Source organism: Mustela erminea, chromosome 1, assembly GCF_009829155.1.
Source record: "Mustela erminea isolate mMusErm1 chromosome 1, mMusErm1.Pri, whole genome shotgun sequence".
NCBI lineage: Eukaryota > Metazoa > Chordata > Mammalia > Carnivora > Mustelidae > Mustela > Mustela erminea.
Genome location: NC_045614.1, coordinates 192407628 through 192479716, shown reverse-complemented (window position 1 = coordinate 192479716; position 72089 = coordinate 192407628). Strand labels below are relative to the sequence as shown.

Here is a 72089-nt window from a genome sequence, read left to right as displayed (position 1 = left end):
CCAGGTTTAGTGAAATAAGATTACATCATTCTACCAAGCTCCAAGGTGATTAATAATTGCTGCAATTATAATACTGAAACCATTTATTCTGAATTCTAAACTGTAAATATAGATAAAGGGTTAAATAATTATAACGGTAATACGGAATTTAATAATATGAATTTGGTCAGCATAAAAATAATGGCACAGTTAACAGATCTCAGTATGGAGGAAAAGGAGGAAAAATGGTATGAAGAAGCACTTATCTTAATAATGAGAGTTCAAGAGTAGTGGATATCAACTTCAATGAAGAAAACATGAAGTTTAGCAATAACATGATAAACAAGAAAATTAAGGGTGCAGAAGTCAACTGGAAGTAAAGAGAGAGTGTAAGTTAGCAAATTCATCAGCTTCCACATGAAAAAACACAGATATTTTAAATTGTAAATTCAAGGGTTTATAATCGTTAAGTAATTGTAAGCTATTAATGTAAAATAGAGGTCTGAATGTGCACTGTAGCACAGGGTGTCCCAAGTTAGTGACCCACAAGCTAATCCTACAGAAGAGAACTTTTTTGTTTGTTTCTTATGTCCCTAAGAATGTTTGTAAAATGAATAAACTTAACTAAAACATTCAGATTTCTAGTCCTTCTTTTAAAAAAAAAAAAAAAAAAAAGAGTGGAAGAAAGATCCAGCAACACAGAGATCACATTTCTGCATGAGAGCAGCTGGCCAGAGCTGGCAAAGAGCCTTCCCTTGCATGGAGCCTGTGCTGTGCGGTTGGCCACACTCCGCAGTCCTCAGCTATGTTACCTGCACCCTGCTTTCTCTGTCTACGTCACCTGCATAGCTCCTGTGAGGCTGGAATCTTTGCCTCTTCACTGACAGCTGGGGAGTTCAATACCAGAAGAACTATTCCTGGTTCAAGGTTGGTATCTCTGGGGAAATGAGAGCAAGGGCAGGAAGAGTATAGTTTGAGAAATAATCATTTTTCCTTCCAGGGCAGTTTTAGGCAGCTCTTCTATTTCTATGTCTATGTGTTTTTCTATGTCTATGTCTATGACGGTGTCTTACCGGGTCCTAACCTATCCACAGACTGACTCAGAGATAAAGCTTCCGAAAATAATGAAGAGACCTCATGCTTGTTGAAGGGTCAAGTACATGTAGGAAGATGTCTTTCAAGGCCGTGGTTCAGTACCCAAGATTTCACAGATGTTATTAAAAAAAAAAAAAAAACAACCAATAAAACAAAAAATTAGAATACCCTATCTACCTGGTGGAAGTACTGTAATGTTTCTCTGATTTTGCTTGTGGCCGATTCTTAACTTTCACAAATAACCTTGTGCTCCTCTACCTTTCCCAACCTTCCTTGTAGGATGTTGCAATTATGTGACTAGACTCTAGCAGACAGGATGTGGGCAGATGTGAGGTAAGCCGCTCCCAAGTCTGGCCCATAAACTCTTCCCAAGCAATCTTCTAGCTCTCTTTCCCTTCCTCAGCAATTTGGAAGCCAGGTGTTCAAGATGTCTTAGCTACAAGACAGATGGAGACTATCTGACCCATATTGGACTGTGATGGGAGCAAGAAATAAACTTTGGTTGCATTAAGCAATTGAGATTGGGGGGTTGTTTGTTCCAGCAGTTATTGTTGATTACCTAAACTAGTGACTCTCAAACTTAGCGTGTTTCAAAATCACCAGGAGGGCTTGTTACAACACAGATTGCTCACAGGTGACTTAATATGAAGTCTCCTACATACCAGCACTGAAGCAATGCTTACCATAACTTGACTGTGTGGATATGAAGATGTTGGAAGAATGGGTGATGCCAGATTACCAAGAGGCAACATAATGGTGCCCTTATCTACACCGACATGACTCTAGGCAGTCCGGAAAGCGATGACTTCAAGTTACTGTGAAGTGCAATTTCGATTGCAGCATAATTAATGGTCTGGGAAAGCAGAAGACAGGTGGATCAGCCTCCCCTGAGATCACCTCTGTTGGCAAAAGCCCCAGTTAGGCTGCTGCAGGTAGAAGCAGAGGAGAGAAAACCTAAGCAGACCCTGCAACCAATTATTCTGTGATGGCCCCAGGTAAGCCACATCTCACGTCCAGACCAGGTCACAGTCTCCTACCTATACGGAAGTCTCTAACAGTGCTAAGCCAGAGCTCTTTATTTCTGAATAGGAGCAATCACTGTCAGAGGGAAAACCACCCAAGAGGAATTCCATGATTTTATGTCAAGAACACTGCCAGAAAACAAATGCATTTCTAATGACCTAGGAGTGACAGACTCAACCTTCGAGGTTCAAAGCAACGATTGGACAAAATTCAATTTTCTTCTTTCCTTTTTTCAGATATGAAAAATGTGCATCTCTGCGGTGGGTATTTCTACGGTACTTTTCACAAGACTGATTTGGCCGTATTGCCAAATTTGTCACTGTTCCTTTTCAGAAAGGTAGTTTTGCATCAGCCTCTTTGATAACTTTGTGTTCTTCTTAGATCCCCTACACCATGCCACACAATCTAGTCTCTCTTCTTATAGAGAGAGATAATAAAACTCATTTTTCTTTTAGCATTGGACTTACTAATATTTGTTAATTATCTCACTATGATATGATAATAAAATACCCATGTTTTCCAGAAACTTCTATTTCTGTTTCATTTCTTTCTCTTGATTTCATGGATTCGATCACAGAAATTCCTGCGTGGACATTTCTGTTAATATTCCTGAGAAGAACCTGGTTACTGCAGGTTATTAATGGGGAGTCAGATGAGAATGGTGTGATTATACTATTTGACTTTTCCCATTCTATTTGCAATCCAATGGGATAGTCACTCTTGATGTTATTAACTCTTCACATTTAAATTTTAATCCTCATTTATAAGCCATCTGTTGTCCTTAACTCTACAGGTCAAAAAAATGAAATTAGATTTTCTCTGTCCTCTTGAGAAATGCGAGCACGGGAAATGAGGAACTAAAATGAATCTTATTGCCGTTTTGACATTCGAAAATCTTAAATATTTCCAACTACGCAGAAAAAAAGGTAGCCTTTATCCAATTTTCATATTATCTTCACAATAAATAGTATTAACCATTGGCTATCTACAAAGCCTTGTGCTAAGCATTGAGGAAGAATCAGACAACAAGACAGAAGCTCCTCCATCTTCTTAGAACTTAAAAATATCATATATTCATAAGTGGGATGGTCTTAATAGTAAAGGTTAAAGTCCATAAGAAAAGTAGAACTTGGTAGCTATAGATCCGAAGGCAGGTGATTTAGAAGAGCAATCAGTGACAGTTCCGTGGACATCTGATGTAGTTCTCGAAGAACTGTAGGATAATGATTGTGAGGGAGGCAAGTCTAGCTGGGAGGGGGCAGTTCTCTGTGGAGCAAATTTGGGGATGCAGTAACGTCAGAGGATGGCTACCAAGACTGTAGAGAGTATCATTAGTAATAAGGCTGACATGAGGCAAATCAGTACCAGCTTCTAGATGTCTGAATGCAACATTCAGGAATTTGGCATTTGCCCTTATGGTCCTTACGGGCGTGGCAGCGGTGGGGGAGAATGAGAGTTCTGTTTTAAGAAGACTGACCTGGTAACAGGCATGTAGAAAATAAATTAACGGGGTGGGGGGGTGCCTGGGCGGCTCAGCGGGTTAAAGCCTCTGCCTTCGGCTCAGGTCATGGTCCCAGGATCCTGGGATCGAGCCCCCGAATCGGGCTCTCTGCTCAGTGGGGAGCCTGCTTCCTCCTCTCTCTCTCTCTGCCTGCCTCTCTGCCTACTTGTGATCTCTGTCTGTCAAATAAATAAATAAAATCTTAAAAAAAGAAAGAAAGAAAATAAAATAAGGGAAGTCATAAAATCAGATGCAATAGATATTGATGGGAGAGAAATTATGTGGATCAAGCAGAGAAGGAAATCAAAGAAGACTCTGAAGTTGGGAGCTTGGGGACCAGGTGGCTAGTGACTACAGGCCCAGCAAAAAGGAAGTCAGAAGCAGCAGCTTGTCTGGGGACAAGCTATAGATCCGAAGGCAGGTGATTTAGAAGCACAATCAGTTTCTAGAGAACTGCCGAGTTTAAAAATGCCCATGGGAAACGCAGAGGAAGCCAGTGTAGGAATGGAGTGGGCGCTCAGAAGGCGGCTGGGTGTTAAACATTTGGAAAATGGCTAAAGCCCAGGATGGGGAGAGGCAGTGATTGAAATTGTCCAGTGAAAGGATGCGGTGACAGAAAGGTAGGGAGCTAATAACTACTGGGGACTAACATCACCCAACTGACTTCATTCACTCACACTGAATTCCAACGGTAAGACTGACACAGCTCGCAGAACCGCCATACAGAGTGAACGGCCAGTGCTGTCATATGTTTCAGTAAAAGGTAGATCTGCAGATTTCTGTTTGTGCTTATGATTAAAGTCATGAGTCAGAGATTCTACATAAGCAGTCTTTTTTTATTTCCTCAGGTCAAGTGTAGATTTGGCAGTTAGGTAAGTCATTTGACATAGTCAGAAATCTAATTGGATAACTCCTAACTCACCAAATCCACCTGGGGTCTGAATCATTCATTCGGATTTTCCAGAACTGAGCACTTTGTTGGGTAGTTTTGTGTCTTCTAGCTCAAGTCTAAGGTCCTTAAAGGTAGGGCTTTGGTCTTACAGGTGCTTGGCTCTTAAAGGAAGCTTTATAGCTTTTTTTGTTAAATGCAGTAGTAGAATAAGAACCGCCCTCAACTCCGTGTAATCCTCAACGATTTGGAGGACTCAGCATAAAGTGTGTGCCAGGACCAGAAGGATGCTGAAAAATAAAGAGCTAACAAAGATAAAGATGTTCTAGGGACGCTTGTATTTAACAGAGAATCAGCCTTCCTCTAGCTACCAGAAAGACATTCTTTATGGATTTATTAACGATTATTCTCAATCTACAAATGAGTTCATGGAGGCAGACAGGTTCACTCACTTCTAGATGATCATAATGTGTCAGCAGGAGTTCCGAGCCTGAAAGGACTTGCTCACCAAGAGCTCTGAGCTATAACCTAATAGGTTCCAAACTTCCCCAAAACTTCACTTCTCAGATCCTGAATCATTAAGGTTGTCCCTGAGGTCAGTTTTACACGAGTGACTCAGGGGAAACACACACTTTTAAGGGACAAAGAATTACAGACGCTATTATCTTTTTAGTAATCATAGGGGGCCTTCTTTATTAAAACCAAAACAGGACTTCTTGGTGGGAAGATAACACATCTTCCCCACTACCATCCTCCCCCAAAAGAAACATTCACTGCATAAGGCACAAATGCGGGACAGACACATTGACTTGGGTTTTATCTAACACTTTTAAAATGATTAAGATGATCGTTGCTTCCCCTGCAGATACTGGTTTAAAAGGTCCGTTTCTTGACTAACAACCAAGAATGCACTGAGGCCTGAGTCACCGCCCAGCTTCTTGCTTGTTTTAGCCTCACTACGATCTTGAGTGAGGGCAGGGAAGAGTTAACCTGAGGCCCAGACAGTCCCCTGCTGATCGGTAATGAGTGAGAGCTGCAGCTGAATGTCAATAGCTCTTTGTGAACTTGGGTAACCCAGCTGAGCCCTCTGCTTGCCAGAGCTGGAGGAGGTAATCAGCTTGACCCGTGTGACCTTCCTGAGGCTGTGCTCGGTCCTGCCTCGAGAAGCTTCTTTGCATATGACTCCTACGTGCTGCTCCGTGGAGCCTCTTTTAGGAGAACTGAACCTGACTCAGCCTTAAGAGGAAATATAATATAAATTAGTCAATGCTGGTTGCAGGTTGCACAATATAGTAGATGCTTAAAAAAAAAAAAATACTAGGAACACATCCTGGAAACCTCAAAAAGATTTCCAGGAACAGCAATGACATCTGCCCTCCCAGCGTTATTAAAATAAATTGAAGGTTATATAACAGTTCTGTCAGCACTTTAAATTTCTTGTGGAGTTGTGTCTCAAGCAAATGCTTTCACCTTTCTGGGTTTGGCAAATTGATTTACTTTTGTTTTATTGTTTACTTGTCACTATTTTTTTTTTTTAAGATTTTATTTATTTATTTATTTGACAGACAGAGATCACAAGTAGGCAGAGAGGCAGGCAGAGGGAGAGGGGGGAAGCAGGCTCCCCGCCATGCAAAGAACTCTATTCGGGGCTCAATCTTAGAACCCTGAGACCATGACCTGAGCCGAAGGCAGAGGCTCCAACCCACTGAGCCACCCAGGTGCCCCTACTTGTCACTATTTTTGTTGCATGCTCTCAAGTATGCCATACACACAACGTTTGCATTGTAGATTGTAAGTATGTATCATAAGATTTTCTTTGAATTTCCAAGAGCATGCCATCCTTGTTCTGTTCAATAGAAGAAACTTGGACAATCACTAAACTATCTCTGTCTAAAGATGCTGTTATTAAAAGAATATTATTCACTGAGAGTGAACGTAATTCTGCTGTTAAACAGCATAACTTACATAACCATGTAGAAAATAGCACAGTACTTCCTGTAAAGATAAGAGTGATTTGAATCCTAACGGATTAACCTATCATAGACTATACAGATCCCTAGAGAAGGTCCATAACAAACACAGAGTTTATATTCCCAAGAAAATACGGCTTGAATAGAACAAAAATATTCAGTTAACTTAGGCTCATAGGGTTGTCCAAGTACTCCAAATCAAAGGTACGTTTTTCTTCAAGGAGCTAGAGGGATCATTCCTACACTAAAGCAAACCTACCACCTAGTATATTAATGACGCATGTTCAGTCTTTAGAACTGGAGAATCCTTCATCACGACTAATGAATTTGGCCTGGGAAAAAAATCTCTATCCTGTAGTTTTCCTTAGTTTTTATAATATCATTTAAAAAATCCTCGGTAGAGGATTGCCCCCGAAAAGGCAAATTCTTTACCAAATGCTCTTAGCCACCATTATTACTGACTAGGTTAAAGGGCACAGGAAAGATAACAGCTGCGGGAGGGCTGAAGAAAAGCAGCGAAGTTGGAAGTCCCAATCTGTGATCAAATACTATAAAATACTTTGTAGCCTTCTTTGGACAAACACGCATGGTTAGACTGTGGGGAGAATAAAAGCCTGCTAAGGGCACTATATTAAGCTTAGCATTATACTCTCAACTCGGCCATAAGAGAAACAACACAATTATGCACCCTAAGACGAGCAGAGGCAACAGATGGTAAAGATTACTTGAGGGAGAGGACACCTATATATTTGACCAAAACTGTCAAACACACACACAGACAAACTACATCACAATTGCACTTTACCCAGACTTGTCCGTTTCTGGCTCAGGCATCTTGTAACTGACAGCTTGAACATCTCTGAATAAATAGCTTAAGAGTACCATTCCCAAAGGAGGCTGATTTTTCAAAACCATGCCACGTGCCCGAGGAAATCATGTATAGAGATTGGGCTCTGACTGCCAACTCAAACTAATAAAATATATTTCCCTTGCTGATTTTTTTTTTTTAAAGCTTTTGACGATGGGTGTCCCTGATAATGAGTTATTTTAGCAAAGTCTACATTTATATATAGAGTTTGCCTCTAGAAAGTATCACATGTTGGGTCTGCCCCGAGAATGTTGCTTATGACAAAGATTTGTGGAAATGATCTCAGTGAAAAGTAAAGGTAAAAAGCAGATCTTCCTTATCGAATCAGATCGCACAGAAGAACTCACTGCTTTATCTGGATTGCCTTTTTTTTTTTGCTTCTCTGTCCCATCTCATCAGCATTGCCACCAACACTTTCCTGAAGGGAGAAGAGCTTTGTCAAAAGAGTTCCTGGTAAATCAAAAGCATTTTGTGGCTAGTAACAGTGTGCATTGCACCAGAATGAGATCTAGTTGCACAGTATTCATCCTCAAGGAGGCTGGCTCTGTTCAGTCAAACACCTAATACCTGAAATGAATGAGGAGGTTCCAGAAATCACTCTAGTAACTAGGTTAAGCTAAACAAATGCACTTCAGTTTTGCAGAGTTCCATATTTCTACAGTCAAATATAATTTGCACAGATTAGCTAAATATACTATACAGATATAGCCAAAATATACTTTTAGCATGATCTTTGCTGATCTCACAAAAATGACCCCCGCCCTATGCGCTAAGTAACATGAAGACTGGTCATGCTACCATCCCCAAACATTTGAGAGGACCTTGCTTGATGGAGACTGTCAGACTCTGTGATGATTAAGGGTGAAGGAAGGCGACTAAACTACGGTGCCCAGTTTATGGGAGTCTCCACTCAAGCAGGAGGAAAAGGCAAGTAACCATTACAAGAAAATTGTACAAATACCATAATAGAGTTAGAAGCCAAATTCCGAGTATCCACAGATGGGAGAAGCCATCAGTTCTATCTGGGCCACTAAGCGAAGGCTTTCTGGGCAGGGGTAGCACATGAGGCCTTCAAGGGTAGCTTGGAATAGGAACTAGAGATACTCCATGCTCCTTGAATATGCACATATCAGTGGGTATCCCTTGCTGGAAGTGCTGGGCCTTATCTCAAGTAAAGGGGGAGAGCACAAAAAGCTAGACGTTTGAGCAACCAATTTTTAAGATGTGTGTATTCTGAAAGAATCCTAGCATTCACAATAAGAGAAGGAGAACAATAAAATGATCCCACAAAGAAATGCCTATCACCTCCATTTAAAGATTATCCAAACTACGGCACATGTGTTTTCTCTACCTTGTTTACTTTTCTTCCTGAGTTTTTAAAAAGAGAGATCCCAGACATGCAATACATGTTTCTAAAAAGAGGGCATTGTTAGTTTATGAAATTAGTGACAGTTTTTTTAGTTAGTTTATGAAATTAGTGACAGTTTTTTGGTTTTGTTTTGTTTGTTTGTAGGTCAAATGCCATCCCATAGACTCAGGTCGTGTCTCATAGGCAGTGGGAATTCCTGGAGGCCCTGAACTATATCTAAATCCTGATTGACTAGCCCTGTACCAAGCACAGTGTCCAGCCCAGAATTGACCCTCCAGAAATGTTTGCTGAATTGCATTGACTTGAACTGAATAAAGCTGTTAAGTAGAGTGGTATCTTATCAGTACTCAGTTTCAACATAGCTCTAGTGGTCCTAAGGTGAGCATTGCAAGGCCTGTCCCATCCAAAACTCTGTATGCTCAAGGAGGTTGTAATATATAGGATCAACACTGCAAGTATCAAAGGACCACAACCATTTATAGAAGAAAAGTTCTCAGTTTATAGATTTACTGAAATGACCAGCCCTTGAGCCTTCTAGGTAGGGGCCATACTTTACTTATCCTTGAATATCTGAATGGACTAATATTCAAATAAACTAATACCAAAGATAGATGTTTCTTGACCGGACTAAAGTATTTCCTCTGATGATTAAAAATTACTTTGAAAATATTTATTTCAACAATGTCCTGGGTAAGTTATCCTTGGGCAAGCCTGTGTATTCTTTGTACCTAAGTAAAGAAACCACTAGAAGAGAGAGAACTCCAGCCAGAAAGAATGATACTCATCACTTCAGCTAAGTTTCATTACCTTATACTTTGATACACACTTATATACGTTTCTTTTTGTTATTCACAATTCATAGAATGTAGAAATATCATTATGTTACATTTAACAAGTAAGTAAACTGAGGTCCAGGGTAAGTGAATCCTGTAGTCAAGGTCTTAAAGCTATTTATTGGTGGAGGCAAGATTTGAGGTCAAGTCTCTGGATACCAAGAACACACTGATGCTTTTATGTTTCACCAATTTTCTTGATTTTAGTCTCCTATTCTTAGCATCGGCTGGGTTCCAATTGTTCCATGGCACCAAATCTTCTCAGCAGAAGAAGCTGGAGGGCAGTGAAGGCTCCCTGTGTTTGTGGGTGGGACAAGTAAATAACCTTCAAACAGTTTGAAGTATCCTTGACAGCTGACGAGGTCCTCTTCATATAATTTTTATAGAATCTTCAGGCTCCATTATTATAATTGAAACTTTCTTCCAAGAAAAAAAAAGAACCCTATTTCCCAATAGAATAGGCCTCTACTAGTAATTGGTGATGTGTTTAATTTGTTTGTAGTATCCATAATATATGTATTGTATGAATAGATAATCAGATATTAATACTGCATTGAATTGACATTAAATTTTAGTATGAAAATCTTTGTAATATCAGGTTATAGTATTAAAATGAAATGCATAGAGCAACAATTAGTTCTGGTTCAATTATTTAGTAGCAAATTATCTTCAATTATTATGAATAAATGTATATGGTTCTTGCATTATTAATATATGAGCCACGAGTTCTGCATTCAGCTTTCCATTGTTGTTCCTTGTTTCCCATCCATTTTGTTCAGCTTGTAGTCCCATTTCCAGTGCTACCTGAGCTCCCAATTTTTTAAAAATTTCCCTTAAGCTATTTTATATTAAAAGGTTTTCCTAATGGTTGAAAATGGAACTGTTTTGTACAAGTACCTTTAGAAAAGACCGTATAATAGTCAAGTGCCGTGATTTCTGAAACCTAAAGAGATTGGTGGAAGATATGAATAAAGATTATTTTGGATTTTCTATTATCTAAAAGCCCTAGAAATTTAATTGTAAGATCAATTGTTTCCACTTAAAGCCAAGTCTGCTTATGGGGCTATATTTGGTTCCAACATCTCATTGTAGAAGCTTCTGACTGAGATCACACTCTGTATCTTCGCACAGTGATTTCTCAGGACACTCCACTGAGATAGGTGCTAATTTCTATCCTTCTTTATTTCCTACAAGTGGAATTAGAGTGAGAATGTTCAACCAGCTATTTTTTTTTCTTTTAAATTAACTTTTAGCACTTTGAACATTCTTGGAAATGAAGGAAATGCATCCCCCTAGATCAGGGAGTTGTGCCGACTTACAAGGCTGTAGTTTTGGTCTTCATTTTGTTACAGGTTCTGTTAAGGATTAGTGCCAGGGGAGATGTCCATTGACAATGAAAATATCCTTTAAGGAAGAGGAGGAATGAGTACTACTAAACTTATCCGAGTAGTCGTGTTTTGAAACAAAAGAAAGGAATTTTGAGAAAAATGGGATTAAGTTGCACACAAAATGGATATGATACACAGTGTGTGGGGGTTCAGGCAGCAGCAAGCTTACCTTGCAAAAAGAAGGTGTTTGGGAGGGATGCTGAGAAACTTGCAGTGTCTGTGTCTTACCTCTTTTTGTCTTCACCACAGAACTGAACCAGAGGCTTTGCATAGAGTAGGTGTTCAGTAAAGTCTTGCTGAATGAACAAAAGCATGGGCCCAGGTTTATTCTGAAAGAAAATTTACAATCGTAGGACATGGTGTCTCCTGCAAGCTCTTAATTCCAACCCCCATCTCTGCCAGCCTTCTAGAAAGTGCATGATCCTGAAAAGAAGATGTGGTCCTGTCATTCTTTTAGCTAAATCACCTTCAGTGGCTCCCAGTTGTCCACAGGAATCAATCCAAATGTCACAGCCTGACATGCAAAAGCCCTTGCCTGAGACTCCAGCTTCATCTCCTACCCCCGCCCCCACTTCCCTACACCCCATCCACCCAGGTAAATCAAGGCACTGACTTGCATTCTCTTTCTGTTTTGCTCATGTATGCTGTTCCAGCTTTCCCACTCTTAAAGTACCTGGCTGGTCACTACCCTTGTTTTAGTATCAGTTCAAAGCTCCCCTCTTCTGAGAAGCTCTCCCTGAAACCTTACCTCCTACAGGCCTGTTGTCTCTGTGTCTTGCTAGGGCTCCCAGCTTCTAGTGGGGCTTCCGGTCTCCCTGGACTACTCTCTAAATAACCTGGGTCTTTTTCACCTTAAAATTCACGGCTCTCAGCAGTATAATTCCAGGCACACAGTAGAAGCTCAAACACCTTGGAGGAAAAAAGGGAGCTTGGGAAAGGGAGAGAAAACAGAAAGAATGATGAGAAGGAAGGGGAAGGGAGAGAGGAAAAATTAAAAAAACAAACTACTATTGGTTCAAACCACTTTTCTAGGCTCTTCAAGCCAGAAATGAGCTCTAAATAGAACACAGTGTTCAACATTAAAAAAAAAAAAATCTATTAAACAGAAAACACACATTTTAAAGAATTAGCTTTTATATTTTGTAACTTGTTCATAAGACTTAAATGGCAGTAATTTTGATACAATTCCTCTTGAGTGGTTGCGTGCTTTAAAAAACAAAAGCAATAATTTTCTTATGATAGCCTGCACTTGGAAATCAAAGAGAGCAGAATCATTTCCCAGTTTATTAGACGCCCATGTTAAGAGATGAAAAAACAATTCAGAAATAACTGGGTTCGCACTCTAAAATATTTCCTTTAAATACCAAGGAAAAAGTCAATTATTTTGCAGTTCTTGATGTGTTTTGAGGTCATGAGATCAGTCTATTTTACTTCCTCTTTAACACGGGCTGGAGGCTCTTAACTATTTATGGATTTCACTGATCAGCAGGCTTGGCGAAACGGAGTAGCTCCGGATTTTAATGCAAGTGGGGTTTTCTCAAAACAGGGACGCATTTAGAGAGGACTTTGGATATGTTTGAATGTCGTGCTTTATGATATGTAAATATGATGTCATTTTGAGACAGACAAATACAAAAAGCTAGTCATACTAATTGTAAAATCTAACACCGCAGTATACATTCTTAAGGGAAAAAAAAAGAGAGAGAGAGAGAGATGGTGCTGGCCATGGGGAAAGGTCTCGCACGAAACACCGGAAACTGGCAAAGACCATCAGTGCATGATCCATTTGCTCTTCACACACACTCCCGCCCCTTTCCAAACTGCCCAGGTTATCAAGGACCTCAACAAAACAAATAAATACACTGTATGAGCAAAGCAGAGAGGATTGCTGTTTGATGTTAAATGTGCCAGTAAAATTAATAGTCCTTGGATGGATGGTTCGTACAGGACAGTCTTGCTTTGGTTGTAACAATGTTCTTCACCCCTTTGCAACCTCTCTACTTCCAAACATTGAGGCTGGTGGCCCGGAAATCTGCCTAGCTCTCAGATCAAGAAACCCTGCCCAAATCCAGCCAGCCCAAGGCCATTCAGTGCAGAACAGTTAGAGGCAGAACGGGGGAAGCCAGTCCCTGGATTCCCAGTGGGTCAGACCACTAGACCACATTGCACCATAGGAGCAAAGACAAACACGAAGGTTGTTGGAGGGCACCCTCTGTTTGTTTATGATGTGTTCAGCCTTTCTGAAGCCGTGGTGTCCTCATTTCTTTTTCCTGTTTGCAACTTGTAAGCATTTCTCTCTTCCTTTTCCCCTACTTAACCTATTTCTATGATCACTTTCATTCTTCTGTTTGAAATGGACTCTAGGAGCAACTGAAGGAAAAAATAGCATAAAATAACATGTTCGGGTTGTCTGGATGTTTCTACCAGGGTACTGATACATACCTTCCTACAGAGAATATTAAGGAAGTGCATCAGTACCAAAGACTATTTTTCAAAAAGATATAAGGTATTTTGAGTTTAAAGTGACCTCTGACTCTCCCCACACTTTTTTTTTTTTAAGATTTTATTTATTTATTTGACACAGATGGGGGGGGGAGCACACGCCCAGGGAGAAGTAGGCAGAGGGAGAGGCAGGCAAAAGGAGAGGGAGAAGTGGGCTCCCTAGTGGGGCTCGATCTCAGGACCCTGGGACCATGACCCGAGCTGAAGGCAGACTGAGCCACCCAGGTGTCCCCTTTCCCTACACGTTTTAAGTCAAAGAAATTTGAGCCATACAGAAGGGATGGAAGTTAGATCATCCATGGATCCTGTTCCTTTTAACCCAAACACAATGGTGAATTTGCCCAGACTCACAATGTTGTAAATGAAACCATTTATTTTGAAAGCATCTATTTAAATACACAGGGTGTGTCAAGAATCACAAAAGAAAGATAGATCCTCTGTCAATTTGCAGCTCTAAAAAACATGACCAATTAGACAAAGCTGAAAAGCCTAGAAATAACGTAGGAAAGAAAAAATTAACACATCATGATTGCTAACACTTGAGGGAAAGCAGTCTTGTTTTAGAGGAGGTCAAAAAGGTAGACAAATTGCTACTGAACTTGGAAAGCGATCCCGAAGCATCCAGGAGATTTTAAGCTTAGAGACACTGGTTTTATTTATATCTAATTTTATCTGACTTTATTCCTTGATATAGGAATTATAGGTTCAACCTAACACTATAATTAAAAGCCATGGTCAGGTCAGTATTTGGCTCACAAATGTAATGAATATATAATATTTCTATCAGAAATCAAAAACATTCTTGTAAAGGCAAAATTGTTTTTTCTAGTCTGTAAGTTTTATAGCATTTTTCTAATTCTCTCTTGGCTTCTATTTCTCTGGATTTCAAAATTTGTTTCTCTCGCCTTGAACCCAAGAGGGCACGAGGAGGGCTGCTCGGTCATCGGAATATCCATGTGGTCACCATGACAAACTGGTTCTACAACCGATAAAGCCAGACCCCTAGGTCTTTGCCCTTGTGCGTCTGTAACCTACGGCTAGTGACTTCAGCCTGGGCTCAGTGGCAGCAGACAGCCACAGTGACCTCTTATGAGTAACCTGGCTGGGAGCCCTGACCCAAGGGTGGGGCTGGAGCCTTTCAGTCATGCCCATTGCCTAATCCTTCTGACTCCAGCAGAACCTAAAAGGAGCAGGGATGACTCTTACATCAAGAAGGGGTATGGAAGCAAGAGGAGGGAAGATGGCCAAGTAGCCCTAGAGTGGTAGAGGTTCCTGGCCTCCATGTCTTCCCTCTTGGACAGGCAAGACACTTTAGCTGTCATAGATGGTTAAAGATAATAAGACCTTTGGAACTGGGAACTAATAGCCAGATTATTCATTTGTCTAAGAGAAAACAATTGAATTAAGAGCTAAACCACTCCCAGTTTCCTCTCCTGAGAGGAAAGAGACTCTCAGGATTCCTAGGAATGGAGAGAAGAATGAAGTGCTATGGTTGGTGAAAGATACTGGGAAGCCGGGGCTCCTTGTGATATGACCCAGCTTTTATCAAATCATCAACCTACCTCATTGTAGTGGGCTGAGAAGAGAGAGGTGAGCAGTCTGCTGGCTTATTAATGCCCATGAGAGCTGTGGGCTTCATTTTATTTTGTTTTCCTGATTTCCCTCTAAAATATTTTCCAATTTGGCTCTTTGATGGTCCTGTCTTCTCCTGGAGAGAAGTCCCACAACTGCATATTAAAGAAATCTCGTGAAACCTTGCTACCCTAGAATATTCTTTTGTGTCCTGATGTCCTTGGTGCTTGGACTCCGGGTAACTACACAGTTATGAGCAGAAAGTCCCCCATTCAAATTATCCTGGTCATGGCCCTCCAGAATGGACACTCCTGGAAGAACCGGACAGTAGAGCTCTGAGTCTTCAGTAGGAATGAGGGGAAAGAGAGAAGCTGCACTGCTGCGCTAACAGAATTCCTCCAAAGCTCACTTCCTGGTGGCTTCCAATGGTCCTGCATCATATTTTCTGTTGTAGCTCCCCAGCCCAACTCCTTGATTTCTCATATTGTTTGGAGGAACCTAGCGCTATACCAAATAAAAGAGGAGGAGGAAAATTCATTCATTCCTCCCCCGAATCAAAAGCCTAAAGAAGGAAGAAGCCTTTCCAAGTCGGTAGCCTCTCTCCCCTTCTCCCTTCTCTTCCACTGCTGGCTGTCTGGGTGGGCAGGATGGGCGGGGCTTCAGCTCCAGTCCCAAAGTCTGAATTGGAGCAACTGGGACTTTTCCATTTCCTCCCTAGAATCTTAGGGCACGAAGAATGCTCAGAGACCGATGAACAGCGAGATTGATTCATTCATTTACTCATTCATCCGCGAAAGAGGCATCTCTTCAGGGCTTGCTTTGCAGTAGGCACTGTACGAGGGTTAAAAGTGCAAAGATGAAAAAATATCAGTTCTTGCCCTGGAGAAGCTCATGGTCCAGTGACAGAGACAGACATGGAAACACACTTTGGGTGTGACTCATGACTCACAAACAGAGGTGTACGTGCCATAAGTATCGTGTGTCTTTTTTTTTTTTTTTTAAAGGAGATTAAGTGCTGCTCTGAACTGTCCCCCTGCAGGGCATCTGAGAAGCTCAATCTCAGTCATTATGAAGGATCCCTTCCTGTTTTAACCCTATGTCCTGCAAAGCTCCTGTGCTTTTTCACAGCCGAGAGCATGTGAGGAGATGCCTGCTGACTTGGGTCCATGCAGGCTATAGCTGGATGCTCATGGTCCAAGCCTGGCTGGTTGCTCGAGGTCTAGAAGCCCCACTACTTCCATGGTACAGATGTGCTACTGGATCCTTGAGGATCTGGGAGCTAGACACCAAAGAGCATCTTCTGACATAGGTAGATAGCCACCCCCCCACACAACCAACTTCCCCCTTACCTTTCTAGCCCTAATCCCCTGGAACCGCTGTGGTCCTACTACCTTGCAGGGGCCCTGCTAGGGTCATGTGGCCCACAGGACCTAACCCACCTTGCTCTCTTTCTTGCCTGGGAGCTTAATCCTCTCTGTCTCCCTGTTCTGTATTTTCTCCACCTCCAACCTCACAGAATCTGGTCCAGGAGATGACATGTACAAGGCACAAATATGAAGTAAGTTCTTAGAGATGATTCTGCCTCTCAGCCCCAAGAATGAATGTCTCCTCAACTGTTGTACTTGGTGGCTCATGGCCTCATCCTAGTCCCCGCCCAGTATCAGAATATAGGCTTGAGTCAGTGATGCAGGAAGGAAGCAGCTACTTGGGGGGAATTTGGGACTCAGCGAAGTTGATGTTTCCTCTGGGTCATGGGGTCTGGAGGAGTCTTATAATCAGCAAGGGCATGAGGGATGGTATCCAGGGCCCAACAAGCAGAATGTAGAAAATAAACAGAGATGAAAGAGTCCGGGTGTTCCAGCAAAGGTGAAAATCCTTCTGTGCTGTGCCGTGTGTGTGTGTGTGTGTGTGTGTGTGTGTGTGTGTGTGTGGCAGGGGGCAGGGAGGTGATATTGGGGGTGATGACAAGACTTGAGGCTAGAAAAAAGGTTGTGACCAAACTCCTATAGTAAGTAAGGGGGTTTTCCAGGTGAGTTTCTAAAGTAAACAGTTTAAGGTCATAGCCTACACCACAGTACAAGGAGAATCCATGAACCTTGGAATCTCTTGGATGTAGCTTGAAATCCCAGCTCCATTGTTCTCTTGCCATATGGCTCTGGGCAAGGTAGGTAGCCTCTCTGTGCCTCAATGTCTATGACCTGTAAAATTGGCATAGATGATGGTCACACCCACTTCTGAGATTTTGTGAGTCTTGAATGAGACAACATATGTAAAGCGTGGTCCTGACAGCAGTATTGGATACCTGTTAGCCTGGTAATGTTACACTTGTAAAATTATTTTTATGTCACTATCCCCACAGCAGCACGGAGAGGCAGGTCTGACATGCATTACTGTACCATCGTGCAGCTGACAGAGGCATCCAGGGATCAGAACTGGAAGTGCTTATTGGACCAAACATACTGGCATTTGGAAGATTTAATGTGACCTTACAGATGATACTGGCCACAAAGTTGGAAACAGCCGCCCATCGGGAGTAGCGGGCCGGGGCTGAGGGGCGATGATCTCACCGGCGTGAAGGCAGGGCCTGGCACCCAGACACTACCCAAGTCATTTTGTTTTGAGATGCCCCAAAAGAACATGACACAGATAAAAATGAGCCATCGGAAAAGAGAAGGCAGCATATTCGTTTCCAAGTTCTGTTGTAACAAAGTACACAAAGCAGGTGATTTAAAACAATAGAAATGTATTATCTCACAGTTCTGCAGGCTGGAAGTCCAAAGGCAAGTCGTCAAGAGAGCGGGGCTTCCTCGCGTCTCCCTAGCTTCCGGTGGGCGACACCAATTCTTGGGGGTAGCTTGGATGGCCCTGTTGTCTCACGCTGTTCTCCTGTGTGTCTGTCTCCATGTCCCTTTCCTTCTTCTTGCAAGGACCCTGGTCGTATAGGTTCAGGTCACCCTGCTTCATATGACCTCACCTTAACTTCTTCCATTTTAGCCACGTCTGCAAAGACGATTTCCAAATAAGATCATGTTCACAGATGTGAGGGGAGTGTGGAGGGTGCAGTTAGGACTCCAACATATCTTTTGGGGGGGACCTAATTCAACTTGCGAGTGTCATTATGGAAAGTGCAATGGCCTGTGAGCCGTGGGTGTGGTCAGTTTTGTCTCAGGGGTCAGGTGTACATTGGTGAAATAGAGGAGGGGCTCTAAAATGCTATGATTGTCTGAGCCTCTCTTGATTCTAAAAATGAAATCCATCTAGAGGCAAAAACTGAAGCAACTAATTGAAACCATGTGTTCAAATCAAAACTGCCATTTGAGGAACTAGGGATTACATAACTAATAACCTCAGCCCTCACTGACCCTGGCCACATCAGGAAGCAGTGCTTATGAAAGAATGCACTTTGTTTGAACAATTTCTTCAGTCGGGCAGAGGATAGATTTTCTTGTGTAACTGGCATTTCCCACCCCTCCCTCAAAATGTGCTTTGATAAATATATTTGAAAGAAACAACATGAAGTATAAGAAAGTTCTTTTACTCTCTAAATATAATCTTCCTATACCATGGCTTGAGCTGTGAGGAGGGAAACAAAGTTAGTATTAGAAATGATCCCCGGGGCACCTGGGTGGCTCATTCAGTTAAGCCTCTGCCTTTGGCTCAGGTCATGATCCCAGGGTCCTGGGATGGAGCCCCACATTGGACTCCCTACTCAGCGGGGTGTCTGCTTCTCCCTCTCCCTGCTCGTGTATGTGCTGTCTCTCTCTCCCTCTCAAACAAATAAATAAATTCTTTGGAATTTATTTGGAATTTATTGGAAAAAAAAAATGCCCCCTAAGGCTAATTGTGAAACAAAGATGGGCACTGAAGACTTTCCATTCATCTTCTACAGCTGCCCCCGACTTTCCTGGACTCTCACCGCTGCTTACAGTAACACTTTTTTTTTTTTTTTTGCCATACAACTATTGTATGGGTCATGTGTATAGTGTGATTGTGTCTTCAGCACATGTCGCATTGTAATGTAATCTTGCCTGTTGCTGTCCAGCCAGCCATTCCCATATCATATTCTCTCATCCCTACCTATTTTATGATTTGATTGTATCTGGGAATAAGGGCCACCTGCTAGGAGCCCATCCTGGGTTGTCCAAAGGTAGCCCTTTGACACTTACCCTGTGTTCCTGAAAAGGACACAGAAGTTTGGTAGGATCTTAAAAGGTAGTTCAAACGGGAAGAGAAGTCTTTCAAATTCTCGTGGAGGCTAAAGAACATAGCATATATTTGGAGGAAACTGATCTATTTCATTAGTGATCTAGTCTCAGATGAGCCTAGAAGAGGCACGCTGGGCCCCAGTTGTGAAAGGGCTTTGCCTGCAAGACAGAATGCTGGAATTTATTTTGTAGGCAGGAAGGATCCCATGAAAGTTTGGGGGAAGGTGGTTAACAGAGCAATGTTTTCAGAAGCTATCCCTTTATCCACACACCAGGTGGGCTGCTCCAGCAGAATCTGCATTTGCAGAGCCCAGCTGTGAAGTCATAACAAAAGTCAGAGCAAGGGGTAACTCCAATCTGCACCAAGTTAGTGATGTTGGCAGAGAACGGAAGGTATAGATCCAAGAGACAGGGCAGACCAAGAAGCAAGTGGTCATTGGCATGAAAGTGGGGCTTCTAGTCCCAGCAGATAGAGGGATGATGTGAGCTCATGAACGTGTGAGAAGGACCGTGTTCTATTTTGGACGTGTTGAGTTTGAGGTGACTTCAGGACAACCCAGTGAAGATGTTCGCTGGGAAGCATGAGGTCACTATCTCTGCTCTGACTTGATTATAAAGAAGGCTCCCAAGGGCACAGACTATGGCTCTGTGTCCATTGCTGAATTCACACGCCCTGCCCTGTGTTTACGGAACACATAGTGGCTTCTCAGGAAACCCAGGTTAAGGTCTTTACACAAACTTTTCATCAAACACACAACTGAGTCATTTGCAGCCCTACCTCTCTCTGCAGCCGGGGCTGTGAGAAAAATTGTAGTTCTAACATTTTTAGCGTTGCGACTCTTAAAGAGGACATTCTTCTAAAATCAGCTTTTTACTGGGGTGTGAAAAGTGATGCAGGAATAGCCTGAAGTCACGTGTTCCCTATTTCTAAGAAATGGGAGTAGATCTCAGAAGCCTGAACTTTCAGATGACTTGTTTCATCATGCTACTTATTTTTTTTTTTCTTTGCTAGTTGATATATTAACATGATACATGGCAGTGGTTCCAAGGATCCCATCTGAGAAGAATGACCAGAAAAAGTCTTTTTTTTTAACCCATCAAATGGTGGTGGGAGGTTGGGGTGGGGGGGAGAGAAGTGTTGGTTAGATGCCAAAAGCAATCGTGTGTTTTAGATATGCCCTTGGTTAGTATGCTCATAAAAGTAATTTACAGGGGGAAAGTTGACATGGGGCCACTTGGTGTCCTTATAAGCAGTGCCTTCTGACTTCAGTTGAGAGAGACAAAAATATGAATAGGGCAGAGGTAAAGAAACAACATGACATGCTGACACGTGGCTGTGGAATGCCGAAATCAGTTCTCTTGCCCCATTTGAGAAGGGAAGTTCATTTGCTTTTCCATCGACTCACGCAGGGTGGAATCTGAGAAGGGATTCTGCACCCGAAGCCAGGACGCTTGGGTTCAAGTTTTGATCGTAACCGGATCAAAAGAGAAGTTCTGCTTTTAACCTTGGGTGACTCCCATCACCTTCTGCACGCTGGCATTAGACTATCATCTTGCCTCCTTCACACATCACCTTCTCTATCCCGAGAAGCAATCTTCATTAAGCAATCACTCGCGAGGTAGATAAAATACCTCTGTATTTTTGGGCGTTGTATATTTCCTACTGAGGGAAGTGCCTCTTCTTGGGACCACTAATGAAAATTATAAGTGCCTGGCTCATTTGTGTCAAGATGATACGAGTAAACTGAAGGTCACTTTCGGCATACTTTACCATGCCTCCTAGGCACTGCCGATAAGAAAAAGACAAAAGGGCAAAGACAAAATTAACTTTTAATTTCCCGTCCAAGCTACAACTAATAGAAACTGAGAGATGGGTAGACTCTCTTCTAACATTCAAGGGAGAATTCTATATTAAATCTCTTATCTGATTTAACTATCAGAGATAACCAAGCATGCACCTATTTAAATCTGTATTTATAGTTAGGTAAGGTCCCAAGTTCTGAGCTCCAATAAATTTTAGTGACACATTTTCATATCTAGTATCAGTCCAAAAATCTTTCAGCCCTAAATTAGATGAATAAATAAACAAATCAGATACATTAATTTTCTCTTTGGAGCAGTTTTCTTTCCAAGCAATCACTAAAGTTATTTACATGCTGCTGTAAGATATTACTTAACATAATGAGTAATTTTCTCACCCTCCAAGATATTAGCCACAGAACCTGCTTCAGTATTTTTTTTTAATTCTCTAGCATCACCAGGAATATTAGTAAAGAACATGAATTTTTTTTTTTTTTGGTATCTGATTTATTTCATGAAATTGGATCAGTAATTATGACTGGTAAAGCATTAGCCATAGAAGCCACCAAACATAGTATGTTGATAATATACGTGAACTATGAGAAATGAATTAATTTTACAGACTACTCCACTCATGAATGAACTATGACGCTTAAAGTGAAATGACTAGCACTTTCAAACAATAGATTTCAAAACAATTTTGTCTAAGCTTTTCTTATATAAACTTTTCTTCTTTGTGAAGCATATCTTAATTCCACCATTTTTATGATTGTAAGCAAGGCACACCGTTGGCCTCAAAAAAAGGCCAATTTAATAAAAAACTTTAAATATATAAAAATAAATGATCACTTTGTTGCTTTACAAATCTATTCTTTATTAAGTACAATACTCGATCATACTTAAGTCTAATGTATTTTCTATAACAATGATTGCTCAGAAGCCTATTTGTTGTATGAAACATGTTTTAGCCCTGCTATAACTTTTTCAGTATTCAGGATTCCTACTGAACAGCAATGCACCATTCAGGAAAAATGTACAATACCAGCTTTAGATTTGACAAGTTCTGAAACTGACGAAGGAATAAGCATTCCTCCAAAATGACAATATTCGAAAGCTACATAATAATTCCATTTGATCCTAGGTCGATACAGTTCAGGAATTCCCAATGAAACAAAAACTCCAAGGGAAAATAATAACCTGGAAGTCTGTAGCAGGTAGTATACATAGTACATAAGATCTGAATATCCATTTCAATCTTCTAACTTCTCTTTTGAAGAGAGAAGATTAAATGTTCTCTTAGAAGTCCTGTATTTAGTCTTAAACAGTGGAAATGGAGGTGATATTTAAATTGAGAGCTATAGGAGGAATTAAAAGTACTTTCATTTAAAGTCTAAACAGGAAGCATGGAGTTTTAAAAAATGTTGTTTTAAAAAATGTTTTTAGTGGTATCAGTCACAGTCCAGGGTAGAAAATAACAAATAAGCAAAAAGAGTAAAATAAATGTCATTCATAATTCTAAAATTACTAATATACATATAATCTGCTATAAATTGAATTGTGTCTCCCAAATTCAAATTTTTTTTAAATTTTTTTAAAAGATTTTATTTATTTATTTGACAGACAGAGATCACAAGTAGGCAGAGAAGCAAGCAGAGAGAGCGGAGGAAGCAAATCCCCCGCTGAGCAGAGAGCCCGATGCAGGGCTCAATCCCAGGACCCTGGGATCATGACCTGAGCTGAAGGCAGAGGCTTTAACGCCCTGAGCCACCCAGGCACCCCCCAAATTCAAATGTTAAAGGCCTAGCCCCTAGTACTTGAGAATGTTCCCTTATTTGAGATAGTCCTTACAGAGATGATTGGGTTAAAGTGAGGGTATTTGAGTGGGTTCTAATCCACCATGACTGGTGTCCTTTTGAGAAGGGGAAATTTGAACCCTGTGACCTACCATATATAAAAGCAAGGCAACGTGAGGAGACATAGAGGGAAGGCACCACCTACAAGAGAGGCCTGGAACAGATCCTTCCCTCCAGACTTCACAAGGAACCGATCTTGCTGACACCTTGATTTTGGACCTCTAGGCTCCAGAACTGTGAGACCGTAAACTTCAGCCATTTAAGCCTCTGGTCTGTGGCACTTTGTTATGGCAGTCCTAGCAAACTAATACACTCTTCTTCTTCTTTCTAAGCACGTATATCTCACAGACACACACACACACACACACACAGAGGCATATGTATAAATATTTTTAAATTTATATCATAAAATTTGTATACTGTTTTGTAACTTTTTTCCCTCTTTACAGATAAGAACATCTCCCTAAGTCTTAAGATATACCCGTAACAGTGATGTTGCTGCCACTGCTGCTGATGAAAAAGTTAACACTGAATAAGTGTTTATTAGGTACCAGGCACTGTTTTAAGTACTTTATGTCTACAATTCTAATCCTTATGGTTTCCAGAAGAATATCGTTTTTAATGACTACATAGTATTGCATTCCATTATACAGACATATCAAAATATTTGAAGTATATCTTATTATTAAATATTTAGATTTATTCCATTTTGTGGTTTAAATAATATCTCTGCCATAAACATCTTTATACTATAGTCTAGATGCATATATATTACCTTCTTGGGATGAGGGTCTGTGAACTTATAAAACTTAAAGGTTACTTAGCAAAATGTATACATTTATATAATACATATTTTATTTTAAAATATATATAAACATAATATGTGTATGTATAAATGTGTGTATGTGTGTGTATGTGTATGTGGACAGAGAGAGACAGACAGACAGAGTGGGAAAGAGAGACATTATCTTCTAGGATAGTCATGTGAATTTGACCAATTTTTATCCCCTCAGAAATAAAGGAAGTATCTATTTTCCTTGGCCTTTTTATTTCTTAAAGCCCAGCCTAGTTATAGGCAAACATTGATATGTTACTGTCATAATTTTCGTGTTCTTAACTTCTAAAACCTTGAACTTTGGGAATCTGTGCTTTAGGCCATTCTATTTTATTTTTCTGAATGTCTTGTTTATTTATTTGTAACCTGAAGTCATAGTAACAGTCTTTCTGGATTACTTTTACAATTTTTCAATTTCCCAATGTCTTCTCCAGTTTGAGAATTAACATCAGCCATTCCTTGTTTGGTCACCTCTAACCCACAATGCTTCTTATCCATTCTAGGGTCATATTTCTGACAACCTCAATCAGACAGACCACAAATATAAACCAAGAAATACAATATAAGGGTCCTTAAAATGAAGGAAAATCATGAAGTCATGAAGGAAAAGTCCTCAAGTTCATGGATAGTACTCCAAAAGAGACCCTTGAAACGGAGTTTGTTTATACAAATTTTAGAGACAGAATGGAAGAATCAAAGAGAGAAAACTGATATAGTATTCATCATTTTGTTAAAATGACTCTTTGATGTTAACTTACATTAAATAAAACATTTACTTCTTGGTGGAACTTTTCTCTCTGTACTACCTCTTCTGTACCCTCATTTCACTCTTCTTATTCCCTTCATAGGGTTCAAAGTTACTACAGAGATTTAAATATGAGTTTTTCTGCACTGTCTTCATTGCTTTTCTACTCATCTGCTATGTGGTTCCTTTTTGATCTGCTAATATTACACATTACATAAATCTTTTATATGGCACTTGAATGTCTCTTAATTATTTGCTTCTATGTTTCTGATATCTGACTGTGAGCATCTTTATTATTATTATTACTATTATTATTAGACAGAGGGAGAGAGATCACAAGTAGGCAGAGAGACAGGCAAAGAGAGAGGGGGAAGCAGGCTCCCCATTGAGCAAAGAGCCAGATGCAGGGGCTCGATCCCAGGACCCCGAGATCATGACCTGGGCTGAAGGCAGAGGCTTTAACCCACTGAGACACCCAGGCACCCCTGACTGTGAGCATCTTTAGATCTTTGGGCCTGGCCGCTTTGGAGCTCCAGTGCCTCATCCAGGACAAAGGCGAGATAGCTGGTAATGTCGCTGGTGCTGAGGGTAGATGTGGCTTGAGGGTGGATCCAAGACCTCTTCTGTCTAAGGCTAAATTTTATGAAATTCGTCAATGTGCAGAGTTAGCTCTTTGGAAGGCAACAAAGGTACTAGCTTCTGCATGAGACAATGACCCATCCCTGAAGGGCTTAGGTCTATACATCCATCCGTGTGTCTGTGACAATTACAAATATCACCTATCTCCGTATCTCCTCTGCTCTTAGGTTTTCATTGTTGTTGTTGTTGTTTAATCTGTAAAACAGGAGCTTTGTGACATGATCTCCGAAGGGGTTTTCAGCCTGAGAAGTCTGTGCTTCTTACTCCATGTAGACAAGACTGGATGTCAAGTGTCTTCCCTGTGTTTTGGGGGGCAGGTGGAGCCAGGAGCTGCTGGTGTCAGTGTCTCCGAGTCTCAGAGATAGCATCCTGTTTACACGCAACAGTGGCACCGTGTCTCTGATAGCCGATCTTATCAGAACTGGTTACTTGCTGCTGTCTCCAGGAGCAGAGAGCTGCAGTGTCCAAATTTGCTGGCTTCACCACTGGAGAGTGTAGGCAGCTGTCACACTCCTTCTGGGGCTCTCAGGCTGCTAACCGAAGGCTTGGGAGAATACACCCTCACAGGGATAGCCAGCCACAGGGAAGGGCTCACCTAGAACCAGAGCTGTTTCCCCTTTTCATTAATTGTGCCAATTTGTTCGGTCATCAGGTGGGGCCGGAATTGAAGGATATCTTCAAAAGACAATTACAAACACATTTATTAAGAGCAAATGAATCTAAAGAAATGGAGGTCGGGGCACAGGTTTAGAATCTGAGAATAATAATAATAATCACGATAATTGTTTATAAGCATGTAAGTCTATGGGTATTGCGGATTTTTTTGATAAATAGGTAGATTTTGGGGTAAATATGTAGATAAAATTGATAAATACGTAAATATGTAAATAGTTCCAAATGGTGATACCATAAGGAGCTAAAAAAGAGAGGACAAAATACTGGATAATTTGGAGGCATCCCTGTGTCCTTCTGCAGTGATGGATGGATATTTCAAGGTCTGAGTACTCTTCTTAGTACTAAACCTTGGGCAGAAAACTAAAAACTTACAAATGGTAGAAGAAAGTGATAGTGCTACTTGGAAATGGCGAAGACTTAGGAATCACATGACCAGAAGCTCTGGTATATGTGTGTTGATGTTTGTGTTGACGATTTTGAAGATGGAATCAAGACCTCTGTTTTGCCCTTAGCGAAGGTGAGTGACGCCATGTCAAAAGGTTGTCACCTCCAACCTGATACAGAGTCCCTGGGCCCAAAGAGAGCGTAGGCTCCATTTCTTCTCCCACTGGGCCTTCCTGAACGGTTTCGATTTCCTGTCTTCCTGCAGGAGGACTTTTTGGCAAAGGGAGCCACAAGGCCTGAACTGAAATGACCTTGTTTCCAAAGGGATCCCAACAGCTCCCTGAGAGGAAAAGATCTCCCCAATTTAAGGTTCATTCACGGGGCTAGATGTTGGCCTCTCACAGTTGAGCTAAGAATTTCCTTACATGGATTCTAGCAAGACAACACTTTTAATCATACAGACTATTTTAAATGACTCTTTGACAGGCCAAGGGTTGTACTTGGCACGGTGGTGGACACGAGGGCCTCCCTCTTGGAAGTCTCCATAAAGAGGTCATCTGCTGCTTACCTTCCTGAGAAGAAAAGATTTACTTTGGGTAAAACGCAAGTGTCATAAAGATTTACCACAAACATGAAATGTATGTCTTTGGCAGTTTCTATAAAGTTTCATTAAATAAATTTCAATAGTATTGAATTTTCATAATATGGCCTGGGAAGAAAAGGGATATTTGTGTATCTGCATTAAAATAATTTCTTTGTTATAGTCTTGGGCAATATTTAATTTAGCAAGGTCATAGATAATGGGAAACTCCCACATTACAAAGAGATCAAGTCCTTAATTGCTAAGCACTTATAATAAGTACATAAGCTAACTAAGAAGTCTTACTTGGTTATAAATGATTGCAAGATATTTTGCAACCACACCATCATTTTAATATGTCTGCCAAGTACCATGAAGCATCTATCAAGTATATTTCCAGCCTGAAGTTGTTGGGAAAATGTAGTTATTTTTAGAGAGCCTTGAGAAATTTATTTTCTCAGATACTAGTTTTCTAGCATTTGGGGAAAACCTTCACTAAACCACTTGGTATAAGAAATTACTAAAATGGAAGAGATGCCACAGTGCTATTCTGCCCTTTCTATTTTTAAGATCTCCCATCTCAGTGCTGTTCACAATAGGCCAGGATGCATATCTTGAACAAATTTTATCACCTGAGAGGCAAAAGAATTTTTTTTTTCCTGTGTTAAGTGCATTATACCCCCAATTCTCAAAAGGATCCCATCATAGTGGTGATAACATTTGCCCCATTTTTATAGCAGGGGAAACTGATGTACTGGGTGTTCCATACCTTGCTCAAGGTCCTTCAGGTGATCAGTGGCAGGCCAGGAGCATCCCAACCCAGACAACTGGTTTCAAAGTCTGGATGCATATCCACTCTATCAGTCAGCCTCATCAATATAATTGGTAAAAATTACAAGGATGCAGGGGCTTAATGCATGTGTGGGGAGAGATTCAATATTAAGGCTTCTATTTAAGGCCTAATTTCATAGAAAATAGGCTTCCACTTTGCTAGTGTTGAAAATCTACATTGCTATAGTTGCTAAAGTTGAAAATCCAGGTGCCATATTTTAGTTGACTTAAAAGTATTTAAGTGCTGTTTCGACTGGGAAAAATAAAAACTTCCACTGTATTTGAAATAAAGATGGAAGGTGAGCACAGCTTGCAACTTTTAAGGATACATTTAAAGGATAATCAATTTTCTCCAATTAGTTTTCTTCTTTTTAAGTTTTCAAGCTTACAGAAAAGTTGAAAGATTATATGAAATATACTAATAATATACTACTAATAAAATATATTATACATTTACATTATATTATACATATACATATATGTATTAAATACTATACTAATAATAAAATATACTAATAACAAAGCCATAGAACCTTCATCAAGATCTGTCATGGCTAATATTTTGACACATTATATTATACTTATATATAAAATATACACACATATATATAACATTCACGTGTCACATTTGATCTTTGTATATAACTTACATATTATATATAATATATGAAAGTATTTTTTTGCTCAAGTATTTGTAATATCATGACAGAGAACCCTCAATATTTAAGGATACATCACTGAAAAACAAGGAATATTTCCCACCTTCTCACACAATTTGTAATAATAGTGATATTATCGTGTTTAAGAAAATTATAATTCCTTAATATCATCTAATAGCAAAGCTGCATTCAGGTTTTCCACAATTTTGCATGGCAAATATTTTACAGCTATTTTGTTCAAGCCTAGGTCAAAAAACTTCCACTCATTGAATTTGCTTGTTCTAACTGTTAAGTCTTTTTTTCTAATTTACTTTTGAAATTGTTTCATTGGACTTGTATAAAGTCCTGCTTAAATGAGTGATTTTTTTTTTTAATTCAAAAGCAAAGAATGACATTTGGAATTGTTATCTTTTTTAGAGAAATTAAAACAAATAAAATATAGCCACCTGGTTTACGATTATCTTTTAGATAACCTACCCAAGTTGTCCAGAACAATGATTTTGCCCGTCTTTTACCACCGTCTTCTTTCTCAGCCCACATCTAAGATGAATACTAAGGAAAAAAGTTAAAACCTTCTAAATCCAGAGCTGAAAGATCAAAAATGTTGGAAATCAACCCACATAACTACCTCACTTAACACGTTAGAAAACCAAGTTCGCAGAAGGTGAAATAAATTGCCCTCAGTCACAATTACATATTAGCAGAAAATGGAACTAGAACAGAGGTGCAGACCACTTTCCAGTAACACCATAGTAGAAGAAGATCATATCACCTGGCCCCTGTCCTTCAAAAAGACTGCAGAACAAATGACTTTTCAGATCCCATGCTTCGGCACAAAAGTCAATAAAGCGCTTCCTGACATTCCAATTTGCATCTGTGACAGCACATTTTATCAAATGAGTCTGCAGGCCGAGCTCCTTAGACTCAGTTCAAACCTGTGGGCATGAGGTCAAAGATTTGTACTGAGTCTTTTGTGCTCACCTGCATGCCTGATCAAGCTACGTATAGGATTACGGCTCTCAGTAGAACCTTGGAAACTTGGCCATGAACAAATAGGCTCAAGGAGACCCAATGCTACATCCTCTCCCTGCCTATTTCTTAGATCCAGCTTTTCTTTTGTCATTGGAGAATTAATCTTCTCTTTCCATGTTTTCTCTGGTGGTTCCACACGGACCCAAGCAAGGCCAACTCAATATATGCGAATTGGGAGAAAGACTATTCTCTTTCTTTTGGATCATTTCTTGTAAGGGTATGGGCTTAACAACTTTTCCTGACACATGGCGAGAACTTTGGGTCAATTTTCAAATAACAACAACAACAACAACACAACAACAAACCTCATGCAGAACAGAGGTACAGAAAAAGAGAGCCTTGACACCACCACCTGGGCCTACTTGGAATTCTCAGTTAGCAAAACTAATAAATTTACGTTTTTCCTTTGCTAGATGTCAGATTTCTATCATTTATGGCCAAAAGGGTCCTTATGAGTACAAAGTTCTGCTTTACAGAGAATTGTGAAGCCCTGAGGTTTTACGGCATCTAAAGATAGTGGTTTGTACCTTGCTAAAACTATTTTTAATTTTGAAAGCAGAAGCTACACAGGTACAGAGGTGCTCTACCTAGCAGTGACCAATCAGAAATAAAATTTGTGTTTTTTTCCCTTTTCTTTAAGAGAGGTGTGCCAAAACTCTCATAATTTAAACCAGGGTGAAAAAGTGCCTTGTCGTCACAGAGATCAGCCTGATTTACATATGGTACCTTAAAATTATTTGGGAATTGCCATTAAAAGGATAGATCACCTTGGCTAACTCACTGAACGTTGCTCCCCTGAGATATATGGATATAGGATAAATCTAAAAGGTGTAAAGAAAGAAGTCAAGATCAGTTATTCTTCCTTAGGTAGGTCTAAAGAGAAAAAGCAGTTGAGCTGAGGGGAAGGCCAGACTCAGGAGTTAGTTCATCTCAGGATTGATCTGTGCCACTCCCTTAGAACTAGCTTGCCTTTAGATGCTGGACTTGCTGGGGCTCTACACCACCTTTGACCAAACTTAGAACCAAAGAAGTGAATGGCTGTAGCAACCACTGTTCCAAGTGTGTAGGATGGTCTTCAAGAGTGAGAGAAGCAGCAGCAGAGATTAATCCCTTCCAACACCCTCTCTACTTAATGGTAGCGGGAACTGCCACTCTTTGAACTGGGTAAGGAGTTGGTGGGTAGAAGAAAGGCAGAGAAACCTCAAGAGAAAAATACGAGACCTCCTGTTAGGAAACACGCATGTGGATCCTACAGCAATTAACTGAACATGAAGAAAGAGTGACCAAGCGATTGCCTTTGTATCTGGATTTCTGAAACAGAATCTATGGTTAGAGATATCACTAGCTGTACCAATATAAAGAGATATATCTATGGTAGATGACGAAGGAAGGAAGGAAGGAAGGAAGGAAGGAAGGAAGGAAGGAAGAGAGGGAGAAAGGGAGAAAGAAAGAAAAGACATATAATCTCATTTGCTGAAGACAGATTTTGGGGTAATCAAATTTTAAACCCTATTCTCTGATATTTGATCTGCCAACTGTGAGGTGTTGAAGAGTGCATGGCCTCAAGTAAGACCAACACTGGGCTCTCTTCAGTAGATTCTGGGCAGACCTTCTGCAATAAATTTAGTGCAAGCTTTTGTGTACACAGTTATAATCCCAAGGGAAGCAATTATAGTTTATAAACCAGAAAAGGGAAATAACAAACTATCTGTTCTTCCCCATAGGCAGTAGATACCTGTAAATATCTCTATATTTAGGGGAGACACCATACTGCTGCTGCCTCCCCCTCTCACTGGGTAAATTTTATTTAGAAACCAAGTCGTGAATGTCTCTAGATGATTGCTTTACATATTCCTCTTCTTTTTGACCTAAATCACTACTCCAGAACCTGTGTTAATTTTCAGTTAATTTTTAATTTCACAATCTGTACCAAATTTTTATTGTCTGGTTTTATCCCTTTCTTATTCTATCTACTAGAAATGTTCATCAGGCTGCCCCCCTGAGTTCAATCTTTCTTCAGCCATCACTGTCAGTCTCCCTCAAGAGATTTCTCCTGTCACCCGCTGGGATCTTGCTTCACCCTCTAGTCTGAATGTTCTGGAAACAACATTATTTTTGGTTTCAACACATGCAATTAATCATGCACATTTATGACCTGCAATCTCCAAGAAGGCTTCAGGATGTACCAATGAGAGGGCTCATGGACTAGCAGGCAAAATGCCAGTTCAGACTTGAGGATACTTGATACTTCAGTATTTCTAGCTCTAATACAAATTGCCTCAATCTGTGTAAAAAGAGACATTGAAGGGCTCTGCCTTTGGGAGAAGGTAGGAGGCAGAAGAGATATTTTTAGAGCTCTTCTCCCTTTCCCCTGGCCTATGTCCCCCAGCCATCTTAAATCATGTTCATCCTGTTCCTCCAGATTGTTCCTTTCACCATTGATTATCTACAACCTGAAAGTTGGCTCAGCCTAGAAACTGTATTGGGCACAAAAATCTTATTAGGGTGGATGGTCATGGGTAGAAAGGTGGTTGCAAAACACATTACAAGGGTGGGTTGGGGATAGGAGCTGAAATCTGGGAGATATTTCATTACTCTGGTAACAGAAACACACAAACAGTGAGAGACAGAAACAAAAATTATTGGTCGTTATAAATTCAGATTCCAACTTGGCCCAATAGTTGTTTCCAAAGTCACTATATTACAAGATTTGATCTCATAATTTTATTATTATTATTATTATTATTTTTTTACAAATTATAAAAGCAATGTCTGTTCCATATAGCAAAATCACATAATACAGGAGTCTAAAAAAATGTAAAACCTCCCAAAACTAATTCTCTGGAAGGAAAAATTAATTACAACTTGGTAATTTAAAAAATTACCAAAAAATATATGCTTTTTTTTTCAATATAAAATGCACACATAGAAAGACGTTTTTCAGTGGGGGGGTTACTGTTGTATTCTTTTGCATAAATAGGATTACAATAAACATATGTTTCACAATATTCTTTACTCTTATTCTGGTATGGACATCATAATTGTTCTTTTTTTGAGTATATAGATTTGAAGTTTAATGGGTAACTGACTATGGATTGTTATTTACAACCGAGTCAATACTTAATTAATTTGTCCAATGAACAGGGAATAAAAAGTGTGTCTCTTCTTATAAGGTTTCAATTCCATTAGGGAAATAAAGCCAAACCAAATAAATATGTAAATAGGAAAAATTTCAAGTAGCAATAACTGTTCTTCAAATAATGAAAATACATTGCTATAATAGAGTCACTAAGTAGTTCCTTTATGTTTTTATGGTAGCTCTTCAAAGTCTCATCCACCAGAACAACAACAAAAGAACAACTATGTCATAGTTTCTGTGCAATTAATTTCTCAGGGTTCAAGAATACCTTCCAAATGCCAATAATGGGGGGTTGTTGTATAAACTCTAGCAGACTTTGAGCCATGGTATCCTCTAAGGCTAGTTCTTTGTAAGGCAATAACTATGGGTCTGATTGACCTTGGCAGTATTACCAGGTCATATTTTTACATGGCTGAATTGTTCTTGAACAATTTCTACAATGTCCTAGGTACAAATAGCTTTTCTTCAACACCAGGCATGCGTGTTATCTTCCTACCTATTCTCCCCACACTCTATTCTTTCATTACTTTTATAAAAGAAGAACTATTGCAGGGTATGTAAAGAAAACGCATCCCCATTGACTTTTTTCTTTCAGCATATCCTGTTTTCATGCTATGTTATAGTTGAAATATTGCGCTCATGGACTTCTGGTTTGTTCTTAAGATGGACTTTATTTGCGAGTTTATCTTGTTGTTTGGGGGCTCCACTATCACATGGAATAGCCTCTTTTTCATTTTTATCCTAAGAAGGAAAAGAGCTAAGAAAGGGATGTGATTCTATCAGCAATTCGCCTAGGAAAAATTCCAATCTTTTTTCTGACCTGCTCTTCAAGGAAACCGCAATGTCATCACAAAAGAGAATGAAATTGCAGTCAATTCTTGACTATCAAAATATTTCCAAGAAAATATCATTTTCAAATAAAAAAATAAAACCCATTCCCATGAAAGCAATTCTTTTATCTCCATGCTTCAACTCAGCATTGTGAAGGGGGGAAAGTACTGTCCTAGAAACCAAGAGTCAGGCAGGGTACCAGCAATGTCCCAGACAGCATATTCGAGCAAAGTAGTTGAAGAGAACTTAAAGATACAGCAATTTACAAAAGGGTACAGAGGGTACAATGAAACCAACAACAGACAGTGAAATGCTGAGGGGACTAGGGTTGCCTTCTCAAGGGCTGAGTGAGCTATAAATGTAGATATAGAAGGTGTGGGACTCTGATGGAAGCTGCAGACATCATCCTACCATCATCACCATTATTCCTGTTGGGGGAATAAATACCTCAACCTCATTTTCCCCCCAAATGGTGTCCCTTGATGCCATCTCCCTTTCGCAGAACCCAACTGGAAGCCTGAGGGGGACAGGAGAGTTTGTGCTTATAGTTCACACATGTCAGTCTCCCATGGCACAGAGCAGTGTGGTAAAGGATGGGGAGGAGTTTCCTGGCAAAGAGAATAAGCTAGTGCATCAGATCCTGCCACTGGTAAAATCTTGGGATCCTGTTCTTCCTCTCTGAATTAGATGGTGGTTGGTGATCATTCCAAGACCTCAGATTCTGCGGATACATCTTATTTGAAGAGGAAGAAGTTCATGGCTGAAAAGAATAGGTGAAAGTTACACAAAAAAAGCTTTAAAAAAATTCTCAGCATCCTTATTTCATATCTTCTATGGTATACTCCGAGGGTGACTTTTCTCCACCTTAAAAAAAAAAAAAAAAAAAAAAGTTGAATGGATAATTAGAATGTCTTGTGTAAAGTATGAATGTGTTACATGGAGTAAACGAGGTATGCCACTTTGGAAAAATTATTTAACTTTTATGTGTGTTTTCTTGAAACATCAATGTAAATGTGAAATGCTTACAGTGTTTGTCATTTTTACATTTTTCTAGATTTAACATACTCATCAAAATTAGATAGCATTGACAAGTTTTGGTTGTCACTAAATTGTAAGCTTGCTGAGAGGGGTACACATGCATTTTTATGTTTCCTAGTATCTGTGTAATGGGTTTAGCAGTGATTTCATAGAGAATATTTGTATCCTGAGAACTTCCTGTGTGTTAAGCACTATGTTAAATGCCCTTTAAATCATAATCTCCTTCAATCCTCAGGACAAATTTAAGTTAGAAAAGTTAAACAACTTGCTCAAGTCACACAGACAATAAGTGTTATAGCTAAGCGCTAACCTGGGTCTGGGCGACTGATCTATTTGTGCTTCCTTCTGGTACGTACATTGAACTGCCACTTCCAAGTGAATAAGTCAAGGGGGATAGGGATATGCAAATGACTTTCTCTGCTGTCTGGCAGAGAAGTGCTAAAGACATTGTTGGTGGTTTTATTGGGAGCATCATTATCGTTCTGCTGAGGAATATGAAAAAGTTGACACCTCCAAGTAAGTTAAAATGTGGTGGGGAGTATTAGCTACTTACTCAAATGCCTATAATGCAGGATGGAATAAAGCAAGGACCATAAGGCAAGTACAAAAATATATACGATAGAGGCCCCACTGAACAATACATGGGGTTTCCACGGTGAAGAGAAGAAAGGATGGAGAGACAATCATGAACAAAGACTCGGAGGCTGGAACACACAGGGTGTGTACAGGAATCTACAAGGGATGTGATGACCGGAACACTGGGAAATATAGGGAAACACTAAAAGAAAAGACTAGAAAGGTAGGTTGAACTTTGTGAGGGATCTACTTAATTGTACTATCATCAGTACATATTTTTAGAACTTGTTGACAAGAGAGCTCCACATCAAGTGCCATGATGAAATCTAAAAACACGTTGTCTACTGGGTTTTCCTGATCTAGCAATTTTGCAACCTTGCCAGAAAGAAAATGAGGTATGACTAACCACTCCCAATCCTGCTCTCCTCCAATAAATTTTCCTCACCTTTAAGAGGTCCGTGGGAACCTCTTAAAATTCATCTCGAATTATGTTACATTTTCCTTAACACACTTGACTGGCTTCTCATTTCCCAGATTCAACACGCTGACCTCTTCAGCCATATCTCTGAATAGACCCCATCCTAAAGAGGTTCCAGACACCCCAAACTTCTTAAATGTGCTCTTCCTCTTGGCAGCATGCACTCCCTTCACACCTCTGTCCCTGCCTGTCATCCTCTAGGCCCCGACTCATCTGTCCCTGCTGGGATGCCATCCCTGTGGCCTCCTTCAGAGGTCACCCTGCCGAGCTCCCCAATGCCATTTGTTGCATACCTGTCTTTGTGCATCTGCCACAATATTTTGTTATATTCATTTAGATTTTGGAGGCTTTTTCTTATTTATTTTTATATTCCCAGTTCCTGGAGCAAAGTAGGAATGCATAGATCTTTACAGAGTGAGGGAACAAATGAATGAGGTAGCAGCATTTTCTATAACTGGAAAATATGATATAATTATATTATATAAAACTTAGCTTGAAAGTTATAGAACCAAGAGCTTTCCTGCTGGTCTCTTCTTAGATGGTCAGACTTCCAGCACCTTTGTGAATAGCTCACATCTTCTCCACCTCCTTAATTCAATCTCTGAGGTGGCTGTTGAGGTAACCGCTTATATCTTTGACCTGTCCAGGCGGCCATAATATGTTCCTACAGAATTTGTGTGCAGAATTTGTATCGTGTCCTTTTTATTTTAAACATTATCCAAGATCCTTTCCCCATTGGCTTGTGAATTTTTGAAGTTTCTCTTTTGGAAGAGAAACTTTTTCTTTTCCTTCTCTTTACTTCAGTCCCATGTCCATTAGGTTTTTTTTTTTTTTTTTTTTTTTAAAGATTTTATTTATTTGACAGAGAGATCACAAGTAGACAGAGAGGCAGGCAGAGAGAGAGGAGGAAGCAGGCTCTCCACAGAGCAGAGAGCCCGATGTGGGGCTCGATCCCAACACCCTGGGATCATGACCTGAGCCGAAGGCAGAGGCTTTAACCCACTGAGCCACCCAGGTGCCCCCGTATGTCCATTAGGTTTAAAGACTACATTCTCTGTTCTGTTTTCTCCCAAGAATTGCTGGAAATCACTTAAACCACTCAAGCTGCATGCTCTCTATCAGTTTATATATTATTCATATACCGGTCAAAAATGATTTGAGATAACTAATTTCATAATTTAGCTTAATGGTTCTCATTTAAGAATGACAAATCAATTAATTAAGAATTGAGTTTTATATAATCCCTTTTCAAAGATAATTTCCTAAATGGCTAAATCTTACCTTCATTAGACTTTATTCTTCAATATTGTTTCTGCCTGGCATTCAACAGTTCTACTTGTTTTTAAACTCATCTTAATGTGGGTCTGCAATAGGGAAGCAAGAGGCTGGTCCCTAGTCTACTTATGGAGCAGAAAAAGGGATGAGTTAGGAAGACTCCCAGATTCAAGTGCTTAAATGTTATTTCTGTGACTAAATATTTATGTAAATTAAATAGATAGCTTACATCATATAAATATATCCTGTCATCCAGATCTTATTTTAAATCACTTCAATCATCAAATCTGCTAATACCTAGTATCTCCTGATATCTGTGATGAGAGTTCTGGAAGAATTATGAAAACAGGTTAGGACATGGGGATGATAAGGTGATTGTACAGGCCAGGCCACTTCAGGTGTTAAGGGTTAGTGGGCTTGGGAGGAATGGCTTCTGACTTGGGCAGTCAGGAATCTCTCTGCTGCATCTGTCATCTTCTAGGCTGGGGGTCACCCGAAGGCAAGACAGGAAAGAGGGAATGTGTCAAAGTCAAATAGTTGAGTTTGGAACATGGGGTCCTGGCAGCTGTAACAGCCTGTGACTTGTTCAGCAACATTCAGAGTGACTCATCAGGCACATTTCTCTTAGGTCACTTGTTCATTCTTGAGGCAAATTTTACTTGTCTGAAGAAAGAAAACATTAATATCTTAAGGACCTATCACTAAGATTCATGCGTAGGTAATCAAGTCAGACATTCTGAGCCCACATTTGACCTTCTGTAATTACAGAAGATTAATATCAGCAGACTACCTGAATATTATTCTTTAAACCCATCGTAGCCATAAGATCAATTTTATATGTGTATGTCTATATGTACGTATGTGTGTATCCATTAAATGCCTAATCCTTCATCTATCAAGTATGGCCTTATTTGGGAATGATGTGGCTCTGTCCTCCAGGTGTGGCCATCATCTCACTTTATCTGACAACTTCCAAAGAATATATAGTCTTTCTTCACACAATGTTGTGCCTGATGGTAGGTGCCAAATAATTATCTCATTTAAACAAAAATTCATTTTTCTACAGATAAATTTCATTTAACCAACAGAATTCTCTGCAACAATACTAACATCAAAGACTTCATCATACAACTAAAAATAACATATAACATATACATAATTATTATAAGTAAAAATATTTGAGTGCCTCTCTGTACTAGGTATTCCACATGTGGTCTTTTACACTCTTAGAACCACCTTGCAAGGTTAGTGTCACAATTTTTGATTTATAGATGAAGAGCCAGGATTTCAGTGAGACCAAACAACTTGTCCAAAATCATCTAAGTAATCAGCGAAATTGCAGTTGATCCTCAAGTGTGTCAAATTTCAAAGCTCCTCTTCTTTTTTAGACCATTCCTCCTTCTCTACCTCACCGGTTCTTGAAAGAGCAATAACCTCCTCCCTCTCCTTATACCAGGAGAGGAGTCAATCCTCAAGAAACTTGGCTAAAATGGAAGATGCTTCTACTCCTCTGGGTAGATCCTCCCATCAAGTGGTATAGAGGTCATATGACTATTGCTCAGCCTTTTTTCTCTCCTTTTCACTTTCCAAGTTGACTCAACTTATAGGAGCAGTGAGTAAGTTGGCTCTAATTTAGCAGGCTCAGACCCAGCCAAGCAAGACTCAACTGGAGTTTGAGTCCTGTTTCCTCCTCCTCATCCACCCACCTCTCCATTCATTCATTCAACTATCCATGTTCAGTCAGCAAAAATTGTATTCCAGGCACTATCTCATGTGTTAGGGATTTATTCAAAGAAACAGATCTTGCCTTCAGAGAGCTAAGAGTCTAGCAGAGAAGGAAAACATAATTTGCACAAGAATGGGAAGTGTCTAAAGGTTAGTAAAGCTATGAGAAGGACAAGATCGACTCTTCTTTGTGGATCAAGAAAGTTTTTATACAAGAAATGTTTGAGCTGGCTCAGCTAGCATGAAAACACTGTAGACTCAGGAATTTTCCCCGACCCAGGGCAGCTTTCCCCAAAGCACGCTTTTGCCAGATGATTTATGAATTGAGGTATCACTGTGCTTTCTTGTCAGCATGCCATGGAATGGAGTGTTGATGAGAGGCACTTTTCATCTCTGCAACACAGTGGAGAATCTTTGTTATGTGGAGGTGCACACCTTGGGATTTATCATCACTCTGAGACACAGTGCTAACCGTTCGAAGTGATCAATAATCTTTTGTATGACATCCGACATGTGTGCTTCAAGAACCCAGTTCTCATGTTTCCGAAGACTTCAGAGGACTCTCCCACAAACTTGTGATGACATGCCTAAGCTCAAATTAAAATCAGTCTGTAGAATGATGGCCTGCCAGGACACAGTGGAGGCAGGCAAGCATCCTGGTGCTTTTTAAAGCACCAGAGCAGAGAAGAATGTGAATCTAAGTGGAGTGGTTGAAAATAGCTGTATGCTTAGCCATTAGCAGCTGTGGCTGCAAATCAAGGGCCAATCTCATCTAGGCGGTGTAGACAGGCCCCTCCAACATGCATCATTCTTATCTGAGCTCCACATAGCCTTGCCTGATTGGTGATAGAGTGATTAGCTCTGTTTTCAAACACAAAACCAAATTATGCATGTGAGCTTGACAGTGAATATTATAAAATACCTGGGATAAAGTCATGTACCAAGTCCGTTCATTCTTTTGAGTGCTCTCTTATTTGCAGAATACCCACTGCATTCAATATAACGCTTCACATTTTTGGAATTGGCGTTCCACGGATTATATTGTCACTTCGATTTAACGTGATTCCTATGGTCTGTGCTCTACAATCATGTTTTTCCTAATTGATCTCTGTTGAATAGAGTCTAAATATAAGCCCAACTTAAAAAAAAAATCACTGTACTTAAATTCTAGCATATTTGAATTAACAGACCCCATGAAAATGTAAAATTTTATGAACATATTTAATCTTGAAGCAATTCTAGAATTTGGTGTTTCCATACTGTGGAAAACTACTGTGTAAAATATGTTTGCCAATTGTTATTGAAACCATTTGCATTAATAACCTTTCAGAGAAGAAGTAGAATATGAAAGGCTATTATTAAGTTTTCAAGTGACTTTATTGAATGAAGGTGGGATCATTATCAGAGCTTCCAAAAATGATTCAAAATAGGGATTCCCAGTTCTAGTCCTGAGTAAAGGAGACACTATCAGTTTAGGAAACAGTGGGGCTTGACCTTGTGTCCACTGAGTCCTTAAGGATGGAGGTCAAGCCTTTTGTTTCATCTCTGCACACCCAGCTCCCCAGAGGGGGTTGGCATAAAGGAGAGGCTTAGTATACATTTGTTGAATTGGTGTGTGAGGCAATATACTGTTGTGAAACTAGTCAATGGCCAAAGAAGTAGGATCAGTTCGTGTCTGGGTCAAACATGTGGAAATGGGGTCAGGATGACCTCTCTGAGCTTCAGTTTCTTTATCTCTAAAGCAAAGCGGCTTCTTCATAAGGGTGCTATGAGATCAAATGCAATAAACACATACAAATGTTAAGAATAATGCTTGACCCTTAGCAAGAGGTCCTTTAAATGCTTGTAGCCTCCATCTCTACCCATCCTTCTATGGCTTCCCCACCCCCCAACCCTTAGCCTAGAGTGTGTGTGTGTGTGTGTGTGTGTGTGTGTGTGTATGTGTGTATTCTGTTACGGCAAATACATTGAATGGAAACCAGACTTAGAAATTGGTCCCAGCCTAATCTCTTAACCTCTAGATTTTGGTTTTCTCATCTGTAAAATGAGGAGATTAGACTCATTCTCCAGATCCTTCTACTTCTAGGTTTTAGCTTGAAGGCTTCTCATTCTCATTTAATTCTTATAAATTAAACAGTCTGTAATTATGTAAATTAATAAGTACTATGTAGGGGCATGATAGACCCACTACCATTTATACCAATATCTGTCCACTTGATTTTAAATATCTTTTCTATAATTCTATGAATTTTCCTCACATTTTTAAGGCATCAGCTACATATCAGGTAAATCTTACTAGAATGATTGCAATTTGGGTATTCTTTTTTTCTTTTTTTTTCAAAAATCTTAGCCAACCAAAAGTTAATTTAAGTAAAGCAGATATCTATGAGTTAATTAATTTCTTGATGTTTTAGAAAGTAGTTCAGAATCTTCAAAACTTTCATTTTCATTTTAGGGCTATTAGATATTGTGCTATAATATTGTGAACATGTCAGGAGGTGGAGTGGAGTAGATAATTTTTGGTTAATAAAGAGTTTTTATCAATAGAATTCTGAGTAGCAAAAATTTCCCTGAAGCAAAAGGAGAATTATAATGGCATGGAAAGACAAAAACAAATTCAGATGATTTATTGTATTCCTCAGATTTTTTTTTTATCTTGAAGTCTACATAAAAGCAGTCATGACCATCTTGAATTTCTTCAACAGTGATATTCCTTTTGAAACAGTAGTTCTAAGTATAGGAAATATTAAAAAATTTCCAATCTCATGATAGTTCTTTGTTACTGGACTTTGTGTTCAGAAAGTGTTGTCAGTCTTCACTCATTAGAAATGCAATGAGAAAAATAATGCTTCTATTATTAATTCATAGACTGTAAAAGAATAATTAAATTCTCTTTATGTATTCTTTCTATCTAGTAGTATTGTTTTATTACTAAGATTAAGTGCGTGGCTTTGTAAAAAGATTGCTCTCCATGATGATTTTAGAAAACTAAATGACCAAAAATATTCTAACACAAAAGTTAGTGTTTGTAGAAACCACTTCTGTCTCCTTTGGAGAGCCTACAAAAAGAGATTCTACCTGAGACAAATGACTCCATATTTTTTAACATAGAATATTTTCTTTCTTACCTAGGAACTGAGTTCATGGATCAAAAAGCATAGTTGATATAAGACAGGGTGACAAATTATCTATCTACCGTCCACTGAGCACAATCCACGTGGTTTGGGTTGAAGAACTCCTTTTCAGCTATAGAATAATGGTGAGCTTACTTGATTGATAGCTTTTGTCCACCTTAAGACACTGATTTTAAAGCTCATGTATGCTGCTTAATTCCTTCATCAGGTACTACTTGGTGTCTAATAGACACAGCTATTAAAGATGGCCTTTTAATTAGGACTTTGAAAACAACACATTTTGGCAAATCTCATCTAGACATCAGAGTTAGCAAAAGGCAATGGTACCATTAAGTGATTTTCATTTCTTGAATTTTCTTTTGCATTTTAAAAAATTCAAAGTTAAAACAGCTTTTAATTGCTTCCTGGAATGAATCTTGGACCTATAATCAAGCATACAGAAATCCATGTTTCATGTTGCTGTGGGAGACCCATAATGACAGGTCCTGGTATACTTATTTTTAAATGATAGCGACCTGAAATCATCAGTCTGAATCCATGAATTTCCTGGGGAGTGGGGAGGAAAATGTTGCATTTATGCAAGATTGTGGTTTTCCCTCTGGGTAGTGTTATTTGGAATGATTATGGAGTTAAGGGACTCAAGTATTTTTATGGTTTCTTGGGGTGTTTCATATCGATATTTTTTTTCTCTTCGACATATCTTTTAAATAAACTTTCACAAAAATGCTTTCTAAAGGTGCTCTGTCAATGTTTAATTTTCACCTTTTGTGTAGTAATGTGTTGTGCTTCTTTCCAGAATTTGAATTTTTCTAAAACTTTAATACATTGTCACTTAAAAAAAAAAAAATGGAAAGGAATTCAAATACTGAAGAAAGATGACAGTGTTTCTTTTTCACTTTAAATACCAAGGATTTTCTTTATCTTTTTTTACCAGCTTTCCAGAAATTGTCCATGATTTCATTCATTTGTTCATTCATTCATTCATTCATTCATTTATTGAATAATTACTCAGGTCTTAAAGAATTCAGACTGACATACATGCCTTGCAATTTCTGTTCCCCTCTTTTAATGAAGTAGTAAATATTACTTGAGTTTCACATTCCTACCTCAGCAATCTATAGTTTGAAAAGGAAACTTCGGTCCTCATACTAAGAAACGTTGGTTCCCTTTATTGAGATCAACTTTTTTTTTTTTTTAAAGATTTTATTTATCCATTTGAGAGTGAGAGAGAGCATGAGAGGGGAGAAGGTCAGAGGGAGAAGCAGACTCCCGGTGGAGCTGGGAACCTAAAGCAGGACTTGATTCTGGGACGCTGGGATCATGACCTGAGCCAAAGGCAGTCGCTTAACCAACTAAGCCATCCAGGTTCCCTATTGAGATCAACTTTGAGGGCACAAGTGTCCAGGTGAGTTCCACAAGTAGCATTTTGCCTCAGAGTTAACTCTAAATAGAGGTATTGCAACATTTAAGATATTATCTTTAGGAATCTCAATATGGCCTAGATGATCCTGGTTTTTAATAATCCATGGGGGACAAATTTTTAATGTTGGTGTTTCCTCAACCTCATTCCCCCATTAAAGAAGAAGAAGAAGAGAAAGAAGAAGAAGAAGGAAAATAAAATTAAAACAACAAAAACAGAAGCTCAAAAAGGTGAAGTTGCTTGACCAAAGACATATGACTAGTAGGTGACAGAGCAAGAAAACAAGCCTGTTCTCCTGAGCACAGTAAACTTTCATCAGAGCATTAGACCATGATTTGGAGCCAGGAGTCTAGAGATGAAAAAACAGATTTTCTTCAATGTATTTTTGATAGAGAAGGAAGCCAGGAATGACCATCAGGCAAGTTTCCTACGTCAAATTCCCCCTTGTCGGGCTGTAATCCTAGTCCAGGCCTCCAGCCCATCCCCCGCCGTTCTTCCTTCATGGATGACTCATTTAGCCTTGACTGGTAGAAAATAATGGTTTCTTTGTTCTAGCCAAGTTGTTATGCAGATACAAAAAGGAGTACTAGAATAAGATAGGAAGTCTCCAAAAAAAAGAGAGAAGAAACATTTGCCAGGCCACTTGTGATAAGTCTATTTTCTCAACCCCATGCCAAGACAATCTAGTTTGACCTGCTATTTTCTGAAAAGAAAAATCTCTTACACGAACAGCCTCCCCAAAGTATAAAAATCAAATTAATTTAGTTACCTAATTGACTTGCTGAAAATAATAACCTATCGATAAAATTGAGGCTGTCCTGAAAAGCACAGAATGTCCAGTCACTGTAAGCATAAGGAACATGAACATGGAATACTGAAACCTGCCACCCGAAGCGGAGTCCTCAGACCAGCAGCATGACTTGAGAGCTTGTTAAAAATGCAGAATCTCAGGCTACAACCCAAGTTTAACAAGATCAGCCTGTGCGTTTCTGATGATCCCCAGGCAATTTATATGCACATTAAAGTCTAAGAAGCACTGATTTAGAACACCGGGACAAAGACTGTTTAAGCGAGTCTAAAGGCTAGCCATCATAGGCTAGACGGTCCCAGCCCTTTTATTTTTCTAGTTTCTTTTGACCGTAATTTTTTAGTCTTCAAGACAGGAGCCCCTTGGGTAGCTGTCCCTGTGACTCATAACGTTCATGAACCATTGAAAGTACGATGTTCAGAGTAGGGCCTGCTGCTCCATTTCTCGATTTTAAATGGTTATTTTATTGCAATTCTCTTGACAACCAAGTGAAGCAGAAAACCACACGTGCCTTTTTACTTTTCTCAACATTTCTTAACATCAAAAAAGGCCACTGCCTTCCGTTCTTGGTTATCAAGTGCTAACCGAGTAGAAAATGGCGGTGAGAAGTTCATAAAAACAACAACAACAAAACACCTTTTAGTCGTGATTTTAACTATTTGGGTCACCCTCATCCCTCTTTACCTTTATCAGGGATTACTAATGATTTATCAGATTCACAGAGTTTTAGTTTTGCCTTCTCTCCCTTCTATTTGCTTCTCTGATCCACTGGCTGAAGGTAATGGAATTAATAGTGATTAGGATAAGCTAGGAGTATCAAGGGTCCCTGGGCTGGGTAATTGAAAAGAGTCATTAAATTATCACTGCCACTAATATTTATTGAGTTGGGGGGCGCCTGGGAGGCTCAGTGGGTTAAGCCTCTGCTTTCAGCTCAGGTCATGACCCCAGGGTCCTGGGATCTAGCCCTAAATTGGGCTCTCTGCTCAGCAGGGATCCTGCTTCCTCCTCTCTCTCTCTGTCTACCTCTCTGCCTATTGTGATCTCTGTCAAATAAATAAATAAAATCCTTAAAAAAAATATTTATTGAGTTGACTGTGTGAGAAGCTGTGCTAAGGGCTGAGTATTTACTACCTGGCTTAATCTACATCTTCCCGGTACCATCAGGACCCACCACAGACTGACATGGTTCCAATAGAGGAACTGTTGGATAATACTAAGTTTTCTTCACCTTAATAACCTCTTGTGTAAGGACTTACTTCTTTAGCATCTGTGCGTCCTTCTACATCTTGAAATATATATATCTATTCAATGTCCTTTTTCCCAGGAAAACAAGGATGCAAAGGAAGAGCTAATCAAACCCTACAATTAAAAATTTGACCTAAAAACTTACTGGTTACAAACACACATTATTATTATTTCTTTAAGATTTTATTTATTTAGTAGAGAGAGGGGTGGGGGGGCGGAGCAGAAGGAGAGGGACAAGCAGACTCCGCATTGATCTTGCACTTCCTGGCCTCCAGAACTGGGAGAAATAAATTTGTTATGTATAAGTCACCCAAACGATGATATTTTGTCAGAGCAGCCACAGCCAGGACACTATGTGATACAATATATTTTTATTTATTTACTTACTTATTTTAATTTGACAGAGAGAGATCGCAAGTAGGCAGAGAGGCAGGCAGAGAGAGAGAGAGAAGGGAGGAAGCAGGTTCCCCGCTGAGCAGAGAGCCCGATGCGGGGCTCGATCCCAGGACCCTGAGATCATGAACTGAGCTGAAGGCAGAGGCTTTTAACCCACTGAGCCACCCTGGCGCCCGATACAATATATTTTTATGCAGAGAAACTTTTCAAGAACACTTGCATTCTATATATGGAAGCTGACAGATATTTATTCTTTAAAAAGAGCATAGACATGCAAGACTGGGTGCATCCTTGCCTTTTCAAGACACTTAGGGCTCTGAATCTTCTTATGGTTTGGGATAATAGTAATTATTATTTGGTGTCCCTCATGTTCTGGTCACAACACCATGTTGGTCACATTAATACACATTGTCGGGATGCCTGGGTGGCTCAGTCAGTTAAGTGTCTGCCTTTGGCTGGGGTCCTGATGGTCTTGGGATCGAGTCCTGGTTGGGCTCCTTGCTCAGTGGGGAGTCTGCTTCTCTGTCTGACGCTCCCCCTGCTTGTGTTCTCTTCGTTCTCTCTCTGACAAATAAAAAATCTAAAAAATCTAAAAAAACCAAAAAACCAAAAAAACATGTTGTCGTCACATTAAGTCAGTGAGTAGGTATTATTAGATTCACCCCATAGATGAGGAAAATGAGATTTAAAAATTTGAAGTAGTTTGCCCAACTTTCCAGGGAAGTGGGAGAGCCAGAATGGGACACCAGGTCTGTGAGAAACTCTGCAGTGCATTTGCTCGTGCTGGGGAAAGCTAAGGGAGGGTGATTTGGATAGCAGGTGCCATTTGGCCAAATTACCCTGTTAGATAGTCTTGAAAAGCCGATTAAAGCTACTGATTGATCTGTTGAAAGCATTATACCTGGGGAGAACAATCAGCCAAATAAACAAGATGTTCTGGTGAACAACTGCCCTCACGTGTAATGATTACTCTGCTTTTGAAAAGTAGGTGATACTAACTCCGTAAGAAATCTCGAAGTGGTTTATTTTAAATTAACCTCCTCCTGTTTCCTATTTGGAAAAACAGTATCTTTATTTATCATTCTGGAGCTGTTTGCAGGCCTCTCCTTGTCATGTTTATTATCACGAATTGTTTTGTGATGACTGATTGTCCCAAATCAAGGACGGCAAGATAGCCTTGCCTTCAGTTAAAACCACCAGAGGGACTGGCAGAGGTCAGTAGGATACACCAAAAAGCAAACCCCTCACATGCAACCAGTGGCATCATATAGAAGTTCAGTGTGTCATATTTAAAGATGATGAGAACATGCTCATTTTATACTTACCTGGTAGGGGAGATACCATGATCACGAAGGTGGTTTTCCCAGGGCAAGGCTTATCCATTGCACTCTGGATGTGCTGACCCCTGCGATTTCCCCCAAAAGAAAGACAATTATCATATGATCTCCCTGATATGAGGAAGTTGAGAGGCAACGTGGGAGGTTTAGGGGATAGGAAAGGAATAAATGAAACAAGCTGCGATCAGGAGGGAGACAAACCATAAGAGACTCTTAATCTCACAAAACAAACTGAGGGTTGCCGGGGGTGGGGGGGGGTGGTGGTGGTGGTGGTTGGGTTACAAACATTGGGGAAGGTGTGTGCTATGGTGAGTGCTGTGAAGTGTGTAAACCTGGTGATTCACAGACCTGTACCCCTGGGACTAATAATACGTTATACATTAATAAAAAAAAAATGAACACGCTCATTTATAAATGTCCTACTTTCATTAATGGGAAAGCACATGACAGTTATTTTAATTAATTCCAAATCATTGTTAAAACATTTTTTGAACATGGAACTTCTTTTGTTAACCGAAGTTCACTTAAATCTTGGGTAATATTTTTAATGATTTATTAATTTTACCCTTTAGTAAATTTGACTCCATTGTAACCCACTATGCAAACATAGCACATATTCTCCAGTTATCATAAATTGCTGAATGTTTTAACTTGGGAATAATCTAGTGCAACATTCTTACCAATGAGGAGAGTGAATACAGAGAAGTCACATAGCTATTAAATGTCGATGTTTGGACATTGACCAAGACAATTGACTTCAAGGCAAATGCCCATTCTAGCAAACCATAGTGATAGTGTGTCTCTGAAACGGCAAAATCATCATTTTGTGTAAGTAACACTTGTTCCCCACTGGGGTAATATTTCATGACATGACACATATAATTGTCATACCAGGAGGTTAGGAAGATCCTTTAAAGTAGGACCCATGTCATATCTAGTTTTGATTCTACACAGTGCATAACTCATTTCAGGGGTGCTTTGCATGTTGTTGATTTTTGGATTTTACCCAAACCCTTCCTATAGATATCATCCCATCTATGATCAAAAAGGAATGTTGACCAGTAAACTTTTTTTTGGGGGGGAGGGGGTCCATAGAAAACAGATCTTCATACATTGGAAAAGTATTCTATTTTGTTGTTGTTGTTGTTACCTCTTATATCAAACTAGTATTTTGTGACCCTTTACAAAAGAAAAGTATTTTAACCACTCTTCCTTAGGTATGGGGTTGAAAACATTTGTAAACTGAATTAGTTCTACTGGTTACCCGAATGTCAACATATACAGGCACTGAGACATTTTGCGTCAAGGATCATAACATCGTTTAAACACAGTGGCCTTAAATAAAAAGCAAACATTCTTTTCTCCCTTACGTGGACCATGTAGAGGAACAAAAACCTATACTATCGACTAATTCTTGCTCTTAAATGACCGTTATGGACTTTCAAGTTAGCACATTCCCAAAGCAAATGGGATTGGGGAAGGGATGGCTTGACACCTTAGCTGTTACTACTCTCCTGTCAGCTGTCACTGTGGGCCTAAAGCAAACGAGAGCCACTCTGAGCTGAAACCCAGTTGCTGCCAAAGTGAGTGAGGAGGGCAGGGAAAGATTGTGTTACTCAGTGACAGCTGCATCTTTCCAAAAGAATTAGCTACCTAATTCCTCTAATGAAAATGTACCTTTTCTATAAATTGGAAGAGGAATAAAAATGGAAATAGAATTGGTGTTTTTACCAAGACTCAACAAGCTTCCTAATCTGATGCTAAAGCAATTAAAAAAAAAAAAAAAGACATAACTATCTGTATATTCTTTGATCCAGTGGAAGTTTTCAAATTTCTGGGCCTGTGGTTTTAAGTGCTCGGCCCTCCTTGGGAAGTCGGTGTTAAGGATTCCTAATCCAAACCATAGAAAATTTAACCATTGTGTTTCTTGGGAGAAATTTCTTATTTTATTTCTTCTTCCTTTTTTCATTCAGGATCTCACAATAACCTTCACAAGAACTATTACAAAAGGGAAGCAAGGTCACCTATAAACTTGATGACACGCCATCCTGAAACTGCTCGCTGTCTTTTCTGCTTAAGGATGGGAGAGTTAAATGAGATGACATTTGAAGGTTTTCTTGCCCCAATGTCCTGTGAGATTCAGATTTTAACTGTTATAATTACATACCCTCTCTGGCTCTTAAAACCAAATCTGCCCTTTGCTTATGATCTTTTCCACATGAGTCTTTGATGTCTCATGGCGTGGGTATGACGGTATGACAAAGTGCCACGTTGTTTTCAGCACTTCATATGAGGACACAGACTTGGCGTAACCATCTCAACCCATGAATGCAAACACTCCTCTGCCCTGTAGAAAGGTTGAGTTCTTTTCTTTAAACATTGCTCTCCACCAACAATAAAATACAAAATCCTAACTGATCTTCTAGATTTTGAGATTTACATTTGATGTTCAATTTCTTTTATTTATCTTTTGTCTTGCTCTTTCAGGTGTCTTCAGCTGTCTTCTAAGCTGTTGTTGAACCATTTGGTTATCACTGGGAATTTCTGTTTCAAATAATGTATTTCTTCCAGATTCAACCATTGCCTGCCTAGGGAGTTATTCCCTAACATTTTGCATCTTCAAACTTTAATAGATGGAAGTGGAGAGGAGTAGAGGATTGAACCACTAATGAGGTCTTTCCTCTTCCTTAAAGATACTCTAGGGTGTTATAAGTGCTGATAGTGGGACTTTCTTAATAAAATTACCTGTAGTTCTTGTCCTCTGAAGGCAACAATTATAGAAGTAAGATCCCCAATCATCTTCTTGTCTCTTCCACATATGTGGCAATATATTGTTCTACTTATTGTGTTAACACCAAGCTAGGGAGTTCTATCAAGGAGCTGGGAGTATTGACCTAGGAGTGGGGACCCACTCTAATTACTGTCTTTTTAGAATAAGAACTGAAGATAATGACTAATCTTGTTTTCAATGAAAAAACTTAGTTCTCTTTAGTCCTATCAGACCATAACTTCTCATATGGGGCTGATGGAATCTTACGGCTAACTTCTTCCTCCATCCATCCGCATTTATACTAAATGAGGTGCTTATGGAAAATAGATAAAACTTGAATCTCTTGTTTCCTTATTATCTTGTATAGAAGTGTTGTGATTTACCTTCACTAGTTAAACAGCAGGTCCTTAAGCCTTTTCTTGACCTTGGAGGATTGATGTTCTCACAGTTTCTTCTCCTTTTTTATTTATTTATTTTTGGTTAGTCACTTTTTCTTAACTGTATGGAAAGGACTATTTTTTCTTCTATAGCAGCAATACTACCTTTTAGCCTCTTAATATCCTTAAGTACAGTTTATACTAGGGACTTAATAAAAAGAATGACAAAGGAAGTGAGAAAACCGAAATTTGTCATATCAAATATGCTGACAAAACCTTGTCCCAAACACTGTCAATCACCTGTGCAACATTGATTCATTTCTCTGATCCTCCTTTTTCACTTATCTACCTTTCTTTGCAGTCATATACTTGAAGGGAACTCATCAATCCACTTCTGGTCTCAGGGGTAGGTCCTAACTGGTCTAAGACAAACATGATGGTTCCAATGCTTTTGTCCATGACTGGTTTAAGCTAATGAGCTAAACATTGGGAATTTTTTTTTCCCTCCTGAAACCTGTACATGGAAAAGGCGGCTCTATTATTCTTCCCTGGCCATTGTTCTCTCTGGATATGTCATCCAGACCTGTTTTAATCATCTTATGCCCTTACAGGAAACAGCAATAAAAGAATCCAAGGCACAGAAGAACTCAAAGGTGGGCCCTGAAGATACCATGCCTTAGGGCTCCCCAGTCTCTGGGCTTCTTGCTAGAAGAGATAATTCACATCCTTATTGTTGAAGCAAGCCCAATCAAGAATTTATGTGACTTGAATCTATAATCATCCTGATAAAAAATTATTCCATATTTCTATTTTTCTGGAATGTCTAAAAATAAGACTTAAAGCAGTATACTCTGCCCTCCCTTGGGATCGTAGGTCTTGTAGAAAGCAATGAGGAAAGTAATGAGGGAGTAAGAATTAGATTATGTTTACATACATGCAGCAATACAGCTATGACCAAAATATTTAATCTAAAATGTCCTCACAATTCCAAAAGTTTGACTTTAAGAAGTATTAATGAAAATTCCATTATTCCCCCTGATGTTTATAACTTCTTTCTTTTTTTTTTTTTTTAAAGATTTTATTTATTTATTTGACAGAGAGAAATCACAAGTAGGCAGAGAGGCAGGCAGAGAGAGAGGAAGGGAAGCAGGCCCCCTGCTGAGCAGAGAGCCCGATGTGGGACTCGATCCCAGGACCCTGGAATCATGACCTGAGCCGAAGGCAGCGGCTTAACCCACTGAGCCACCCAGGCGTCCCTGTTTATAACTTCTGATTAGAGATCATGAGAATGTGGAATGACCACTGGAATATAGAATGATGGAATCTTCCAGTCCCCATTGGCCACTACCAGACCTGTATTGTGCATCCCACTTTAGCATGGAGAATCGGGAAGCCTTGCTATGTGCACTACAGGGGTAAGCAAGAGTTGGATATTTCATTTTTGCCTTTCCTTATGGTGTCGCTCATGCACGGAGACCATCATCAAGTAAACACCCTTCAGTTCCCATTTGAAGAAAGGAGATCTGTATCATTTTACCTTAAAACGCACAACAGAAAGAACTTGATGCAATTCCACATCTAGTTTCGGAAATCTGCTGCATGAGAAGTCTTAGTAATGGATTTGAATGCATCCTAGAGTTTATTGTGCCAATATCAATTGAATTAAGACTTTAAACCTTTTCAGGGAACTTCTCATCCTTCATTTCAATTGAATGCACAGACTGTTTTCAGCTACTGAACTGCTGGCCCTGAAACACAAAATGACTATCTTTCAACGCAAAATGACTATCTCTCAACTAAGGTGGATCACAGAAACCCACAACATCAAGTTTTGATCAGGATCCAAAATGATTTTTTTTTTTTTAAGTATAGACAATGATTGCTACTCTTTCCAGACTGGGACAGAAGTCCCAGACTCTAGAATTTTTCCCTGCTCCGGCCACTTTATTTCTGTGTAATTAGGCAATAAGTTACCTCCTTGAATTTCTGATTTTAAAAAACTGACATTAGAGGTGCCTAGGTGGCTCAGTCGGTTAAGCGTCCAACTGCTCTTAGTTTCAGCTCAGGTCTTGATCTCAGCGTTGTGAGTTCAAGCCCTGCCTGAAAGAAAGAAAGGAAGAAACTGATATTAAAACGACAACAACCAATTTTGCCAAATAGGTTCAAAAAAGATTGTCAGAAAAAACCTATGACAAACATAAAAGGACTATAAAAATATCAGATACCACTATTATTATTAGTCTAACTTTCATTTGGGAGAAGACTTAAAAACATGCCCAAATTGGTTGCATTCTAAAGCACTGAGATGCCAAACTTGGGTGTAAGGACACTTGGACCTCCTTACGGACCCCCAGCTCTACACTTCCCAAGTATCATCAAATTCATGACCTCTTTGTTTTATCTTTTTAAATTTAAAATGGTGTTAATTTATCAGAAGCCTATTGAGTTCTTATTATATCCTGATCTTCTTTGGGACATGAAGGATACAAAGACATGTAAGAAGCTTATAATCTAGCAGCGGGAAGGGCCCAATTAGAAAAGATAATTATGGGGCAGTAAGTAGGAAGACCATGGTATGGGCAGAGGAAATGGGAAACCTGAGGCAGAATACCTGTTCCAATTTGAGGTTCTTGATCTCAAGTGCTGAGCAAAAATATTATTTAATTTCTCCCTAGTAACCAGTTCTCATTAATTTTCTCAAGTATCCCAGAACAGTATAGCCAATATGAACCCCGATGTAGACTTCCAAGGTTCTACAGATTCCCCCACCTCCAGAAGTTTTAAAACAGATGCAGGAGAAGGCTCACTAAATGATTCATTTTCAGCTCAACTTTCATTATGTTGATAGCATTTTTGAGGGCAAGGGATATACCAGAGCCCTCTGAATGCCAAAAGGAGAATGAGGTTGTTGGCTAAGGGTGTGTTGAATAGGTTAGGAGGTCACGCCTGAAATAGTTCTTTTTCTTCCTGAGAATTGTGTTGATGGCATGTTTTATGGGAGTCCTTAGTTGGAAGAAAGTTGAGGCAAAGGGAAGATGCGTTATTTGCAAGAATTTTAATCATGAGAATAGATGAAAGGGAAGAGGTAATAGAATTAAGAATCCTGATTGATAACTTGTTGAATTACCACTTAGAGTTTTAAAACAATTACCCTAAATACACCTTTTTTGTAATAAGTAGACGTCTAACCAAAGCAGAAGGAATACAGTTTCATTTTACCATCCATTCCTGTAGGATCCATCCATTCACTACTAACATGTGGCTAGGAAGTTGGGAATAAATGCACAAAAACATACATCCCAGCTGACTCACTGACCATATCACTGTGGCAAGTTCCATGCTATTATTTGGAAATTTTCTTACCTTCTGAAATTGAAATCAGGAAGTGAATACTTATTTAGATGAAAAATGGAGCTTGGGGCACCTGAGTGGCTCAGTGGGTTAAGTCTCTGCTCCGGCTCAGGTCATGATCTCAGGGTCCTGGGATCAAGTTCCACATCTGGCTGTCTGCTCAGCAGGGAGCTTGCTTCCCCCTCTCTCTCTGCCTACTTGTGATCTCTCTCTTCCTGTCAAATAAATAAATAAAATCTTAAAATAATAATAATAATAAAGAAAAATGGAGCTTAACAAAAACAACAAAAATTAATCAATGTTTTGGCAGTCTCACACTGCTTAATCATGCTACAAATAGTGAATGGGCTTTTACACACAGACTCTCTTACTGGTGGCCCTAAAGGAACTTTCTGTGTTCTTCCCCACACTGGTGTCTCTCCTGCCACGTTTCAACTATCACCCTTATGGGTGTTGGAAACTCAGTGATCACTCCTCCATAGTGTTCAGGTTACTATTGTTGTAGTCAGTTACCCCAACATTTAGCAGTTTAAAATGACTGCTGCTTTCTGCTTACAGTTTTATGAGTCAGAAATGTGTCACCTCTTCACTGGGCAGTCCTCCCTTGGGGTTCTTATGAAATCGCAGTCAGTTTTTGGTTATCTGAAGGCTCAACTGGACTGGGTGTCCAAGATAGTACACTCATAGAGTTGGCAGTTGTAGCTGACCACTGTCTGGAGCTCAGCTGGAGTGTGGGCCAGAAGGTTTACATGTAGCTCACCAGCGTGGCAGTCTCAGGACAGTTGTATTCTTTTTTTTTTTTTTTTTAAAGATTTTATTTATTTATTTGACAGACAAAGATCATGAGTAGGCAGAGAGGTGTCGGAGGCAGGCCCCCGGCCAGGGCGGCCTCCGCCATTAAAAGATGGCGCCTGGCTAGTTGCCAGGTTAGGATTGCCTTGTGAGACTAAGCGGAACGCCCAAAGAGGAAGTAAACAGCATTGGTTGCTAGCGAAGTTGTTCGTTTAGGTGCACAGCCTGATTCGCTCCCTCCTGTACCCTGCTCGCTGATTGGTCATGTAAGCGTATATAAGTGTGTAGACTTGTGGAAATAAAGAGAGAGAAGATGCATCCGAACCAGGGTTCTTGTCGTCCTTGCGGGGCGAGGTGCGATAGAGAGGCAGGCGGAGAGAGAGAGGGAAGCAGGCTCTCAGCTGAGCAGAGAGCCCGATGCGGGGCTCGATCCAAGGACCCTCAGATCATGACCTGAGCCGAAGGCAGAGGTTTTAACCCACTGAGCCACCCAGGTGCCCCGACAGTTGTATTCTTATACGGAACATCAGGGCTGTAAAACATGAGTGTTTCTGCTCACAAGATAAAAGCCACATTGCCTCTTGTGACCTAACAAATCACATAAAGTTACCTCTGCCATGATCTATTGGTCACAAAGAAGCAAAGAGCTCACTTAGATTCATAGGAGGGAATTTAGTCTCCACTCCTGATGCAGGAGTAGCAAGCTCTCAACGAATATGGGGGATGAGAGATACTTGGTGCACATCTTCGGAAAAGAAAATGTACCCAAAGTGGTGAAATACTGCTCTGCATGAATTTCAATACTGTTTATTAGTTCTGCTGTTGAATATTCTATAATATTGCTAATGTTGCATTAGCTCAGTTTCATAATCTTTCTAGTTCTCTTGATATTTATTTTTCTTCCTTCTTTTGAGGAAGTAAAAAAAGAATCACTTAGTGGAATCCGATTTGCTGGTTTCAAATACAGGTTAGTCTCCATGTAAAGCTGTAGTATTAGATTGTAGAAGATACACAGTTTACTAGGAATACTTGCTCCCTTCACTTCCATATTCCAGTCAGGTGGCCTGCTTGTCTTTACACATGGAATGCTTCCTTGTAATCAGACTTGGTCTGGGAAGGAATTCTGGAAGTTTCTTCACATTACAGAATTTCTGGCTCACCATCGTGCTTATTATTAACCTTGATTCCCCAATGTCTGTTACTCAGAGCCGCTATATAGATGCAAAAATACTGGTCTGTGATTTTTGAACCCTGGGCTATGCACCTGTGCGTTGTTTGGACAGCTAGGATTCCTGCCTTAATAACATTCTTGGACTTGACCTTTGGTATCAGTCCTTATCTTGTGGAACTCTAGTACTTAACCACGGATAGATCACCTTAAGAATGAGAGTAGGAAGGCTGTTCATAGTTCTTTCAACAGACATTTTAAGATCAAATGTTACCTTAATATAAGATTGCTTTGTGATATCTGAGCACAGTATTTTTGATTCTCACTAGAATCTAGGTTCTCTGGATGGTATAACATGCTGATTAAGAGCTTAGTATTAAGAATTAAATAGTCTTAAGAGTTGAATCCTGGGCATGTAACTCCCTGGATCTCAGTTTTCTCATCTTTAAAATGCAAATAATATTACAATCTACAAGAAAGTATTGTTATGGAAAATAAATGAGTTAGTGAAGCTCTACCCCTTGGTCTAGTAACTGCACTTCATAAATACTCAACAGTATTAGGTGTTATTATCATCATCATCCTCATTATTTAAAGTAGGAGTTTTACTTTTCAGCTTTGTATATCTAGCACCTATGACAATCCCTCTCATATGATAAGCCCTCAACATTGAATTAAAACTTGCATATCTGTTGAATCTTGAAAAAAAATAAATTGGATGAAAGATTTTAAATTTTTGTCAAAGCCAAAATTATTCTGATAACACAGCTAGGCATAAAAAAAAACTTAGTCATACCAGGATTGGTATCACTGGCATGATCTGCGACCTGCAGTGTGCAACTGAAGAAGCAGAAAGGAAGAAGACAGGTTCAGCAGTGTTGGAAGTAAGTCCAGCCAGACCACTGGAATGCGGTGTCTTGAAAGACAAAAATGGGTGGAGGGCATGTGGCTCTGCATATGGCATTGTCAAAGTCCAATAATGCTACAAGGCATGGCTAAAAGTACTGAATGGGGGTTAGCATCTGGGAAGTCTGTCCAAGACCCAATGATAACCAAAGACCAAATCCTTATGCCTGGAAAAGCCCAGAAAAGCCAGGCAAGGCCTCAATCCAAATAAGCTCAGTCTTAGGCTAAGCAACTGTAGTAAGAGAAACAGGCATGAGCCCAGAACTGCAAAGACAACTTGGGGATTCAGACTCAAGAATAAAGCTTACATGCAAATGCTAGATCAGAAACAGACTGGTAGAAATAATGCTAAATCTTTAGAATATTGAACTGGAGTTCAGAAAATGTCCCTTGATCAAGATCAAGGTAAATTTTAGACCCTAAGGCTGGACTGAGTCTGCAGATAGAAGCCACATGACCCCCGATGCGAGGAAGAAAGGTTTGAGAAATCATTTTTGAATGAGATTTTTCTCTCATTTTGGATCTATAGCAAACCTCTATAAGAGCATAATTTCAAACATTCTCTAGGTGGGAGGATGAATTAAAGTTAAATTTAAGAATAATTTACTTTTGCATTGGTTATGGTGATACATTTGTGTGTTTCCACAGTAACCTATGGATATTACCCTCTCTTTCTGTCTCTGCCTCTTTTACTTTATTTAAATATAATTCATTTAAGAGAACCATGCAACTCATTCATTCATAATGAATAAAAATTCACTCAAAATTCAATCTACAGGGGTGCCTGGGTCACTAAGCCATTAAAAGTCTGCCTTCTGCTCAGGTCATGATCCCAGGGTCCTGGGATCCCTCCTGCTCAGAGGGGAGCCTGCTTCTCTCTCTGCCTGCTGTTCCCCCTACTTGTGTTCTCTCACTCCCTCTCTGTCAAATAAATAATTAAAACCTTTAAAAAAATCAATCTACAATTCAAAGATTTTTAGTATATCCACAGAGCTGTTCAGCCATGACCACAGTACATTTTGGAACATTTCATCACCCCAAAAAGAAAGTCCATATCCCTTAGTAGTCATTCCCAATCCCATCCCTCACCTCCTAGCCCCTGACCATCTCAAACCCACATTCTATCTCTATGGATTTACACATTCAGGACATTTCATTAAATGGAATCATACAGTATGTGGTTTTTGTGGCTGCCTCCTTTCACTTAGCATCATGTTTTCAAGGTTCATCCAGTTATCCAGTTATTATGTTGTAGCATAAATCAGTACTTCATTCCTTTTCATGGCTGAATAATATTCCATCCTATAGACATATTACATTTTCTATTCATCAACTGTTGAACATTAGGGTTGTTCCTACTTTTCAGCTATTATGAATAATGCTGCAATGAATATGTGTATAACATATATTCACATGTTGTCTGGACATATGTTTTCAATCATTTTGGATATATACCTACCAGTACAATACATCTCATTCTCAATTTATTTTATTTTATTTCATTTTATTTTTTTAATAAAAAATTATTTTTCTTTTGTTTTTCATTATTTAATAAAAAATTTTAAATAAAAATTATTTATTATTTATTTATTATTTTATTTAAGTTTTTTGTTATCTCAATAAACTGTTTTATAATTTTCTCTTCCATCCCACATACTCCTTTTTAGTCTTAAAGCATAAAAATAAACACAACAGATAAAGCGCCTGTGTTCAAGCTTACATTCCTCTACAAAGCTGTAAGCCCCTGAGAATAAAAACTGTAATAATTCTATTCCATGACCTATCCACATTGCCTAGCACAGCTCTGCTCATTAAGTTAATACAAGAATGAATTAGTATACCATCAACCTTTAGAAAAAGCTTAAATCAAAATAATAATGTTTAAAGAGAATTTGGTGCCCATCCCACAACTGACCTGTAGAATTAGTTCAATCCCTTTCAAATGTCTCTAATTTGCTAAGGAAGCTCCGTTTTATGTGTGCTCCTAAATGCAGCTCTCCTGTGCACCATGAGGCATCCACCATTGCCCCCTTCATCTTGGAATATGGACTCAGTGGGACCCAAGACCCCACACTGCTATCTTGATGGTGAAAAACACTTGTAGCTTTCTGTCCAGGGCTCTGAGGACCTCTTCTGATGCTCCTGCGATGTGTTTTGGCCTGTCTTCTTTTTCCCTGAATGCCAACTTGTTTTACTACATCCTTCCTGCTACTTAGGTTATACACTGTAAACACTATACGGCAATCACCCTTATCCATGGTTTTGGTTACCCACGGTCAACCATGTTGGAAGCAGATGATCAAAAGGTCAATAATAACATAACACTAAGTTCAGTGCCCATGTCATTCGCCTCATCATGGAGGCATTTTATCTTCTCCTATCATCACAAGAAGGATGAGTACAACACAAGAAGATATTCTGAGAAACAGAGACCACATTCATGAAAGCTTTATTACACTCTATTGTTATAATTGTTATATTTTATTATTTGTTATTATTAACCTCTTTCTGTGTCTAATTTTCAAATTAAACTTTACCATATATGTATGTATAGGAAAAAAAAAATGTAGTGTTCCTATGGTTTAGTACAATCTCAGTTTCAGTATCCAATGGAAGTCTTAGAACATATTCCCCATGGATAAGGAGGGATTGCTGTATTCTGTTACTGAATGCCCATGACTAATCTTTACTTTAAATAGCTCATAGAGAGGGGCACCTGGGTGGCTCAGTTGGCTACTCTTGATTTCAGCTCAGGTCATGATCTCAGGGCCATGAGATCAAGCCCCCTGCATCAGGCTCTGTGCTCAGCAGGGAGTCAACTGGAGATTGATTCTCTCCCCTTTCCTCTGCCCTTTTCTCTCCTCTCTCTCTCTCTCTTTCAGGGAAAAAAAAAAAAAATTAAATTGATCCTAGAGATTTTTCTGATCCTGGGATTTTTATTGCTCCTTCCTTCTCTTCCCATAGACACAGAATTGCAAGGGTGAGGAGGTCTGACTTGTAAGGCTGCTTACAATTCATCAGGGTACTCAAAAATTTTCTCTCCCCTCTGACAACATCCAATTATGAAACCCATTTTATGCACCTTGAATCTCTTGTTTTCTCACAATGAATTCTTCCGGTTGGGGGTCTCTGGTTGTTCATGCAAACAGACCCTTGAAGGATCGTTTTTGCAAGCTTTCCAGACATCAGCAAAAGGTCTGAATTATGAGGATGAGCAGCTTAAGTCTCCAACTTCATTCCTGCTACAGCAGCGTTTAGTGTAAAATGTGATTTGACAACATTCTGCTCTGCGTCTCTTGTGACCACCCACATGTGAGTCTGTTTCAATTACAGCTTTGTATTTATGAGTTTGGAAATAGATTTAGGAGTGGGCCAATGGTTCAGGTAATTTCAATATGACCTGGCAGCACTCTTGATCCAGTGATTTAATTTGTATCTTGTGCAAGTCACTAAAATGCTCTGAAATTCAAACTCCTCTTTTGTAAGAAGGGGGTTATTTACCCTGCAGAGTGATGACGATAATAGCTACTGTTTGCTGTCTTATGTCTGGGCTACAATTTCACACCCTTCTTAGCTATCGGCTCAATGATTGCTCACACCAATCCCATGAAATAGGTGCTATTATGCTATAGGATAAAATCATTCTAACTAATATACATGGACTATAAAAGAATCATGCTTATTACTTCTTTCATTTTTTTAAAAGATTTTTATTTATTTATTTGACAGACAGAGATCACAAGTAGGCAGAGAGGCAGGCAGAGAGAAAGGGAGAAGCAGGTTCCCTGCTGAGCAGAGAGCCCAATGCGGGGGCTCGATCCCAGGACCCTGAGATCATGACCTGAGCTGAAGACAGAGGCTTAACCCACTGAGCCACCAGGCGCCCTATTTTTATATTTTGTATTTTATTTGTTTACTTGTCAGAGAGAGAGAAAGAGAAAGAGAGATTGCACAGGCAGGCAGAGAGGTAGGCAGAGGCAGAGGGAGAAGCAGGCTCCCTGCCGAACAAGGAGTCAGATGTGGGACTTGATCCCAGAATACTGGGACCATGACCAGAGCTCAACTGACTGAACCACCCAGGCGTCCCTGCTTACTACTTTTAAAAATGAGGCATAGACAGGATTCATTCACTTCAGGAAACTTTATATGAGATCTTGTAAATAATTAATTATGTAGTCGACATACCCTTTCTCTAGAAAACACATTGGATCTGTTCAGCCAATATAGACCCCTTCCATAAATGATCTCATACACGTGCAGCTTAGGCCCACAGACTATTTTGACTTCTGCCAAGATCCATACTTCCTCAGTTTTATCCCACACTTGAATTCCACCCTGATGAAAGGCAGACAAAAGAACACTGAGAATCACCTGAAATACCACGAGTCTGTTAAGGCAGACTGAGCAATGGTAACTCACAAAGTCCAGCCCAGGACCACCCACCTTGTCTTGCTTCCTCACCCCACACTGGGCCAATGCTCCCACGGTGAAGAGTGTCCCTTGACACTTCAGTGAACTAGACCATGGGAACAGCATAAGCCCACTCCATGTGCTTTCTGTCATCTTTTTGTCTCTGCCGTGAGAACAGCAGGCCTGGCCTTTGATTTTCTTTTCATACAACCACCTGTGTTATTTTCTTCTTGATAGTGACTAGAGAACCACTTACTTACTTAGTCATCAGCTTGGTCTTATCTGCTTGACTGTGCACTTTACAAGCTACTCTGAGATATTTGGCCAGGAATTCAGTTTTTTTTTTTTTTAAAGATTTTATTTATTTATTTGACAGACAGAGATCACAAGCAGGTAGAGAGGCAGGCAGAGAGAGAGAGAGGAGGAAGCAGGCTCCCTGCTGAGCAGAGAGCTCGATGTGGGACTCGATCCCAGGACCCTGAGATCATGACCTGAGCCGAAGGCAGAGGCTTAACCCTCTGAGCCACCCAGGTGCCCAGGAATTCAGTTTTGATTAACAAATTCTGTTCTATGATTGAAGAAAAGATTAATTTGTTAAGAATTATAAGTACAAAGTGGTTGGGTTGGGGGAGGGTAGGGGGCCAGAAGAATTGTTGATAATCATAAATTTTTGCATTAAAATTCCAGTTTATTAAGTAATCAGCATGGGGGTGTCTGATTGGCTGATTAGATGCAGAGGCAAATCATGTGTTGCTTTTTTAGGGAAATTTCCATCAAAGTAGTTCCACCTAGAGAATTTGAATTAATGTATTATTTTAAATCCATGTATATTTATTTCAGATTGAGTGATCCTGCAGAACAAAGGAGTTGCTTTTTCACCCGGGACACTTGTGGCATCCGGGGTTGTGGCAGGGCTGAGAAGACCTTTTTCAGGCCTTAGTTCCACATCAAGCACACAGTTTCACTTAAGACAAGCACTCTTTCTCTCTTACCCTCTTCCTCCTCCTCTCCTTCACTCTCTCTCATTCTCTCTCTCACCTACCAGCCCAAACCCCGCATCCTAGAGTTCTAAGTCTCCTTCCACAGGCCCGCTCAGGTTAGGCCCACGTTAGGCCTACCCTAACGTAGAATACAGCTCAGGAAGTGTGGACCTGAGCCCATCAAAGCAGCTGGTCTGGGTGAGTATTCCTCACAAGTCTGCTGTTTTTTCTGCCTGCTTCTCCCACTCCCTCTGTCTGCCCCTCAGCCTGCTTGGGATCCCTCTCTCACTCTCTCTCTGTCAAATAAATGAATAAAAGGAAAAAAAAGTGGGCTGGAAAACAAGTTATACTCCTTCATCTGTAGCTAGAATTTCTTCAAAGTTGTGACTGAATCAGGCCACCCCTGGCTTTTGAGAGTGTTGAGAACCGGCCCCATCCCTCCTGGACACTCACTCTTCCTTATCTGCATATGCCGGACCTGGGATCTCTTCAAAGGCACCACAGGAGCGTCCCACCAGGAGTCTGTTTGGAAAGCTGGGAAAAAAAAAAAAAAAAAAAATCACAATTTGCTCATCGTGATGCCTCTGGCCACACCCCCAGGGGCCTGAGCCAACAGGGGTAGAAAACCGCTCTGTACCTCTGCTCCACTTGGAACTGGGAGAGCAGCTAATCCTACCAGAACTCACACCCCTGTTTATTCTCAGTCCCTGTCCGACATTCAAGTCCCTTTGACCATCTACCCTCTCCCCTACTCTCAGTCCCTAACTTCCCTTCTGCCTGTGCGTTTCTCTCTGCTTTCTTCTGTCATGGCCTCGGTGGTCCCCATGCTATGACACAAAACACCTCCACTGGAAAGCTCTACACAGAATGCTTCTGCACCTTCTGGATTTAACTAAAATCAAATAGTCTCCAAGACCAGCACTGCCTATGAAGACCTCTTGAATGACAAGAAGGCATGCAGGTGTCTCCTCTCTCCCCACTTGGGACTTTTACACTAAGCCGTATTCCCCTACATGTCAAAATCTGTCTTTGGGGGCTGATGTCAACTAGCAAGTCATGTTGTTAATACCTTTTGCTAACATCCAGTCTGGGCACCCGGACCATGTATTTCCTCCTAATTTGCCAACTTCTTAACTTCTGCTATGACCTGGGGTAAATTAAATAGCCGCTTAGGTGATATTTCTAACACATTTTCCTCACAGTTTCATCTTTAATCCCAAATCTTCCATTTTCACTCTACTTGAACCCTCTCTCACACACAGCCACACAGTGGCCCTTGAAATCATTCCCAAATACCCCGTGTCTGAAAGGTGCACCCTATTCATGGGCCAAAACCTCTTACCACTGCAATTGTGTCCATCCCTTAATCCCATTCTGCCCATTTTCACCTAATCCTGGTTTATATCACCTTGACCATTCCATTATCCTTCAATCAGCGAGCATCTTCCTGTTAAGCCAGACCTGTTGGCCCCTAGAACTTCTGATGTGAGGCATCTCACAGTGAAAAGACAATAGTAGCTCAAATCAATAATCCATCTCCAATGCCCATTTCCTGATTCCCCTGGAGAAAAGCAGACCACTGGACTCTCATATCACTTGACAATCATTCGGTGGGATCTTACTAGCAACTGATGGCATCCATGTTCCACACAATCTATTTCATGCCTTCTAAACTCTCCCCCAGCTTGTTGTTTGCCACACTTTCCACCTGCAATGAAAATGAAATGGTTGTAGTTGTCTCCATCATTTTCAGAAAAGAGTTTTCATATGATGATGGGATTGCTATGTATTGATCACCTGGGTTCTGGCCAACTAAAACCCTTCCTGCAATAGAGGACATTCATAGTTCCTTTCCTGAACAAAATAAATACACGTAAGAAACACATTCACCAAAGAAAGGTGTTTTATATATAGTATCTGAGCAGTTACAAAGTTGGCAAATCCCTGATAAAACAATCCTGAGTTTATCCATTTTTCTAAATATGTATATTTAAAATATATAAAATATGTAATAATATATGTATAACATATTTATAATGAATATAATCATTTAAACAAATCCAATTAAGCACTATTAGATGCCATTCCCACTCCTAGTAAACTCTGTGAGGAAATGTATTTTATTATTGTTTTTATTCCCACTGCCTAGGGCTTATAACTGTGTATAGATAGGTTCTAGAGTTATTTGAATATTCAGGTCTTTAATGAAATACTGTAGGAGCAAATCACATACCTTTTTTTGACATCCTCAGCTACCTCAAGATGGGAAAAAAAAATCAAGAAATCATAATTATACGTTGCTTTCTTTTTCTCTATGACCTACATCAAGTCAAAAAATCAGATTTATAGGATAGATAGGTCCAATTTTGGCAACAGCTTCAGATGTTTCTAATGTCTTGGTACCATACAATAAAGGGCCTAGAATATCTCCCTGTTGGTCAGATCCAATTCAAATACTGAAGCAGACCTCCCCTTAGATGGCATTTTCTCTCTGCCCAAAGACACTGGATCTTTCCTCTTAACATCCTTTGGCTCTCAGTGAGTCTGGGAGTAGCAAGGGTTGTCCAGGACCTCGTAGGTAGTAGTCACTAGCAAAGTACTCCTAGGAGTCAGCCTTCACTTTCATCCTCACTCCAAGGCACGAAATTCCAAACTTTGTGAATCTCAAAATGTCTCTGTGTCCATCAGGTAGGGATTCTGAATCCTTTGAAGTTGGACTTCACATACACCCAGGATTTAATGAGCCATTTGTTATCAAGACATATAATTCATGATATTATTCTCCTACCATGCTCTGGCAAGGACCAATTTTCCCCAGTTTCTCCAGGAAGTTATCCATGGGTATTTATTTCAGAGCATTACCAGTCAATTTGCATTAATTAATCAGATGTGCAGAAATGTAACAGTGCTACTTTTCTAGCTAACCTCTGAATCTCTCCTTGATCACTGGCAATAATAATAATAATAATAACAATATTTTTTAAATTGAAAGCATATACCTTGAAGTCATATCCTGTTTAAAATATTCCCTTTGATGTAAAAGTTTATTCCTATAAATCCTTCAGGATTTAAACTTATTCAGTTCATGGTTTAATCTCCTTAGCATAGTTGTTCTAACCTCTCAAAAGATTTCTTTGTCCTTTTGCCACCCTGCAGGGTATAAGAGGAACTCATCTCATATTATAGTGTCACCTGTGTTGGGGGAAGAGGGGCTTAAGAAGGAGTCCAATCTTCATTTCTTCCTCCAAATTCTCATTAGATGGCTGAAGTGTATTCTGCTACTGCATAGTCTAGGGTTATTGATCATCAGCCTTTGTTCTCCCAACTATGGCTGCCTTCTTCCCTTTCACACCTAAAGACTGGTCTCAACCTTAATCTCTGCTCATAAGGACTGAACTACATTTGGTCCTTATCTCCATCCCAACATCTTGTGTTCTACTGGCCCTCACAGCATTTCAGCACCCCACTAACTTTTGGAGGAGCTTCTGAATCTCTTCCTCCAGACCTGCCACATAACACAGGGTTCAAGGCAAGAGTATAAACGGTGACCCACATGTCCTCATTCCAAATATTACTAAGCAAACAGATCATTAAATATAATACATCCTATACTTTCACCTGGGCAAATATACATTTATAATGACTTAGGTCATTTGAATTTAGAAATATTAGACTACTTACAGGTTCACACAGAAATGTGTTGACATAGGGAAAGCAAGGCCCAGTTTATGGGCCACTTTCCATTGTCCTCCCACCACTGGCTCCTTTCCTAATGGCCTTGAATGTGCCTGTATGGAAATCGCAGTCCATGTAGTTAAACTTTCATCTATACCCCATACCAACCTCCTTCTCCCCCAACACACACACAAATAAGAACATATTGGCCACCACTCAGCCCTAGGGGTTTACACATTGGTAGTATGACTTACACTTCAGAGACTAGAGCCAGGAAGAGACATACAAAGCCTAACTATAATCTTGGAAGAATTTTTAGCATCTCAAGGATCTAGAGTATGATTTAGAATAGTAGGAATGGAGTGATCTCTGGGTGGACAAGTCTCTTTGGTCCCAAAGTGTTCTAGCTCTGCAGGATAGGATCTAGTCAGAGAAAAGCCAGTGTGTACCACTTTAAAGTGTGAGTCCCAGAACAAGGGTCTAAGAACAATGTTGGTCTCCTCCTATTACAAGACATCACAACAATTGAGGAGGTGGGGACCATCTCAAGATCCTGCTCTCTGGCTCACACTCCATTGCTACTCTGCTGTGGCTGCCAAGGTTGAAGAGAATCACTCACAGTTGTTAGTGAAAAGGGGCACATATCCTCCTTTAGTGCTGAGGTTCTCAAGTCATTTAATGTTCTCTACCTGCCTCCATGGGTTTCAAACTTATGGAGAACGCAAAAGGATCAGCACCAGACTGCCGTTCCCACTTATTTGTTCTTTCCTCCCTCTCTTTCCAGACTTCTCCATTTAGGCCAGAAAGGATGTTATGGTCTTCCACACGGTACAAAGCTGTCCTTAGGTTGTCTCTTGCATCCTTCTCTATTCTTCGTGGTTAACCATATTAATGATATTATTTGTATGTGCATATTTGGGTTTTATTTACATATACACAGTTTTAAAGAGTTAATCAACACTAAACACTTATTAAAACATTTTAAATTTAAGTTCAATTAATTAACAAATACTGTATTTTTTTTTCAGGGGTACAGGCCTGTGATCCATCAGTCTTATATAATACCCAGTGCTCATTATAACATGTACCCTCCTCAATGACCATCACCCAGTTACCATCCCCCCGCACCTCCCCCACCATGTTTGTCTCCACCTTTGGTTTCATCTTGTTTCATTTTTTCCTAAATACTTATTATAAGAGCCTTCCATTTTTCTTTCTCCAGAGCTAATTTCAATTCTTTAGCTTATTTTTTCTGTATTTCTCGGTAAAATTCTAATAACATTTAGTATTATTTTTTACTTTTTGGTTTTATACATTAATTAGAAATGATTTACCAACCTCTCCCCCACATCCCAACCTCCCCAGGTGCATACTTATGTCTATATAACAGACTCCGGCTGGCAAAAATTCCTATTCTTATATCCTCCCCCATGCCACACACATATAACTTCTGTTTCCTTCAAGATTGGCATTCATATTTAGAATAAAGGGTAGAATCACGAAGTGACAGCTCTGTTGCCTGAGTCAAATAATTCTCCAAGTTCAAAAGATTTTACTGAAGATGACTGAAGATGTTGTCCTACCATGAATAGAGAGTCCCATAAAGAGGAGTTTTCCAGAGGAGAAAGAATGCCACCATGAAGTTAAAAGGGAGTCTGAATCTTGTCTTATAGCAGCATTGGAGTCTCTGAATGGAAGTGGACTGGATATATTAGACAGAAACTAAGGTACTTAAATCAGTTTCTGAAAGTATTTGGAAGTAAGACCAGGGAAAATAATAAGCAAAAATAGCAGACAGAAAATCAGGAGACTGCAGTTAGCATAGGAACTAAGAGAGTGAAAATCCAGGGAGCGATCTTAGTGTCAGATTCCCAAAGGTCAAGATCCAAAAATCCAGTGCGTTTAATGATTCAGTTGTCATGGTTAGACAGCAAAAGTGTTTCAGCACATTTGTGAAGGTAAAAAGAAGCCTTCAAGAGACCCGGAGAGTGGGAGTATAAGTAGAAATAAGACAGTAAGTTATTTTTTTAAGAAGTCTGTTGAAGGGAAGGGAAGAGAGTTAAACAGAAGACGGAATGAGCAAATATGAGAGAAACGTTTGAGACAATGGCAGACAAAATGTGGAGCGGCCAGTGGGTGATATTTATAGCAGACTGGAAGTTTCCAGCAGAAAGTAAGATATTGAAGATGCAAAGGTTTGCAGTCACAGACACAGTTCAAAGGGTTAGTTCTGAAAAGGAAGACTCATCCTCTGAAAACCAGTGGCAATAACAACAATAAAAACAACAACAACAAAAAGCTGAGAGGATAAATTGAGAGAGAATTCAGTATCCCTAAGGATGTGGGGAGAGGAGATGTTTTAAAAAAGAAAGGAGAAAGATTAAGAGAGAAGGGTCGTGTTGGATGACTTGGGTCTTCTTGTCAGCGTACAGTTTTAAGCCAGAGATGTGGTTATCTGCTGAACATATGAGGCCAAGGAGGAAGAGACTTGGAAATTGAGAAAATTTTAAAAAGTTATGGGGAATTCACGGTGAATACTTTCAATAGGAAATCAATAAAAAGTATAAATTTCTATGAGAAGAAAAGTTTTGTGGGATGTAAATGCTTGTCTTTTATTCATTAAGGATGTTTCAAGCTAACCCTGTAATATCACTTTCAACTTGTCCCAGGAAGTCAACTCAAAGCCATAAGCCGTTCATATAGACTTGATTCCCAAGTACAGAGACCTAGAGAGCTAGGTTTGAATTCTCCATTCTCTCTAGCTATTTTATTTTTTCTACATTGCTTTCTGTTTTCCTATTGGATCATTATATGTAATTTTTGAAGCTCAAAGGGATTCTGTTATTGTTTACACAGGCATTGCCAAGATATTTTCAGGCGACTAAGACAGGATCCATTTTAGAGAAAGGCACAGAGAACGTTTGCCATTGGATTAAGATACGTGTACCTTACTAGGACTGAACATACCAGAAAAGAAAGGACAGGGAACTAGGGGATGAAAGATTCATGCCTTGTGAATCTAGGGCAATGGTTCTCAACTGGGAGAATTTTTCCTAGGGAAATACTTGGCAATGGTGGTCACAGCTAGAGGGGGGCGGGGATTGGGGTACTACTGGTACCTAGTGGGTAAGAGGCCAGGGAAGCTGCTAAATATCCTGCAATGCACAAGACAGCCCTCCACAACCAAGAATTTTCTGGCCCCATATGTGATTAGTGCCAAGGTTGAGAAACTCTCGTCTAGAGACCCTGGAGGCAAGCAAAACTTTGGCAGGCACAAGGGCCCTTTCATCTGGTGCCAAGCAACTGACAGTGATCTCTGAAGATGCTGATATTAATTATAATATAACATAAAATATTTTCATTATTTTCCCAAGAGACATGATTAAGCCATACTTGAGTACTTACTGACCTAATTCAAAGAAATTATATATATTTTGAGGTGTGGCGAAAGCCAATTTTTGTACTCTGTCCATACTGTGATATCTTTGGCTGTACACCACATAACTCATGAATGGAAGGGAGGCTGGGTGTGTATTAGCTCAACTGACAACAGATACCAGAATTATGATAGAGTCGCACATCACACCCACTGGTTGCACCTTGGCCTAGTGTTATTATCTTTAAGAGGTCAGGTCCAGAATCTGATGAACTATTGTCTCTTCTACTACTCTGGTCTATTACTACCTCATACTAGTCATAGCTCCCTCTCCTCCCACCCCAAAATGTCCAGATGCATTACAAGTCTGAAGAGGAAGATAATTATGTTTGTTGTGGTCCAAAGATTCTGCGGGGTTCAGCTCAAGGGAAAAGATCTATGGGATAAAAAAGCAAAAGAATGGGAGGGGGAGAGAGAAGAACTTCCACTGAGCACATGAGAAGAGGAGGGGGAAGTTAAGGATTGAGAAGAAAGAAGGGCCTGGCAGCTTAATGACCTTTTCCAGCAACGGATTTATAGAAGTTAGTGGTGCTTCGAGAAAATAAAGTAGTGTGCCTGATGCCTTTTGAAACAGGAATCTGCTCTCAGCTTTTTATCTTCTAGGTCTCCACCATATGTAAATTGGGTTTCATGGCATATTAGAACTGTGAAGATGATTTAATATGTCAAAATGTGTTATGGATCATTTGTGCATCAACTCTGCAGTTTAAACAGCAGTCACTGAATCGAAACTCAAAACTTCCCTTGCCAAATCACAGAGAACTTTAGGTTTTTACGCAAGTGAATGTAGCACTTCTGCGTAAAGAGAGCACAGCTTTCCTCCACCTGTTCCAGGTACATGGCACAACTCTTCGTGTGTTTATTTGTCCTCATTGCACTAACGTGAACAAGACTAAGAGTATGAATTCTCTTCGCGCAGTGTTGTCAATAGAGTTCCTAGTTCTCTAACCATGTCATCTCTGCCTGGTCGTCAGAAACAGGGGTTGAGATGTAATACAGTGCCTAATTACATGAACTGTTTCAAGAGCAACCTGCTAGAAAAGAATTATTTCTGGAGAGCAGGGCCATCTGACTCAGTGGACACGGTCATAGTAACTATCATGATCACTTGTGTTATCTTAAAATAAATTCTTTAGTCCTTTCTTTTTAGAAACAACTGGTTTTAGAAAAAAATGACACTCTGCCCACTCTTCTGTACAGATGTTTTTGTAAACAGAAGGTGCCTTCCTCTCCCGTGGAGCTATCTCAAGTTCTATACCAAGGGCTGGATCAGTCATAGGAAGGGGAGTTCAAGGCAGGGACTGCTTGACTGTTTCTTTTTCTTTCTTTTTTTTTTTTATTGTAAAGATCTGTACTCACATAAAGATGATTTGAAATGATAGAAAAAAGCAAAGATTGTGGACAAAACATGGTTTTGACCACTAATCTTAGTTCATGAGATGAATTCTCCCTTGTCTTGGCTAATCATGTACTACCATCTGTACATACTCACTTTTAGGCTATTGTCCCAGTAATTTTAAGATCTTGTATTATACATCATGCTCTGCTTCTACACTCTAAATTCTGGCTTTAACCTCTCATGATCACATGAATGAGGGAACCACAGTGACGGGGACAAACAATGGGCAATGGACTGGGATCACAAAGGACTGTGACTCCTAACCTTTATCTCCCATGTGTTCATTGGCTATATAATCAGAGAAGTAGCCAGAAACCGTTACCAAACACAAACAGACCTCATGAACACATGGCCACAACCCAGAAAGAGAAGAAAGCTTTAGCTGGATAGTTGTAGGGTCAATTCAGAGTTTCTCATAGACACTGAAAAGCTCAGGTTCCAAATTTATGCCCATCCCTGTGGTCACCAGCTTCTTAGCTGCTCAGCCAGTGATGGTGGCAACAACCTTGTCCTCGTTCATTTTTTTCTTCTGGTTTCTTCATATTGAATCCTGAAATCACACTAGCCAGGATATGAAAATTATGAACACTGTCATTGGGGTGGGACAGATGTTGGAAGGCCTACATTAGCACAGTGCCATAGAACTTTCAGTGTTCATGAACATTTTCTCTGTCTACATTCATTATAGTAACTACTAGCCACATGGAGCTATGAGCATTTGAAATGTGCTAGTGTGACTGAAGAACTGAATTTGAAATATCATTTAATTTTAATTAATTTAAATTTACACTGCTCAATGTGACTGGTGATTACTGTCCTGGATTACTAGACAGTAATTACTGTCTAGTTCTAGATATCCTCCTTTTTCTTTGAATGCTTATTCACTTTTCACAAATGTTGTCTTAGCTTTGACCCTTATAATTCACTATATTCTTTCAATGAACAAAATATGGCTAAAGCTTCGAAATGTATTTTGGAAATATATCCACTAGAGCATTTCTGAGGTACTTTCTTACTATATAAATTGGTTGTATAAAGCCATTGCTAGCTATTGCAGATGGATTTCCAACATGTTGAAATCATGTATGTAGTCTTATTCTGACTGCATGTGAATTCTGAGTTCTGTGTCCTTAGCTATCCTATCTGAGCTCTATCCTGAGCTGGGGGATTAATTCATGTAGTTCTCATTAGCAGTGATGTGAGTTACCTATGGAAATTTTCTAAGCAACAATGAGAGAAGTGGCCGCACTGCCTTTTCTGGCTTTTGGCTAATCTGTATTGTTAAGAAATCCTTTGTGTATTGTGCCACACCTGAGGTGCTGAAGGAAAGTAAGGTTCAGGAAGTAAGGCTAGTCAAATTCTTTGTGGTAAAGTTGGATTAGCTTCTTTGTTCCTTGACTTGACATTTGTGCCTGGCAATATTCCTCTTAAAAGGTTTTTCTTTTTAAAGATTTTATTTATTTCAGAGAGAGTGAGAAATAGAGAGTTGGGAGGGGCCAGGGACAGAGGGGGAGTGAAGAGAAATGCAAGCAAACTCTGTACTGAGTTCAGAGATGAACATGGGGGTTGATCTCACAACCCTGAGATCAAGACCCTGAGCCAAAACTAACAGTTCTTAACCAACTCTCTCAGCTAGGCGCCCCTCCTCTTAAAAAGTTTTAATGAACTGGGCACCTGGGTGGCTCAGTGGGTTAAGCCGCTGTCTTCAGCTCAGGTCATGATCTCAGGGTCCTGGGATCAAGTCCCGCATCGAGCTCTCTGCTCAGCAGGGAGCCTGCTTTCCTCCGCCTGCCTCTCTGTCTACTTGTGATCTCGTTCTGTCAAATAAATAAATAAAATCTTTAAAAAAAAAAAAGTTTTAATGAACTGCTGTTCTGAAGCTGCAAAGGGTTTCAGCTCTCAATTAAATGTTAGGCAACACACTGGGACAACTATTGTTGTCACAAGCACTGATATTAAGCAAGTGTCCCTTTTTGTTATTGTGTCAAATCATGTCCATGACAATTAATATTTAAAAATTAGGAATTGATAGAAATCAAATAATAAACATAGACTTCTCTCCACATGCTAGATATAATTCTTATTTATCTGATGCTTTCATGACCTACTTGAGGGAAGGATAGGAGTTCTTGTCTTCCAGATCTCTTTGGTCTCAAACCCTGAATGAGGCAATGCAAGATCATCTTACAGTGAAGA

The 72089-nt window shown here is 39.8% G+C and overlaps 3 long non-coding RNA genes and 1 pseudogene across 4 annotated transcripts; 2 read left to right on the top strand and 2 right to left on the bottom strand.

Annotated features, from left to right (window-relative positions):
• Window positions 1-10254: 10254 nt before the first annotated feature.
• On the bottom strand, window positions 10255-17903 carry LOC116567289. Of its 2 annotated transcripts, none has more exons than XR_004276184.1 (3): window positions 17745-17903; window positions 11664-11843; window positions 10255-11244 (listed from the first exon to the last, which is right to left on the bottom strand). It is a non-coding gene; the product is annotated as an uncharacterized LOC116567289 (long non-coding RNA). The 2 variants fall into 2 exon arrangements; XR_004276183.1 differs by lacking the exon at window positions 17745-17903 and adding an exon at window positions 14980-15756.
• A 17522-nt stretch (window positions 17904-35425) lies between these two features.
• On the bottom strand, window positions 35426-46694 carry LOC116567283. The gene is made up of 3 exons (XR_004276182.1): window positions 46634-46694; window positions 35864-35868; window positions 35426-35438 (listed from the first exon to the last, which is right to left on the bottom strand). It is a non-coding gene; the product is annotated as an uncharacterized LOC116567283 (long non-coding RNA).
• Window positions 46610-46737, top strand: LOC116580930 (annotated as a pseudogene).
• LOC116567279 lies at window positions 46629-67118 on the top strand. Its single transcript, XR_004276181.1, has 3 exons — window positions 46629-46687; window positions 59153-59156; window positions 67109-67118. It is a non-coding gene; the product is annotated as an uncharacterized LOC116567279 (long non-coding RNA).
• Window positions 67119-72089: the final 4971 nt, after the last annotated feature.